At 34.3% G+C, this 72,089-nt stretch overlaps 2 protein-coding genes and 1 long non-coding RNA gene across 8 annotated transcripts in view; 2 read left to right on the top strand and 1 right to left on the bottom strand.

The window, feature by feature from the left end:
• LOC127852674 (uncharacterized) overlaps positions 1 to 10,686 on the top strand; it is a 16,854-nt gene extending 6,168 nt beyond the window's left edge. The window contains exons 6-8 of the mRNA XM_052386624.1: positions 1 to 139; positions 750 to 1,462; positions 10,518 to 10,686. The exon at positions 1 to 139 is cut by the window's left edge and continues 37 nt beyond it. Of these exons, the coding sequence (XP_052242584.1) occupies positions 1 to 139; positions 750 to 1,462; positions 10,518 to 10,686 (1,021 nt within the window). The remainder of the gene's footprint in view (positions 140 to 749; positions 1,463 to 10,517) is intronic.
• A 7,567-nt stretch (positions 10,687 to 18,253) lies between these two features.
• On the top strand, positions 18,254 to 54,438 carry LOC127853185 (uncharacterized). 3 transcript variants are annotated; one of them, XR_008036516.1, is made up of 3 exons: positions 18,254 to 19,284; positions 23,016 to 23,095; positions 53,906 to 54,438. It is a non-coding gene; the product is annotated as an uncharacterized LOC127853185 (long non-coding RNA). The 3 variants fall into 3 exon arrangements; XR_008036517.1 differs by lacking the exon at positions 53,906 to 54,438 and adding an exon at positions 34,305 to 34,504; XR_008036515.1 differs by lacking the exon at positions 53,906 to 54,438 and adding an exon at positions 27,723 to 29,975.
• Positions 48,665 to 61,292, bottom strand: LOC127853184 (uncharacterized). 4 transcript variants are annotated; one of them, XM_052387448.1, is made up of 8 exons: positions 59,502 to 60,011; positions 54,893 to 54,926; positions 53,865 to 54,002; positions 52,741 to 52,825; positions 50,856 to 51,046; positions 49,828 to 49,998; positions 49,233 to 49,497; positions 48,665 to 49,078 (listed from the first exon to the last, which is right to left on the bottom strand). In XM_052387448.1, the coding sequence occupies exons 1-7, from the start codon at positions 59,678 to 59,680 to the stop codon at positions 49,465 to 49,467; spliced, it is 831 nt and encodes a 276-aa protein (XP_052243408.1). In that variant the 5' UTR covers positions 59,681 to 60,011; the 3' UTR covers positions 48,665 to 49,078; positions 49,233 to 49,464. The 4 variants fall into 4 exon arrangements, with proteins under 4 accessions (XP_052243408.1, XP_052243406.1, XP_052243407.1 ...); XM_052387446.1 differs by lacking the exons at positions 48,665 to 49,078; positions 49,233 to 49,497 and adding an exon at positions 60,743 to 61,292 and having other exon boundaries at positions 49,660 to 49,998; positions 59,502 to 59,628; XM_052387447.1 differs by lacking the exons at positions 48,665 to 49,078; positions 49,233 to 49,497 and adding an exon at positions 60,769 to 61,292 and having other exon boundaries at positions 49,660 to 49,998; positions 59,502 to 59,628.
• Between the last annotated feature and the right edge of the window lie 10,797 nt (positions 61,293 to 72,089).

Below are 72,089 nucleotides of genomic sequence, written 5' to 3'. Positions count from 1 at the left end.
TGGTGGAGACCAATTGACAAGAGTTCGGCTTGAAGAAGCCAAAAACCTCCGTGCATTGGCTACTACACCCAACAAGCGATTTGAGGACCTGCACCCATTTGTAATTGAGTTGTGGCACACAAAGCAAGATTTTTTGGAGGTTTGACACTTAAGTTTCATTTGCTCAACCTGGAAACATATTGTAACTATTTCATTCTCCCAAACGTCTGCATCTGCCTGGGCCAATGTCATACATAAAAAATCAACTATATTTGTATTTTTTTATTTATGGATATTATCTAAAATGAGACAAAACATAAATTTCTTTAACGTTTTTGTTTAAAAGTATTAGATAATAAATGAAAATAACTTAATTTTCAAAATGTTCCTGCAGTCATTGTTATTAAAATTATGTGCACTTGTCATAGTATTGTTCTGAGAAAATTATTCAAAATCAGTTACAATACTTATGTACTTTTTCATTTCTTTCCCAATTAACATTAAAAAAACACATCTTATAATTAAAAAAAACTAGTTATGAAAAAAATGCATTTACCATAGTATTGCCTGGGGTAGCGATCAACCTCATTTTGACATGAAGAATTTAATTCATGCGTGTTTGATATCTCATATTCATTTCACCCAAAGATATTTATGAACGGTTACGTTGGTTACTTTAACATAAGAGAATAATCACATGATTTTAAGAACAGCTTATACATGTAAGGATTTAATGCGTGTTAAACTATTGTTTTTAATTAACTTTTTAGAAATGCTTCAAAGCACTGTACAGTGCCTCTAGTGTACGCCAGCCTGGTACGCTCTATTATTTCAAGTCCAATCTGCAGCGCACAGATATCAACGGAAAGGTGAAGGGAGGCTTCAAGGCACACCATGAATTCCTGTATCTTGTCGGAACAGCTATGGTTACTGAGCAGTTCCTTCAATATTTTGGTATGGAAAATGTTGAGTCGGAACCAACCAAAAACATGCCCATTATGAAAAAAAATCTTTCAGATAGGCGCATTCAAGTATTTGAAATGATGGAAAAATTTATTGCAGAGTTTGGATATTTGAAAAACTGTACTGATGCAGATGCACAAGAAAATGACAGTGTATTCAAATATTGTTCTAATCTTTGTCACTGGGTTGTCCTTTTGTTGAACTTTGAGGATGTTGTACGGGAGGGAGACTTACAAAGAATTGTGCCTTCTGTCATGTACATGATGCAGTTCTTCTTGTCTCATTCAAAGTTATCAAAATACTTTGAGGAATGTCTAGACTTTGTTATGAAATGTGAGTTTTTATTGAGTCCTTTAGACAGAGTCCGTGTTTTAGAAGGCGCATTTGCAAATCTGCGAGGTGGTATTGGCAAGAACATTGAAAGTGATCTTGTGCAGGAAAATTCAGTAAGAAATCAGAAAGATCTTATAAGAGCTCTAGGTGCTAACAAAACAGACCAGGCAATATTGAGAGCAACAAGGTCAGCTGATGTTATTGCTGAGATTTGCTCCAAGATTGACAATTCTCTTTCATTGAAAAAGCAAAGCAGCAAACATTCATGTTCTAAATCTTTAAAGGATGAAGCAGTCATTGCCAAAACTCTAAGAAAACTAAAGCCTTTTCAACGGACAGAGGGACGTATTTGCCAAGGTATTCCTAATATCCATGGTTCTCCATTAAATAGAATAACTAAAGAAGAATTTAGCAATAGGGTCACTGATGTTATGTGTAGACTGTACTATGGACAAACAAGAAATGGATCATATGATGATCCACAAGAATGTTCAGATGAGGATTAATATGCCATACAAAAGGGAAATATTCTAAAATGTTGGCAATTTGTATATAAATCTCGACAAAATACGTTAAACATATTGCCATCTATCCATGTTTCAAGTTTCATGAAAAAATATTTATAACTTAAAGTTATTGCAGTATCCACCATTTTCAGCAATATTTCTATACTATGTGTTGGCATTGCAACCAGATTTCTTGACATAGGATCATAATGAAATGACGTGCATAAGCTCCATATTGCCATCTGTCCATGTTTTATGAAAAATTATGAAGAAGTTTTAAAGTTATGGCTGGATCCAGAAAAGTGTGACAGACAGACAGACTCACAGACAGACGCAAACCATAAGTCCCATCCGGTTTCACCAGTAGGGGACAACAAAGTCGGAGACAAATGCCCCAAAAACAGGGCCTTGACACAGAATGTTTTTGCAAACAAAATTAACCATAACAATTAATTATATTAGTGTGAATAGGTGTTATAATGTTATAAATATTTGAATACACTGTCATTTTCTTGTGTGGGCTGTCTGCATCTATGTTATGTAATCATTGAGTATGTTCATTAGCTATAGCCTGTACCTATACAACTCAAAATTTGTTAAGGATCACTATGTATTTTCACATTATCTTCAATGTAATTTAATTTAAATTGTTATTTTGCAGGTTTTGGTATTATATTTTGTGTTTTTGTTTTTATTTTTATGCCCCCCTTCGAAGAAGAGTATATTGTTTTGCACATGTCGGTCGGTTGGTCTGTCGGTCCGTCCACCAGATGGTTTCCGGATGATAACTCAAGTATGCTTAGGCCTAGGATCATGAAACTTCATAGGTACATGATTGATCATGACTGTCAGATGACCCCTATTGATTTTCAGGTCGCTAGGTCAAAGGTAAAGGTCATAGTGACTCGAAATAGTAAAATGGTTTCGGGATGATAACTCAAGAATGCTTTGGTCTAGGATCATGAAACTTCATAGGTACATTGATCATGACTGGCAGATGACCCCTATAGAGTTTCAGGTCACTAGGACAAAGGTCAAGGTCACAGTGACTCGAAATAGTTAAATGGTTTCCGGATGATAACTCAAGAATGCTTAGGCCTATGAACTTCATAGGTACATTGATCATGACTTGCAGATGACCCCTATTGATTTTTAGGTCACTAGGTCAAAGGTCAAGGTCACAGTGACTCGAAACAGTTAAATGGTTTCCAGATGATTACTCAAGAATGCTTGCGCCTAGGATGATGAAACTTAATAGGAATATTGATCATGACTGGCAAATGACCCATATTTATTTTTTAGGACAAAGGTTAAGGTCACAGTGACTCAAAATAGTAAAATGGTTTCCAGATGATAACTCAAGAATAATTAGGCCTAGGATCATGAAACGTCATAGGTACATTGATCATGACTGGCAGATGACCCCTATTTATATTTAGATCACTAGGTCAAAGGTCAAGGTCACAGTGACAAAAAACATATTCACACAATGGCTGCCACTACAACTGACAGCCCCTATGGGGGGCATGCATGTTTTACAAACAGCCCTTGTTATGTTTTGATTTATCATTGATTCGTGACGCTGGCTGAATCTAGCTAGAGGTGAATTTCGAAATTACACGTACTATAAAAAGTGATCCTTAGCAAATTTTGAGTAGTATATGTAACAATAAGCCACTGAAATAGAGGTCATCTACTGTCCAAGGCCAATGCATATGGGAAGTATCAAGCCTTTTAGTCAATTTGTTGACAAATTCTTGATATGAAATTATAGTCACACTTTATGTGACCTTGACCTTTAACCTAGTGACCCAAATTTAATAGTGGTCATCTATGTTATACATAAATATTTGGAATTGTTAATGTAAATGTAGTCAATTTTGTTATGTTACTTTTGGGAAAGCTTGCTAACTTGAATAGCATGTCAATATTTAACCTGTTCACCTTAAGTTCAATTTCAAATTTATTGAAGTTCATTTTCAACCAAGCAAACTTTGATTTGTTAGTCAATAAATTCATCACTTGCTATGTAATTGACACATCATTTTTTTGTTTTATAAATTTTGATGAATGATAAAAAATGGTGCATTTCTTGTAGTGTTGTACAAACAATAACATTCTACAACAATCGATTTTTGACAATCTGTTTAAATGGTAAGCCTTGTGCACAATTATTGCAAGTTGACCCATTGTATGAAGAAAAATACAATATGTGTTATTTTACAATACAATGCACATGTACACTTAATGGCTTGTAGATAAAATGAATGTATGTTTTCTGTAATACATGACTAGTTTTATATCATATGTTGATATAGTTTTTATACTTAAATATGCAGTCAGGTGATTCATTAACATTAGATTTTATGTATAGGGTGTTATAATAGATTTTGAAAACCTTTCCATGAATACATGTATAATATTTAATTAATTGTAATTATACCCCCTTTACTGGTAATGGGGGCTATGTAGGAGTCCCTTTGTCGGTTTGTCTGTCTGTCAATGTGAAAATTTCATCCGATCTTCACCAAACTTGGTCAGAAGTTGTATCTAGATTATGTGTAGGTCAAGTTTTAATATTGGTCATGCAGTGTCAAAAACTAGGTCATTTGGTCAATTAATGCGTTTGAAAGAATGTTTGTACGAACTATAACTATGTCATTTATCGTTAGATTTTAAAATGACTAAGTACATTTGTTTACCATAATGGGACGGTGTGAGTTCAAAGGTAAAATCCAGGCCATAACTTTATCGCTTATGGTAAAATTTATAATCATTTGGCATATTTCTTCACCATAATTGGACGGTGTGTCAGGGTCACACTCTGAGTTCAAAAATGCTTGACCTACCATAACTATGTAAAAAATGGCCATTAATGAGCTGTTCCGGGCCATAACATTGATGTTCATTGCGAGATTTTAAAATCATTTGTTGCCCATTATTGGACAATGTATCACATGAAAGAATTATGTCGATATCTCAAAGGTCATGCTCATTTGAAAACAATTTACATAAAACACTTGATGGCAAAGTGACACAGTTTCTGTATGTTTATTAAAGTGACTGTTTATGGTTTTATGCTTAAAAGTATGCTACAATTTTTGTTTAACACTAATGATTATCTAGGAAAAAACATAGATCTAAAATGAAATAGTGAAGAGACGCGTATGTCCAGTTAGAATATCTAAGTGAGTTTTCATGTACAGTTATTATTCTCAATGTCAAATTTGTAAATATCACAAAAAATCTATGTTCAGTAATTAGTACATTATCTAAGAAAAAAAATTGATCTTAAATGAAATAATGAAGACACGCATATGTCCAGTTAGAATATCTTAGTGAATTTTCATGTACAGTTATCATTCTCAATTTCTAATTTTCAAATATCATAAAAAATCTATGTTCAGCAACTAAGTACATTGTAATGGATGCATTAAAGTTTCAGAAACAAGATATGTTAAGAAAATCAAATACGCTTATTTGTGTATATAACAATATTGTAATAAGAGCAAATGTGCATGTTTCCAATTTACTCATGTTTATATGTTTCTATTCATTCCATTATATATGTACATGCACATAATTTACAAAGTAATGCACATTCATATTAATTTATTTATTTACATCTAAGCAACACTATACATTATACAATTCACATTTATAAATTAGCATCAAATTTACTATCACAATTACATGACAAATAATATACATGTACTATTAGAAAAAAAGTTGATTTGATCCTGTGACATAAGGGATACATGTGATATGTTCTCATTTGGTCATTATAGTAATCACGGATAATGTACATGTATACATGTATATGGCATAAAATCAAATCACAACATAATATCCAACTTGTTAAAATTTTAACTGAAGTGCCACACCTGGAAGACCTCACACATCTATCACCAATATTTATTTAATTTATTTTAATTATACTAACACAGCAAAAACCCTGGGTTAGCCCCTTCAAATGAAAAAGTGTGATTTGTGACATACCCTGCATGCAACCCAAAAGTTACGAAGTCTACACGTATTCTCCTTAAATATCTTGATACATTCAAGAGTAAGAACGAAGAGAGGATTGTTAACTAGGTTCTCTTTCAGCATAAAAATAGTCATAACAGAAACTAACAGAGATTAAAAGGTAACTAAAACATGCTAGATTTTCTAGACTGTTACCTTGGTTAACAAACTCTCTCATAACCTTTTAAAACATAAAAGAAATATATACAAATTCTTATAGAGCTACATGTATGTAATTAAGTAGAAGTTTGTGCCTTGTATAAAATTACAAATCTAAGTTGAAGTATATTATAACAGGTTTTGGCTGTTCTCTTAGTTAAATCTAAGTTGGAGAAAACAAATACACATTTTTGTTCATCTGACAAGTGAATAAAATCTTTATTAATTTGAATGGCATTATCATATAAAACAGTTCTTAATGCCTCATAGACTGGACACTGTGTCAAAACATGGGTATCAGTTTCAACGCCTGATTTACAAATAGGACATATACGTTTATTTAATGTAACGTTTTCATATGTCCCTGTCTCTAATCTAAGAGGGGCAACGCCACATCTCAATTTTTACAATGCTGCTCTATGCTTAAAAGGCATTGCTATGCAACAACAACAACATTTATGAGCTCTTAAGCATACAATTGCTTTTAAGCAATATGCATTATACATAATACACAAGTGTAACGACCTGGATGATAATTATTATAATTAGGTAATAATTATAAAAATTATGTAATGGAGAAAGTTAACAAATATTTTACTGAATCATAACATAGGATATGCCTTCTAACATTGATAATGATGGTTGTTAATAAAATAATGAGACAAAGAGTACATTGTGCTACATTATAAGTTTCATTTTAACATTCATATTGATTACTGCTCATCAAGTTCTTGGAAAAAAATAGTATATATAGGTAAATTAATTTGCTTAAAAATTGTTCCTTAAACAATTCGCATTATATATATATTTTGAAAGATTAATGATTTCTTTCTTATTTTGTGTTTTCATTAATAAATCAAACTTATTTAACGGTGGCCATCTTTGATAAAATGACTTTAAATAAGTTTTTCTAACATCTTTGTATATTGGACATATTAATGAGAAATGGTATTAGCTTTCTACGACATTAAGATTACAAAATTTACATTTCCGATTATCCTGATGAATATTGTGGTATCGACCTCGTTCTATTTCTAATCTGTGTGATGATAGGCATAATTGAGTTAGTGCTATTTTAAATTGTTTCGTTGTAATGATATCCAGATATTGTTCTGTATTAAACGTGTCCTTGATGCGGCAATATGTATTTAGTCTTGGTGAATTATTGAATTATCTCACTGTACCAGTATTGCTTGTAATGATCGAATAATCGCTGTTTCATTAGATAAGTATATGTAACCAGTATTGCTTGTAATGATCGAATAATCGCTGTTTCATTAGATATGTATATATAGATGTGTTCAGAGTTTTCTGTCAGGGTTTCTTGTTCATGAAATGAAAAAAGCAGTTGTCATTTTTATTTATATCTCCAAGAAGGAACATTTTGCAGTGTATTACTATTTGTAATTATGCATTTTTTAAGCTACCAGATATATCTTTCATAAACATTTTTACTCTGTTACATTCCCAGAATAAATGGGCAATTCATTCTTCTGACATTTTGCAAAATGTGCATATATTACTATCTGACAAGTCCATTTCAAAAGGAGTGAGTTTGTTACCAATATTCTGTGGATAATCCTAGTTTGTAACCATTGAATACATGTATTATCATTTTTTAACACTTTCCCATGGACTATTTTCCTGGGCATGATGTATATATGCATTATTGAGTGTTGTTGGTATTGTCTCAAATGTTGTCAACATTGAGGTTGAAAACTTATTGCATGACATAGTTATTCACTGTTTCTCTATATTTATGTTACATGCCACTGTTTTACATTAGCCAAGGCATGTAGGATAAAAACTGATTAGTTTGTAATAAAACAGCATATCATACTACTCAGTTACCAGTAAAACAACAGTAATTATGTTATGCTATGCAAAAATACTATGCGTAATAAAATGTACATATTTAACTTTTGTTTTTTTCTTGCATATTATATTCAATTGCCTATCCCCAGAACAATAACATAGAAATACAGAGCTGGTATTCTAGAGGCTTCTAATAGAGAAACAAAGATGTTTCCATATTCTTCACATTTATTTTTATGCTTTTTTATGTATAGATATTTGGCTTAATTATGTGTAACTATAAATAATATTTTATGCTGTTAAGATTTAAAAATTAAATATTTTAAGTGTATGAATTATTGGCTTGGAACAGTAAAAAATAGAACATAAAAACTAATCTTTGTAAATTTAAGTTTCATATTTTTCTAGGAAAACCTTGGAATACCAGCCGAAGAGTTTGATGTAATAGTGGTACTGTTTTAACACAGAACATATTTTGAACCCCCTTGCAAGCAACTGTGTTTGAGATCATTATAATGAACATAGTTCAGTATCACTAAAAAAAAATCAAAGAATTGACATCGCATGCTGAATACAATATACAGGATTATTTAGGTTTACTGTTTCATGGCATTGAATACAATATTAACTGGGAAAAATTCTGGAAGTACCAACTTCCTAAATTTCAATCAATTAAAGAGACATAACTCTGGAGTTAAACCAATACAATAAAGCACAGCCAGTCCAGTATCTACAGTGGGAGAGAGCATAGGGGTATTGTCATGTACATACTGTAGTTACATTTTTTTCATAACAAGAAATGTGTTTGTCAGAAACACAATGCACCCTTAGTATTGCGCCGCTTTGCAGCGATATCTTTGACCTTGAAGGATGACCTTGTCCTTTCAAAATGTGCAGCTCAATGAGATACACAATGCATGCCAAATATCGAGTTGCTATCTTTAAAATTGCAAAAATCATGACCAATGTTATAGTTTTCAGACAGACTGACGGACAGATGGTTCAAAAACTATATGCCAGCCTTATGGTGCATACAAATGTACCAAGAAGAATGCTTTCATTATGATTAAGATATTAATATTATGAATATATTTATATGTCAAAACAAAATCTAGATTTTAGAAATAATTCTTTTAATGCAAAAGTACTAATAATTTTAAATCTCATTTAATATCACATTAGTTGTCCATGTGCCTATTAGGCAAAGCAATTGTCAAACAGAAAACAGTGCTTTTATTTGCTTTTTATTCGGCGTGGGGTATTGTTTGGGTGGAATCCATTGTGGTATTGAGGTTGTGTTGTTTTGTCAAATCATTAATACATAGAGGATATTTGTTTGAATCGGTGGATTATCGATTTTAATTCACGAGTGATCATAGAAAATAATATTTTCACGAGTGGCGCAGCCACGAGTGAAAATATATATTTTCTATGATCACGAGTGAATTAAAATCGATATATGCCACCGAATCCAACAAATTTTCTTTTTATTTTATGCTTTTTTCACAGTTTATATACATTGTTAAAGAGTTTCACCAAAGAATTTCGCTGGAATAATGACGTCATTTCGTCAAAAAAATGACGTCATTTCACAGTAAACAGTGTAAAATTATCGATAATTTTCACTGATAATTTTCATTGTTTGAAACAGTGAAATTATCAGTTTTAATCAACTGATATTTCCCTATAAACCACCGGAAAGCATAAAATAAAATCTGATCATAAATAAAGAAGTTATGGCAATTTGAGCACAATGTTCATTTATCTAAGTATAAAAGGTGCCATGATAATTATGTCAAAATGCTTGATACAGTTGTCTGCTCTTGTTGATAGGTTGGGGTCATGTTGTTAAGCAAGTATGCAAACTATAAAAGCAATATGTCAAAGGACATAGAGAATATTTTGGGTAGAACGCAAACGTTAACATAGATTTATCAATAATATGCATATTCTAAGCATTAAAGGGGCCATAATTCTGTCAAAATCCTTAATACAGTTTTCTGCTCTTGTTTATAGGTCGGGGTCATGTTGGTAAACAAGTATAGAAAATATGAAAGCGGTATGTCAAAGGACATTGTAAATATTTGGGGTAGTACGCAAACTTTAACATTTGCTGCATATTTTAAGTGGAAAAGGGCCCATTATTATTACAAAATTCTTGATAGAGTTTTCTGCTCTTGCTTATAGGTTGGGGTCATGTTGGTAAACAAAGTATGCAAAATATGAAAGCAATATGTCAAGGGACATTGAAATATTTGAGGTAGTACGCAAACTTAAACATTTGCACGCTCACGCAAACGCAGACGCCGGGGTGAGTAGGATAGCTCCACATATATTATAGTAAAGCTAAAAATGTCTGGCCTTTTTTCCCACAGGTGGAAGTAACGTTCCTTGGACAGTATATGGGCCTTGGAGCCCTATACATTCAAATTAACATATAAAATCATGTGTAATGAGAGAAACCTGAACAAAGAGCCATGAAAATAATTCCCACCCTCTGATATTGGAATCCAGTAACGTTACTTCCACCTGTGTTTTTTCTAACAAAACATTATATCTCGACATTTTCCATGGCAGACAATAAGTGTGACGCTGCAGACTTTGACTTGCAAATTGAGCAGCATTTGTCATTGGCAATCTGGTCACTTTTCTGAAAGCCAAAAGGTTCCAGGAGCTTTTCCCGAAGACACCTGGTGTCATCAGAACAATACTTAATTATATCTTGCTGTATACCAGGAGTATTTGCAGCCAAATCTCGTTTATTGTAATAGAGAATGGCATGGCTCTGTTGACCCCTTCTACCAGCCCGGCCTATCTCCTGCAGGTATTGAGCTATGCTGGCCGGTGGCTTGGCATGGATGATTCTTGTTACACATGGGGGATCAAAACCCATGCCAGCCACTGAAGAAGTCAGGATCAATCTAATCACTGGACTTGCTGCCTTCAATGCATTTATCGTGTAATTTAAAACACATTTGTCTTGATTGGAGTACAACACAGCATTACATGATTTTGTAATGTCATTTGAACCAAATATAAATCTAAGATATGCAGATGCTTGGCTAATGTAATACAGTGGCATGAACATTAATGTAACAGTATAATTTAATTGATCTTTTTTCAAACCATCACATTCCTTTCTAAAGATTTCTTCATAAATTTGATGAACATCAGTTTGTTTTGATTTGAGAATTTTGCTTAAGAAGATGTTACATTTGTCGGGGCTTTCTTCAACAATTGCAGGTTCATGTAGACCTAAAATACTTGGAAGTTTTTTTATTTGATGTTTTGTCAAGGAACCACTCAGAGCTATGAAAGAGGCATTAGAAAAAATTGATGGCAAGGTCTTCAGATGTTGGAATGAGGTTCTGAATTCTTCTCCCCTGAAAAATTTCAAATATGCATGTAAAAACTTGGACCAAATATTTGTTACACAAATGATACATGTACTAAGTAGCTGTTGACATTTGTGATAATAAATGCATAACAGCTGGCAACTCTTATTGACTTCTTGTAAAGGACCACTCTAGTATGCAAAGCATTGAATAGCAAAGCACAAATATTTGAGATGCTAAGGCCTAACAGGCCTTTTCTGCACTATGAAATGGGTCCAAAATTTGGCGCCATTCCCAATGCAAATCTGGTTGTTTTTTTTCCCAATTGAGAAGAAATTTCCCAATTCTAAAAATATTTTTTTTGTAAACCTTTTAATATATCAGATAACCTGATACAGTGTAAAAAATAGAAAACATGGAATAATTAAAATATCTGTTGTCTCGAATTTGTTTTAAAAACAGTAAAATATGTTAAATTGATTATTTAAGACTAATGTTATTTCCTCAAAATCTGGCGTTTCACAAGATTTGTTCCACCTCCAAAAGGCCAGGCCCTTTCTCAAAAAACAGATAAAAAAACTGCACTTATCACACTTGTTCATAATATTTTGTTAAATTGTTATATTATGTTATAAAAATAGTCGTTATTTATCAGTAAACGTCTTCTTAGAAACAAAAGAAACACTATTTACATGCGATTAGCCAGTTTTGCAAGTATTTTTATCCCAAAATGTTATTTACGACGCAAAATTCCAGTGTGGCGTTTTCCAAAAATGGAGCAGAAAAGGCCTGCTTAAAAAAACGTGTCCTTTTCTGTTTACATTCTCAAAAAATGAGTCCATAGGTAGGATATTTTTGTATGTTCTGATATAATCTGATGGTAAATAAATAAATATGATTCTAGACTAAAATGATTACTTAAATTGCATAGTATTTGTAAGCATAATATCAACGACATTCTCAAATCGGTGAAAAAAACTGCTTTGCTAATTAACTAGTACAGAATCCGAGACCATAGGCATTATTGAATTGTGACTAAACATCTTGATTTAACTAAGAATTGTATACAAAAAACAAACAGAGGTACTTCAGTTCACAGATGTATCACGATCAAATATAATTGTACAAACTTTAAATTGAAAAAAACTACATACCAATCTTCTACAATGTGACACTCGTCGATCACGACAGCATGAACTTTGCTAGTGAAGTCTTCATTTCTCAGAAGAGCTTTTCCCCAGGTATTATTAAGTAAAGATTCAGGATGACACATGACTATGGAATATTCTCCCTTACAAAGTTTTTGCTGATCATCTTTGCTGACAACAGACTCATCACCAAAAGGCAAACGGAAAGCTGTAATGTTATGTTCAGCGAGAATCTGCATTTGATCTTGTTGAATAATTGTAAGTGGAGAAACAACTAAAACAACTACATTGGTTGAACTGGATACAGATGATAAAAGCATTGGCAAACATTGATAAATAAGGCTTTTACCATAGCCAACAGGTAAATTGACAATTACATCTTTATGACACAATATTGTCTGCAAACATTCAATTTGTTTTGTCTTGGGTGTAACATTTGGGTCAAAAATTTGAACGGCATCTAAAATATGTTGTAATGTTGTTGCAGAAGACATTTTAATTTTAATGTCAAAATGAAAACTAAGGGAAATAATCATCACACAATTTTTTTTTAAATGTTCTTCGTTGCTTATTCAATGCATCAAAAGTAACTAAAGAAGGCCAATTCCCTGGCAAGACTTGAACTCGCATCTCTAACCAGTGCATCGCTGGATAGTGTACTACATTGTACTACAGGGAGAGCTTTGACCTTACTTTAGTCTATTCACAGCATTGACAGTTTAATTGATACAACGCGACACATAACAACTGAATAAAAACAAATCATTATTAACCCAAGACAAATTTTAGTAACAGTTGGTTTAATGCAAAATATGTAACATTAGCTAGACATATGTTTTTACGATATTTTGCATCGCATACATAAACAACATACAAATTAAACTTACCGAGATAGGTAACGATAGTCCCGTTGCAATGTGTCCGCCATGTTGATTACCGTTACGCGTCATGGGAAAACGAAATTCATTTTTTCAATATTGTTTATTTTTTTATGTTTTACATAACCACCTTCATTTTTTTACATAAACAAACTTTTTACAAAGTGCGTACCTAAAAATATATTTTCAACCAGTAAAATATTTTGGAATCACGTTGGTCCAAAATATGGACCAACGTGAACAACCTGTGGAGGCAGAGGTCCATTGTGTCACACCGGTCTTTACTGACCTGTGTGAATGCGCGCTAAGCATTGTGGGAAACGGACTTTTTTCCATCATGGCGTTGGTAAACATAATAAACACGGAAGTGAAAAATGGTAATTAATTATTATCAAAAACAGGCCCCATCAAACCGGGCCAGCTGTAATATATAGTTGGATGCAGTTTGTGATTCAAAAGGAGCTAATTTTCATGTCAGTCTATTGTTTGTAAGAATCACTAAACACGTAACTTAGACTAACTAAACATGTTGCAAGACTGTATCTTCGAAATAGTTAATAAATCTAAATCATAAATAAATATTTATAATTAAATACCTGCTGAAATTTGAGAACGTAAACGATTTAAAATAAACGCTGTGAACATTGCAAGGAATCTTACATGTAGGCCTAATGTGTGAGAGGATTAGTCAGGGATAAAATAAAATGGAGTTCGAAGGATCTAACATTTTGAGGAAGACGTCATGGTATCTTGGACATTTGGCACTTTCATATATTTATTTAGTAGATACTGAAAATGCTGAATGTGCTAATTGCAACATCAAAGACAAGCAGGTGAGATTTTTACAGCTTTTTTTTCTTGACATAATATTGTATGTTTTCCATTTAATTTATATGCCAGTGTTTTTTTTCACCATTTTGGGAATGGTTTCCGGTCATTTCCCCCCCCCCCCCCCCCCCCCCCAAGACGTTTCCTCCCCAAGACGTTTCACTGCAAAGACAATTCCTCCCTAGACGTTTCCCCCCCATTTTAGTTTTAGTGCAGATGTTCCCCCCCCCCCAATAAATTTATAATTGTTTGGTTGAAGTACAATCTTTGTTTATTATCAAAATTATTATTTTGTTTATGAAGTCTTTAATTAACTTTTAATATCTATGAAGCAGCTTGTATGGTTTTTTGGTTTTAGAATTGTTTTTTGGAGGGCTTAACTGTGTAATGATTGCATGTAAATCATTAGTAAGTGCATGTTGGTGTACTAGTGGAATACATGGAATATCCTCAAAATCTTACTGAGTATCTTATACATGTTGCTCAACACAAATGCAACCAAGAATAATGTGTAATCAAGACCCGTTTTGAATACACAATTAACACCTTATTTCAGTTTGAGTGAACCTGGGCAGGGTTGTGCAAATGCAGTGTTTGTTGTTTTTTATCCAATTAAATATGGTCAATTGGTGAAATGAAAATGGTAAAATCAAATTAAAATTAATTTCGACACTGTTTTCCTTGTAACAGATAAATATGATAAATAAATATTTACTTTGTAACTGTCAACATTTTTTTCATGCATTCATATGTTTATTATCAAATTATTGGATGTCACTGATATTTTATTTTTTACTAATAACTCATTTAGACTAAATAAAACAGAATTGAACTTTCCGTGCACATTATTTCATTATTAATAATATAATTTATTAGCAAATGTAATAAAAACTTATTGATATAAGAAACACAAAACACAATTACCCGTTTTTATTAAATGAATTTGTGGAATTTAAGGAAAAATTAATAACTTTATGAATTAAAAAAAAGGTAAATTTAAAGCAATTTATTAATAATAATTAAAACAGTGATAAACTACATAAAAATGTTTTTGTATGATAATGTACTAATCTCATCTTATGAATGACTATCCCCCTTCAAAGATGTCACCTAATCTCATCAATGATGATTAATGGGCCTGTATATTGCACCATAAGTACCCCTTTATACAATAGCTAAAATCTTGTTATATACACTTGCTAATCCAATTAACGCTTGTATATTGCACCATAAGTGCCTGATATATTGTTCAATGGTAGGTGTGTGTTGTTACTTAATATTAGTGAATACATAACTTTCCTATTATTTGCCTGGTTCTGAAAATATTTTCATCGTTGAGTTTCCTTTAATTTTTAAAGAATATTTTTGAGAGGTAACACCTGAGTACTACAAATCAATGTAAAATGTTCATACTAGCTGTATTGGGACATTATAATTTAAATGTTACAAAACAATTTTATTTACTTGTCTCAAAATAAATATCCCAATATGATATTTATTTAGTCAAAATAATTTGTGTTTCAGTTAAAACTTGGATATAGTTATTATTCTTCATTAAAAATCACAACCATTCCACTTTAAATGACCATCAAAGCTGTGTTTTTACTCAATTTTTCAAGGATCTCAATAAATGAAAGAAAAAATTCAGGTACTTATAAAAACAATTCTAATTAGATCTATTTAATTGGTAAAATTTGTTTGAGGCTTCCCTAAAAACAACCATAATAAATCATTTCACTGATCTATTGATATATCTATTTAATAGGCAGAATGACAAACAGAACTAGTGTGGTTTCTAGGGTCATAAATCTGGTCCCTAAGCCTTAATTGGTAATAATATGCATGCAGTGTTATGTCTCTGAAAGTGACAATGAAGCAAATCTGCCCTTAGGCTATTTCATTTCACTCACACAAAAGGAGATAACTTGCTATTAATTTAATAGTTACTTCTAACTTGTCTCCTTTCTGTATTAAGAGGGTTTTCATATTTTAAAGTTCAATTGGTCTTCAAAAGAATAAGCAATCAAAGTTCTTGATTTTGCCAACAAATAATGTTTACCAATTGTGGGTCTACTCTACTTTCTTTTAATAATTATTTCTAATTATGTTTTTTTTTAAATTTTTATATCAATGGAAAATGAAATATTTTTTCACTATTTTGTTTAAAAAGTACTTAAAGAAATCCAGGCAAGAATACATGACAAGTAAGGGTTGTGTCAAGAAGGTGCCATTTAAGGCCCTATTATCAGTTTTGGATGCCCTAACCTGTATAGGTGAGAAGACTGTGAGAAGACTGGGGACGTGGGGCATGAGGAACAACTAATACACAGTAATTGACAGGTTCGTGTTGAATCAAGCACAGAATTTTCTGAGCATTCATGATTCATAAGAATTGAAAAAAAAAACAATCAACCAGAAAATTCCAGTTGACCAACTTTGACTTAATTGCATGAACAGGTATAAAATAGTGGGTATTAATAGCTTAAGACATTATTGGCAACATGTCTGTTTAATTTATATTATCAATATTGTTACCGGGTAATTAAGCATGGAATATTAATCAAAATTGGGGGGTAAAGTTCAATCGACCAGTATTGACCAGTAATGACAAATTTGGGAGTATTGACCGGGGCGGTTTTAACCAGTAAAAACCGCCGGTTAAAACCGGGGGCGGTCGATTGGTGCCAACCCTGGGTGTACTAAAGGAATACTAGAGGAATACATGGGATATTCTCAAAATCTTACACATGTTGTTTTTAATATAATTAAATAGGATCAATTGATGAATTAATTCAGTTTGTGTAAACTTGGGCTGGGTTGTGGAACTATAGTTATTTGTTGTTATACAATTAAATTGGGTACTATGTAACTGTCAAAAAAACATATGCATTCACACGCATATAATCCAATTATTGGATGTCACTGATAATTTCAATTTTACTAGTAGGTAATTAAGACTAATTAAAACAGAATGGGACTTTCCTCGCAAAGTATTTCATTACTAATAATATAATACTATAATTAGCTAATTTAATCAAAACATATTGATATTTTAATAATTTAACTCAATGATATTAATAATATTAAAATTTTCCCCTAAAAACTAGGGCAGGAAGATAGGAAGGATTTTTTTTGGAAAATCAACAGTGTTGTCAGTGTAAAATATTTGCAAAGCTTCTTCTGAGTTTGAACTTCAGTTTTTCATTTTGTGACCTGCAACATATTCTATGCTACTTTATTTCACTATGGTAAGTCATTAATGTGTTATTTATTTTTCAACTATATAATGTGCTAATCTCATATAATGAATTACTACTCCATTTAAAAATGACACCTAATCTAAATTCATTAATACAATAGTTATAATTGTTTTTATTGTAATTTGTAACATACTATTCCACTAAAAATAACCATCATAGAACATCAATGCCGTGCTTTTACTAAATTTTCAATGATTTCAATTATTTAAAGAAATAAATTTATCAGGCACTTATAAAAAAATATATAATAAGGGTGTCAACATTTAACAAACTGAACAAGTCAATTTGAACTTCTCTTGCAATGCAAATGGAGCCACTTGAAATATCAAATTGTTCCCATACTAGTCGGCAATATAACTATGACATTGTGTCTTTTCAAAACATGCATCAGACACACCTTCTGAAACTTTTTAAGCGGTTTTGAAAACGCTATTTCATTGCAAACTTTCGTCAATAAAGGATACATGTTGTAATACAACCGAAAGTGAAAGTTCTTTTTTTTAAAAAATGAATAAAGAGCGAAATAGTTGAAAACTAACGAAAATTATAATTGATACTAACATAAGACCGTAAGACTGAACAAAATAATACTTAACTTTTAAATCATAACATGAATATTTACTTATAAAGCAAATTCTTCATTCATCCGCGGACTTCTTTGTGTCGTAGTCATAAATGCCTCCAAATGGAGGTGCGTGATGCGTCTAAGTATAGAGGTGACAATAACGTAGTGACGTCACCATCTATGTATAGAATGGGCAGAGGTCTCTTCTAGTATAAGGGAGACCACTGCGTAGGAGATTGGGTAAAATTAGCCTGTACCGATCCCTATCATTCGGTACCCCTCGCAGATTATCCGATGTTTGACGGAAAGGGCCGAGAATGTGCGATTGGATCCCTATATAGAGAGTAACGATAGATAAGGGGAGGTAACCAATCTAGCTAGCCTTCGCTGAGTTATTCAACAACATCGCTATATTGCTGATTTTTGCTGTTGTTTTTTGGTTAAAGCTGCATGCTTGTGTTGGATAATGTTTAATTTATCATTCAAGTTTTACATATGATTCTGTTTAAACCATATTTAATCGATGTTTTGGTGAATTTCGCGCATGCTTAACTTGCCCGATTTCGGACGTAATTTACTTTCGGATACATGCTCCTCTTGTGTTTTTTTTCGATGTTTTCTTATGTATGCAGATTAAAAAAAAACAGCTCATGCTTAAATGTGTTATTGAGCAAGTGACTTCTTAATACTATGGCAGGAATAAAACACTGTTATAAAATTATAAAAGAAGTTTAGTTACATGTATAAACTCACAGTCACAAGTGTGTAAGTATTACTGTTACATTTATTTATATTTACTAAAAGTAAATATATGCTCACATATCAGTAAGTATTGTACAGCCCTAAATTATATTTAATACACCCATCTAGGCAGTTAATTCATATATGTGCTGGCTTTAATTTACATTCATGTTATTATCACCCTGCAATAGGCGGAGGGATATTGTTTTGGCCTTGTCCGCCCGTCTTTCCGTCCATCCGGCACTTTTGTGTTGGGAGCCATATCTTGGAAGTGCTTTGGTGGATTTCATTGAAACTTGGTATGAGTATATGTATAGATAAGAGGATGATGCATGCCAAATGGCATTGTACACTATCTGTTAATAACGGAGTTATGGCCCTTCGAACCTAAAAAAATGCTTTTTTACCTGAGTGTCAAATATAACACTTTTGTGTCCAGAAGCTAATTAGCGGGGGATATCAATTCAATGAATTTGCTTGTTATTAATTGAAGGGAAATAAACCTGTTATTTTGTCTGTCATTATGGTGTTTAAAGTCACATTTAATGGCATCCAACCTACTTTATTTCAAATACAGTAACACCTGGCGCCGTGACCTGGATGCAGATTCTAAGCAGATGGGCCAAAATGGGGGCAGCTAGAGAGACTCGCCTGGAACTGACAAGCCTGGAGGGAGCTGGTTGACTGTTGGCGAGATGGGACAACAGACGAAGAATAAACGAACCTACTTGATTTGATAAACATTTTTGTAAGTCATTCAAGAATCGAGCAAACTTTTTGTTTCCAATAAGCAGTCCTGTATATATCCGAAATAAAATAAAATGTTTCACTCAGGTTCCTTGATACTCATCTTGGTATTTAATGGACCGTATAACAGATTATGGCATGTATTAAAGTTTGTCATTAAATGCGTTATTTATAAATGTAAACATTAAATCTAAAAAGCTCAATTAAAAAACAAGAACAAATTAAAAGAAAAAGTAATCCTCATCTGGGCTCGAACCACTGACCTCTGGAGTAAAAGTCTAACGCTAAGACGGCCATCCATGCTCATACAATATTTTATACTTTTAGTTTCTATAAGCAAAGCTCGTAGTGTCACAAAAAACGACAACAGAACTCCAAATTATTCAATTGTTTTGCTTTGCAACGATTTATCAATTTCAGGTTGTTAATGTTAAGTATAACTGTTTTCTCACAAATATCATAACTGCAACAAAAATGTGCAAGTCTGAAACAATTTTTATGCCCCCTTTCAAAGAAAAGGGGGCATATAGTTATCAGACTGTCCGTCTGTCGGTCCGTATTTCTGTCACACTTTGCGTTTAGGTTTCGAAAAATGCTCATAACTTCTATTTCCCTTGAGATATAACCTTCATATTTGGTATGCATGTGCATATGGACAAAGCCTTTCCATAATAACACAAATTTTTACCCCTGTGACCTTTACCTTGAACTTAAGGTCCGTGTTTAGGTTTCAAAATCTGCGTTTAGGTTTTGAAAAATGCTCATAACTTCTATGTCCCTTGAGATATAACCTTCATATTTGGTATGCATGTGTATATGGACAAGACCTTTCCATACGCACAAAAATTGTTACCCCTGTGACCTTGACCTTGGGGTCCGCGTTTAGGTTTCGAAATCTGCGTTTAGGTTTTGAAAAATGCTCATAACTTCTATGTTTTGAGATATAACCTTCATATTTGGTATGCATGTGTATATGAACAAGACCTTTCCATACGCACAAAAAAATTTACCCCTGTGACCTTGACCTTGAAGTTAGGGTCCGCGTTTAGGTTTCGAAATCTGCGTTTAGATATTGAAAAATGCTCATAACTTCTATGTCCCTTGAGATATAATCTTCATATTTGGTATGCATGTGTATATGGACAAGGCCTTTCCATACGCACACAAATTTTGACCCCTGTGACCTTGAACTTAGGGTCCGCGTTTAGGTTTCGAAATCTGTGTTTAGGTTTCGAAAAAAGCTCATAACTTCTATCAAGCATTTATAGGGGGCATAAGTCATCCTATGGTGACAGCTGCTCTTGTTTTATTTTGTCAATTTACCAAAACATGCAAAGGCCCCTTAAAATACATGAAGTAATGTTTACAGTTGTCCATAACCACATATTGAAAAAGAATGTGCAAGCTCTATCTATTGGCATACAAACAAAGCCAATCTGTTGGATTATTACTCATGGCAAGCAATATGATCTTAGGTATACCTTCTATAATCAGGTGTTTGCACTTTAATCACATTAAAATTTGAAAAACTATAGAAGTACAAAAAGGTCAGAATGATAACAAACAGGTTTGTAATGGACATCATCTTGCAATTGCTATTTATGTGAGTGGGATGGTACACAAATTCTGAATTTGTTATATGTAGGACATTTAGTAACTTAGCAACCCATGCATGTTGCAAGGGTGTTAATTGTCCGGATTATTTGGAAATCCCGATTTGAGCCATTCAGGATTGAATTTTAGATCAGTGTAAATCTGATGATTTGTTTTAAGGGGGTGTGAACAAATATTGTAATTGCTTCATTGGCATGCCGGGCATGTGCGCTTAGTATGGATTTTTCCTGGTCTTTTTAACAAGGTTTTCCAAAGAAAAAAACGGGTTATTCAATTTGGCAAATGCCGGCTGGCGGGCGGACGGAACAAGCTTGTCCAGGCCATAACGTTGTGGTTCTTGGTGAGAATTTAAAATCATTTGGCACATTTGTTCACCATCATTAGACGGTGTGTTGCTCAAAAGAATACCGTCAATATATCCAAGGTCAAGGTCACACTTTGAGTTCAAAGGTCAAAAATGGCCATAAAAGAGCTTGTCCGGGCCAAAACTATGTCATTCATTGTGAGACTTAAAAATGATTTGGCATATTTGTTCACCATCGTGGGACGTTGTATCGCACTTTAGAATTACGTCAATATCTCCAAGGTCAAGGTCGCCACAACTAAAAATATATTTATTTTGAAACAAAGGGGGTTAATTATAAACAGTTCAGTTTGAGTTGTCTCCCTCTATCAGACTTTTTTCTACATTGAAAACCTGGTTTTGTGACAATTTTGTCCCTTGTTTTACTATTGTCTGATTGGTTATCCGCTGACACGGACATAAAAGGTAACTGACCTAACCTCTTGGCTACTTTCCAGAAATCTTACATACTACAAAATGTAGCATATGTCCCCCATCATTAAATTTCCATTTTCTGCTGTCAAACTAAGTGCATATATTATTTCATTTGCAAAAGACATATCTGGATATATTTTTGGACAGTTGTTTTACTGTATGGTTAGTGGATTAACATTTATTATGCCCCCCTTCGAAGAAGAGGGGGTATATTGCTTTGCACATGTCGGTTGGTCGGTCTGTCGGTCCGTCCACCAGGTGGTTTCCGGATGATAACTCAAGAACGCTTAGGCCTAGGATCATGAAACTTCATAGGAAGATAGATCATGACTCGCAGATGATCCCTATTCATTTAGAGGTCACTAGGTCAAAGCTCTAGGTCATAGTGACCCGAAATAGTAAAATGGTTTCTGGATGATAACTCAAGAACGCATATGCCAAGGATCATGAAACTTCATAGGTAGATTGATCATGACTTGCAGATGACCCCTATTGATTTTGAGGTCACTAGGTCAAGGTCACGGTGACCCGAAATAGTAAAATGGTTTCTGGTTGATAACTCAAAAACGCATACGACTAGGATCATGAAACTTCATAGGTAGATTGATCATGACTCGCAGATGACCCGTATTAATTTTGAGGTAACTATGTCAAAGGTCAAATTCACGGTGACCCGAAATAGTTAAATGGTTTCCGATGATAACTCAAGAACGCTTACGCCTAGGATCATGAAACTTCATGGGTACATTTATCATGACATGCAGATGACCCATATTGATTTTCAGGTCACTAGGTCAAAGGTCAAGGTCACAGTGACAAAAAACGTATTCACATAATGGCTGCCACTACAACGGACAGCCCATATGGGGGGCATGCATGTTTTACAAACAGCCCTTGTTATCGATGTTCTTTATAACATTTATATAAAATGACAATTACACATCGAGTGTTACTGGTGGTCTGGCTTATAATAGTTTGCATTTTACTCACCAGAAATAGCAACTAAGACTATAAAAAGAACAATGAACTATGGCTTTGGGGGGCTCTACCTGTAAGGGACCTACAGGCTCAGACTCCAGACTTTATCATTAGGATTTCAAATTTGGGACATTTGACACCCCTGATGTTGTGCCATGTATCAAAACCGTCTATATATAAACATTAATTTTATTAATTGGATATGTTGAAGATTTGGTGATGCAATCATTGGATTTCATTTTGTGTTTTGTTGACCTACTTTTAATTTTTAGGCTCAGCAGAACTATGGCTGTCAAAACACAATTGTATTAAAATGAATAGTGCTTCAAATTATACAAGAAGTCACTTTCTTTTTGTTTTAGATGTTTTTCAGTTTCGTCGGAAGACATTTCCCACCAACCATCCTGTCTTGAAAGAAATAACTTTTGAACCCGATTATCTGGTAATACTATTTTTTTTACATACAGTTATTAGTGAATTATGAACATTTCATAAGGATCTCAAGGGTCACAACAGGTATATATATATAATGTATATATAATCAAGATTTTCCATAGGCAGTTAGAGCACAGCCGGCCCGAATAGCATGGACAAGTTAACAATTTTTTTTTTTAAATATCTAGTGTGTAAAAATTACTTTGCATTGCAGAGAACTTTAAGATCATTTTATTTCTGTAAAAAATGTTCAAAGTTATATCCTGAATGATTTTAGGGCCTTAAATTATATATGGAAACAAGCATATTTAATAATAAAAAAGGCCTGTTGAGTTTTTAATTTGTTCTCTTAAAGATTTACAGAAAGACCCTTTTTAGCTCGACTATTATATATGAAATCTATATAGTGGAGCAATTCTACTCACCCGGCGTTTGCGTTAGCCTTAGCATTGGCGTTAGTGTGAGCATGCAAATGTTAAAAGTTTGCGTACTACCCCAAATATTTTCAATGTCCCTTGGCATATTTCTTTCATATTTTGCATACTTCTTAACAAACATGACCCCAACCTATAAACAAGAGCAGACAACTCTATCAAGCATTTTGTAATAATTATGGCCCCTATTCCACTTAGAAAATGCAGCAAATGTTTAAGTTTGTTTACTACCCCAAATATTTTCAATGTCCCTTGACATATTGCTTTCATATTTTGCATTTTTCTTTACCAACATGACCCCAACCTATAAACAAGAGCAGACAACTCTATCAAGCATTTTGTAATAATTATGGCTCCTTTACCATTTTGAATATTCATATTATTGATAAATCTATGTTAAAGTTGGCGTACCACCTAAAATATTTTCAACGTCCCTTGACATATTGCTTTCATATTTTGCAAACTTATTTACCAACATGACCCCAATCTATAAAGAAGAGCAGACAACTGTATCAAGCATTTTGTAAGAATAATGGCCCTTTTTCCATTATTATATGCATATTACTTAAGATTCAACCCAATAATATCTTTGACAAGTTTTAAAATGATGCCGGTTGGTTGAAAAACATGGCATTTATGAGGTGGGGCATTTTCCTTATATGGCTATAGTAAACCTTGTTATCACTCTAGAGGCCACATTTATTGTCAGATTTTCATGAAACTTGGTCAGAACATTTTTCCAATGATATCTTGGATGAGTTTGAAAATGGTTTTGGTTGCATTAAAAACATGGCCACCAGGGGGCGGGGCATTTTTCCTTATATGGTTATTTATATATGGTCCATATATGGTTATATATGGCTTTAGTAAAACCGTGTGAACACTCTAGAGGCCGCATTGTCCAATCTTCGTGAAATTTGGTCAGAAGATTGGTCTCAATGATATCTTGGATGAGTTTGAAAATGGTTATGTTTGCTTGAAAAACATGGCTGCCAAGGGGCGGGGCATTTTTCCTAATATGGCTATAAATGGCTATAGTAAAATCACCCTAGAGGCCACATTTATTGTCGGATCTTCATGAAACATGGTCAGAAGATTCATCCCAATATCTTGGACGAGTTTAAAAATGATGCTGATTGGTTGAAAAACATGGCTGCCAGGGGGCAGAGCATTTTTCCTTCTATGGCTATAGTAAAACCTTGTTAACATTCTAGAGGCCACATTTATTGTCTGATCTTTATGAAACTTGGTCAGAAGATTTGTCCCAATGATGTCTTGAATGAGTTCGAAAATGGGTATGGTTGCTATAAAAACATGGCCACCAGGGGGCGGGGCATTTTTCCTTATAGGGCTTTAGTAAAACCTTGTTAACACTTTAGAGGCCACATTTATTGTCAAGCTTCATGAAATTTGGTCAGAAGATTGGTCTCAATGATATCTTGAAAGAGTTTGAAAATGGGTACATTTGCTTGGAAAACACGACTTCCAGGGGGCGGGGCATTTTTTTCATTATATGGCTATAGTAAAGTCTTGTTAACACTTTAGAGGCCACTTTTATTTCCGATGTTCATGAAAAATGGTCAGAAGATTCATCCCAATAATATCTTGGACGAGTTCAAACATGATGCTGATTGGTTGAAAAACATGGCTGCCAGTGGGCTCTGCATTTTTTCTTTTATGGCTATATAGTAAAACCTTGTTAACACTCTAGAGGCCACATTTATTGTCTGATCATCATGAAACTTTGTCCGAAGATTTGTCCCAATGATATCTTGGATGAGGTCAAAAATGGTACAAATACGTACAGACTTTAATGATAAACACTAGTCTGGCCAATGTCGTCTTACAAGCTGGTATATACACTCACTGCTAGAGCAGAATCATTTGTCATCTGTTGCAGACAGGCAGTGGTGATCGTTCTAAGCAAATTGAGTTGCGGTTCTTTCCGTAGCTAAGGCTTCTAAGCACACACTGATTTGCAAAATATGCTCTGTAAATTCTAAAATGCGACCAACTAAAAACAAACCCTTTGCCAACTTCTAGGTCAAAGGTTAAGTTTGAACATCATGATTCCTTTTAAATGGCAAATGATATTCGCGTACGATCTTACAACTGTAACTCCCTATTCCCAACTCGGCATTTTCATCAAAGGGCATGAAGGGTGTCCAAGGTTGACAGGATGGAATCAATCAATATGATAACAGGACCCCTGTTAATTGATCGATTTTGACACGTAGCGTAGTCTGCCTATTCGGGTAGGCATTGTCATGGAGACGCTGCATATATACACAGATTCGAGGTGCAGTTAAGCCTAAGATAAGGTACATGTATATATGGATTTTGTAAATTCGGGGACATTTGACAGATTTCCGGGACAGCGGGACAAGTTCTTCATTTCCGGGACTGTCCCGGAAAATCCGGGAAAATCCGGGACGTATGGCGTGTATGATATAACAGTTCATACAGTTTAAGAAATACAATACATTTTATACAATGTCGTTTTTATGCCCCCGAACCAGCGATGTTGAGGGCATATTAAAATCGCTCCGTCCTTTAGTTTGTTAGTCCATCCGTCCGTCTGTAAGTTAGTAAGTCCGTCTGTCAGTCCGTCCGGATTATTTTCCGTTCAATAAGTCAAGCAATTGTCATCAGATCTTCACCAAACTTCATGAAAATGTGTAAGGCAATAACATCTAGGTCAAGTTAGATAATGGGCCAAATAGACCCAGACACCCCTGAGTTATGGCCCTTGAATCATAGTAAAATAGGGTTTTTAGCTCGACTATTATATATGAAATATATATAGTGGAGCTTTACACTCTCCCCGGGGTTCCAGTGTCCGTGAGCGTTGGAATGAACTATAGTGGGGGACATATTGTTTTCGCCCTGTCTGTTGGTCTGTCTGTTGGTTTGTTTGCTCCAACTTTAATATTTTGCCATAACTTTTGCAATATTGAAGAAAGCAACTTCATATTTGGCATGCATGTGTATCTCATGGAGCTGCACATTTTGAGTGGTGAAAGGTCAAGGTCATCCTTCAAGGTCAAAGGTCAAAATATACCTAGAAAGGTGCAGATTTGCTTCAGTTTTGTGTTTAGGTTCATTTTATTCCTAAAATATCACAGCTATTACACTATGCCTCCAAACAATATACGAAAGCTTTACCCAAACCAAGACACTCTTGATGTTAGTAATGGTAGGTGAACGTAAGAATTAAATGCTGGCAATTCACATGAAATTGACATGAGGGTTTATTAATTATCCATGGTCCTGACCCCTTTAATATCTGAAATCCCTGTTTGTGCATATAACATAATGAGAACACCCTTTGGTCGACCTAACTTTGTATTTCAATCAGTTTCTTGTTTTGACCATTATTTTTACATTATTATCAAAACTTGTTAGTTTCCTACCCTTGAAAAAGGAGAGGGACTTACGGTTTGCGCTCTGTGTCTGTCAGTCTGACACTTTTCTGGATCCTTCGATAACTTTAAAAGTTCTTCACCCATTTACTTCAAATTAATACTGAATTTCTCTTATGACAATACGGTCAATCTCAACTATGTATGGCCCCATTACCAACCCTGGGGTGCCCCTCCCACATAGGCCACGCCCTACCAAAATTGCCTTTTACTATAATTTCTTCATTTCTACACCGATTCACTTCTAATTGATACTGAACTTCTCTTATGACAATACGGTCAACTATGCATGGCCCCATTACCAACCCTGGGGCACCCCTGGGTCAAACATGCGGCGTGGGGATGTGCGTCGGTCTCTGCCGCGCCATTTCTAGTCAACATTGGAAACATTGGCATCTTAAAGGAACAAATTATGTATGAGCCCAAATTTTGCAGAACTATGGCCCTTGCTCATTTTTGTTTAGCTCCTCAGCTGAAATCATCATCTAGCAGTCACAATAGTTGAGCGGTTGGAGAGGCATGCGTTGCGTCCTACTACTGCTCAGACTATATCATGGTAATGCCTTATCCAAATAACACAAGTATTCACCATGTGCAAATGTCTTGTTGTCTGTATAACTCTCTCTATTAGCTCAAAGTAAAAAGCATTTGAATTTGCACACTTTGGTATTTTAGTTTAATTTTGTTTGGACATTACAATTGTTTTGAAACTAAAGATTAGTGTTGGGGCATAACACTTCTCTTTAAAATGTTTATTTGTGATTATTATTTTTTTCAGTTTGGCAGACAAAACATGCTGATCAAAAAGAATGTGTACCACAGGGGCCAGTGTTTCCATTTGAGTGATTGACAAGAAGAAGAAGAGATGAAAAATGTTATCATCATATTTTAGTCCCTACATTTATAGTGTACAGCTCAATGTATTGAACCGGTGTTGTAGAATATAATTGTGATACATGCGAACATTATAACATTATATATAAGATGATATTTCAAAAGCAATAAGAAATAAAAAGTATAAAAAGGTCAAAACAGTAAACCTTGTGTTTACAGTGGACAGGTTTAAAGTGGAAGTGACTAGTTAACTGTTGATCATAAGCTGCACTGATGGAAAAAATAGTGGGAAATTACTATCTAGAAAACTGTTTAATGTACGACAACAGTTGTGGAACTTCATAAATGACCGTATGTAACAGGGCTGTGCAGTTTTCCTTATATAGCTATAGTGAAACCTTTTGAACACTAGTGAAGTCACTGTTTTTTTTTCCAATCTTCATGCATTTTGGTCGAATATTTGTTCAAATGATGGCTCAGTCGAGTTTCGAAATTTTTATGTCTATTCAAAAAACATATCCACTAGAGCACGAGGCAATTGTCTTTTTATGGCTATAATGAAACCTTGTAAATTCTCTAGAAGTGACATTTTTAGCCATATCTCCAGAAATTTTGGTCAGAATATTTATTCTAATGATAGCTCAGTTGTCGAGTTTGTAACTGGTTCCGGTTTGTAGACTAACATGGCTGCCAGTGGACATGACAGTTTTTCTTAAAGTGCTAGAGTAGAACCTTGTTAACACACAATTGGGCTTTTTTATGTGCATTTTTCATGAAAGATGATCAGAGCATTTGGCCCAATGTAATCTCAGCTGACTTTGAAACTGGATCACATAACGTCAAAAAGTGGGTCAAAATGTCAAATTAAAAAAAGCTTGTAAACACTGGAAGTTGCATTTAAAATTGTGTTCCTTTTTTATGTCCCCCACTATAGTAGTGGGGGACATATTGTTTTTGCCCTGTCTGTTGGTTGGTTGGTTTGCGCCAACTTTAACATTTGCAATAACTTTTGCAATATTGAAGATAGGAACTTGATATTTTGCATGCATATGTATCTCATGGAGCTGCACATTTTGAGTGGTGAAAGGTCAAGGTCATCCTTCAAGGTCAAAGGTCAAATATATGGGTCAAAATCGCTCATTTAATGTACACTTTTGCAGTATTTCAATATTCAAGATAGCAACTTGATATTTGGCATGCATGTGTATCTCATGGAGCTGCACAATTTGAGTGGTGAAAGGTTAAGTTCATCCTTCAAGGTCAGATGTCAAATATATGTGTCCAAAATCGCTCATATTATTATACTTTTGCAATATTGAAGATAGCAACTTGATATTTGGCATGCATGTGTATCTCGTGGATCTGCACATTTTGAGTGGTGAAAGGTCAAGGTCATCCTTCAAGGTCAGAGGTCAAATATATGTGGCCCAAATCGCTAATTTTATGAATACTTTTTCTATATTGAAGATAGCAACTTCATATTTGGCATGCATGTGTATCTCATGGAGCTGCACATTTTTAGTGGTGAAAGGTCAAGATCATCCTTCAAGGTCAAATATATGGGTCAAATTTGATCATGTAATGTCACTTCTGCAATATTGAAGCTAGCAATTTTATATTTGAAATGCATGTGTATCTCATGGAGCTGCACATTTTGAGTGGTGAAGGGTCAAGGTCATCCTACAACGTCAAACGTCATATAGGGGGACATTGTGTTTCACAAACACATCTTGTTTAAAGTTTGTCAAAACATTTGCTGTAATGATAAGCAAAGTCAAGTTTATAAATGATTATTTGCCTACAAATTACATATCTTTCATCAAGTTCATTTATTATTCTAAACTACACCCTCTCAGAATAGTTTAGTTACTTCTGGTCACAGTTGAGCACCTTAGGGCTCTTGTTCTATAATTTGATTGTTTTGGAAAATTGTCATTTTGCCAAAATGTGAGCAAGTCCAAATTTAATTAATGTATAAAGTGGAAAATTATCTATGAATCTGACTGCATAGATATTTGGTATTCAGCAAAGCATCGTGTTAATGTAGTAAAACTAAACACAATTGTGTTAGCATAAAACTGGCCATGCCATGGGGGTCAAATGGTTAATACAGACTTGTAGGAAAAAGACTTCTAAAAATTTTATCCATTAAATATATTTTGTGTACATAATGATTAGCTTTTTCCTTCAACTTATCGCTTTCATGGTGTAAAGAAAACATGCCGACTTACCAAGTAAGTCGGAGATCTGGGTTTGATTCCCAGTGAAAGTCAAGTCACAAGGAAAAATGCTTATTGTTGGAAGGATTTATTAGTTATTCAAAACGTAAGATTTTTTTCTTTGCTCGTTCAGTTACAAATAACAGCAAATGATCTGAAAGTTTTTGTTTATAACGTAGAAGTTAGTGTCATGAATAGTAAATTGGAATAATGCACTTAATAGAAACTATACATATTGTATATAAGACTAAAATACGCAGAAATGAAATACCAGTAGCATTATTAATACATTTTTATACCCCCACAAACGAAGTTTGTCGGTCCGTCTGCCTGTCTTGTCTGTCGGTCCGTATTAAGTGTCCGCTCTCTTATTCAAGTTGCTTTTACCCGATCTTCACCAAACTTGGTCAGATGTTGTATCTATATGATGTCTAGGTCAAGTTCGAATATGGGTAATGCCGGGTCAAAATCTAGGCCAAGGGGTCACTTAGTGCGTTTTAAACTTTGAGCATGGTGTCCGCTCTCTAATTATGCACCCCTTCGAAGAAGAGGGGGTATATTGTTTTCCACATGTCGGTCGGTCGGTCCGTCCATCAGATGGTTTCCGGATGATAACTTGAGAACCCTTAGGCCTAGGATCATGAAACTTCATTGGTACATTGATCATGACTGGCAGATGACCCATCTTGATTTTCAGGTTACTAGGTCAAGGTCACAGTTATTCCAAATAATAAAATGGTTTCAAGATGGTAACTCAAGAATGCTTAGGCCTAGGATCATGAAACTAAGGATCATGAAACTTCATAGGAACATTGATCATGACTGGCAGATGACCCCTATTGATTTTCAGGTCACTAGGTCAAAGGTCACAGTGACAAAAACGTATTCACACAATGGCTGCCACTACAACTGACAGCCCATATGGGGGGCATGCATGTTTTACAAACAGCCATTGTATATACTACTACCCATGCTCGTATATAAGTAATGCCGTATCAAGCCAGTACTATACTAGCGAGTTATATAGCGGGTATATCCTCCTACCCCATGCTCGTATATAAGTAATGCCGTATCAAGCCAGTACTATACTAGCGAGTCATATACCGGATATATCCTACTACCCCATGCTCGTACATTAGTAATGCCGTATCAAGCCGGTACTATACTAGCGAGTCATAGCGGGTATATACTACTACCCCATGCTTATATATAAGTAATGCCGTACCAAGCCAGTACTATACTAGCGAGTCATATACCGGGTATACCCTACTACCCCATGTTCGTATATAAGTAATGCCGTATCAAGCCAGTACTATACTAGCGAGTAATATAGCGGATATATCCTACTACCCCATGCTGGTATATAAGTAATGCCGTATCAAGCCAGTACTATACTAGCGAGTTATGTACCGGGTATATCCTACTACCCCATGCTGGTATATAAGTAATGCCGTATCAAGCCAGTACTATACTAGCGAGTTATGTACCGGGTATATCCTACTACCCCATGCTGGTAAACGAGTCTTATACCGGGTATATCCAACTACCCCATGCTCGTATAAGTAATGCCGTTTCAAGCCAGTACTATACTAGCGAGTTATATACCGGGTGTATCCTACTACACCATGCTCGTATATAAGTAATGCCGTATCAAGCCGGTACTATACTAGCGAGTTATATAGCGGGTATATCCTACTACCCCATGCTCGTATATAAGTAATGCCGTTTCAAGCCAGTACTAAACTAGCGAGTTATAGAGCGGGTATATCCTACTACCCCATGCTCGTATATAAGTAATGCCGTATCAAGCCAGTACTATACTAGCGAGTCATATACCGGGTATATCTTACTACCCCATGCCTTTATATAAGTAATGCCGTATCAAGCCGGTACTAAACTAGCGAGTTATATAGCGGGTATATCCTACTACCCCATGCTCGTATATAAGTAATGTCGTTTCAAGCCAGTACTATACTAGCGAGTTATATACCGGGTATAACCTACTACCCCATGCTGGTATAAAAGTAATGCCGTATCAAGCCGGTACTATACTAGCGAGTTATATAACGTGTATATCCTACTACCCCATACTCGTATATAAGTAATGCCGTATCAAGCCAGTACTTTACTAGCGAGTCATATACCGGATATATCCTACTACCCCATGCTCGTATACCCGGTATAAGTAATGCCGTATCAAGCCAGTACTATACTAGCGAGTCATAGCGGGTATATACTACTACCCCATGCTCGTATATAAGTAATGCCGTTTCAAGCCAGTACTATACTAGCGAGTCATATACCGGGTATACCCTACTACCCCATGCTCGTATATAAGTAATGCCGTATCAAGCCAGTACTATACTAACGAGTCATATACCGGGTATATCCTACTACCCCATGCTCGTATAAAAGTAATGCCGTATCAAGCCAGTACTATACTAGCGAGCCATAGCGGGTATATACTACTACCCCATGCTCGTATGTAAGTAATGCCGTACCAACCCAGGACTATACTAGCGAGTCATATACCGGGTATATCCTAATACCCCATGCCTTTATATAAGTAATGCCGTATCAAGCCAGTACCATACTAGCGAGTTGTATACCGGGTATATTCTACAACCCCATGCTGGTATATAAGTAATGCCGTATCAAACCAGTACTATACTAGCGAGTTATATAGCGGGTATATCCTACTACCCCATGCTCATTATAAGTAATGCCGTATCAAGCCAGTACTATATTAGCGAGTTATATAGCGGGTATATTCTACTACCCCATGCTCGTATATAAGTAATGCCGTATCAAACCGGTACTATACTAGAGAGTCATAGCGGGTATATACTACTACCCCATGCTCGTATATAAGTAATGCCGTATCCAGCCGGTACTATACTAGCAAGCTATATACCGGATATATCCTACTACCCAATGCTGGTATATAAGTAATGCCGTATCAAGCCGGTACTATACTAACGAGTCATATACCGGGTATATCCTAATACCCCATGCTCGTATATACGTAATGCCGTATCAAGCCAGTACTATACTAGCGAGTTATATACCGGGTATATCCTACTACCCCATGCTCGTATATAAGTAATGCCGTTTCAAGCCAGTACTATACTAGCGAGTTATATACCGGGTATATCCTACTACCCATGCTCGTATATAAGTAATGCCGTATCAAGCCAGTACTATACTAGCGAGTCATGTACCGGATATATACTACTACCCCATGCTCGTATATAAGTAATGCCGTACCAAGCCAGTACTATACTAGCGAGTTATATAGCGGGTATATCCTACTACCCCATGCTCGTATATAAGTAATGCCGTATCAAGCCAGTACTTTACTAGCGAGCAATATACCGGATATATCCTACTACCCAATGCTCGTATATAAGTAATGCCGTATCAAGCCTGTACTATACTAGCGAGTTATAAAGCGGTATATACTACTACCCCATGCTGTTATCAGTAATACCGTATTAGTTACACTGTTTGTAACTGATGGTGTATGAGAGCGAAGCTCGAGAAGGGAACTGAGGGTGTATATCCTATACACAATCAGTTACTAACTGTGTATCCATTATATCTCAACCGATTACTCGGGGTGTATGGAAATTTCTCAGGGTGTATGGAAAATACACAATGGGCACATGGCCTCTCAAAGCAAATCGAATCAGGTCATTTTTGTAGGAGGCGAGTTATACCTTACTACCCTATGCTCGTATAAGTAATGCCGTATCACATCAGTTGTATTTTTGACGTCATTTAGTTATATACAGGATAGTCATATAGCGGGTATTTCCTATAACCCCCAAGTACGTACTGTTAATGCTATATCAAACCTGTTATATTCCTAATTTCACAAAGCGGGTATAACCGACTATCCCAGGCTCAAGTTTGCTAAGCGGTATCTACCCAGTAATATTCTATATGTCATTATGCGGGGATACCTGACTATCGTATGTTCGTATTTAAGTGATGCTGTAGCACATTAGTTCAACACTCACAAGTCATACCAAGGGTATATAGGGTTAGGGCAACTAAACCTAATCATATTGTTCACTGCTCGCCTGCATGGTCTGTTCTTCTAAAAGCCATGTAAGAAACACAATCATTCTGCTGTGTGCATATTTTGATCAAATTAATGAATGCTAGTTCGGTTGTTCGGCGTAGCTGTCTTGCCAAGCTTTTCACATAAAATACCCTTTATCAACAAACAATTAAATGATGGGGAAATTTCACGCCTGTAGACCCGAATGAATGAATCAGAATATTTTAATTATTGATTTGAGAGAAATCACCCACAGCATTGGCCAAATCACTGCGGAAATCCGGACTTCTTCATGCACGTTTTTGACCTAACAACAATCACTGCGAAATAGCGCAGACCGTGTTTGACTTACGCTGGCCGCATACGCATTAAGACCTATTTTCGCAAGACGCGACTATAAGTGTGATTTGGTTGTGTTGAAAGAACACTGTGCATGTGTGAACTATTTACATCTCATTGCGATGGCGATATAATAAATTCATAATAAGCCTTGTGAGGCCACATATGATCACATGTAGTATATTTTTATCTAAGGACAAAATTGTTCGGTTTGAATATACGTGCACTTTATAAGAAACACATCATGCGGTGGATATGCGACAATTAAACCTTTATTTTCTATTTAAATATTTATAAACGTGAATATACGACTTGCTTTAACGATACAAGCGTTAATTCGTTACTGATAGGATCATGCGGCAGCAATGAATAGGACACTCCTCGTGTAAGTAATCATCATAGTCTAGGGACCCTTCAGATTTTGCATCGTAAAAAGTGTGACCCAGTAATATTGCTTAAAATGGTTGAGCTAACTTAATTTTCATCTTTTCTCGTGCTCTTTAATTACCCACATATTTAGGTCTGGTTGATAGTACTTATACTTCCCACAGAGCAATTCGGTTCAAATTACTAATAACAACAATACACATTTTTAGCTTTATTTCAAATGTGAACATATTTATTTAACGCAGACGTGTACATAATTTTAACACAGAACAAGGGCTGTTTGTAAAACATGCATGCCCCCCCCCCTATGGGCTGTCAGTTGTAGTGGCAGCCATTGTGAATACGTTTTTGTCACTGTGAACTTGACTTTTGACCTAGTGACCTGAAAATCAATAGGGGTCATCTGCCAGTCATGATCAATGTACTTGAGAAGTTTCATGATCATAGACCTAAGTATTCTTGAGCTATCAACAGGAAACCATTAAACTGTTTTGAGTCACTATGACCTTAATCTTTGACCTAGTGACCTGAAAATCAATAAGGGTCTTCTGCCAGTCATTATCAATGTACCTATGAAGGGGGTCATCTGCCAGTCATTATCAATGTACCAATGATTTTTTTATTTTATGATCCTAGGCGTAAGCATTTATGAGTTATCATCCGGAAACCATTTTTCTATTTCGAGTCACTGTGACCTTGACCTTTGACTTAGTGACCTGAAAATCAATAGATGTCATCTCCGAGTCATCATCAATGTACCTATGAAGTTTCATGATCCTAGGCGTAAGCGTTCTTGAGTTATCATCCGGAAACCATTTTACTATTTCGAGATCAATAAACCTATGAAGTTTTGTAATCCAATTAAAATCACAATCTTATGAAATATTTGTAATATTTAAATTTTCACTTTAACTTATTTAATAATTTTAATTAATCATAATTAATAAAGTTTTAATTAATTTCAATTAACAAAATTTTAAAATAATTATTGCATATTGTTTAAAATAACTAATGCATATTGTTTAAAATAACTATTGCATATTGTTTAGAATAACTATTGTACATTGTTAGAAATACTTAAGGAATTGCGCAGTTCATAAGCCCAGTTTTCACAAAACCACACCGGAATACTTTTTGTGCCAGGTGAGCTACAAACTCTATCATATTGATGTACTATAAGAAAACAGCTTACTAAGCTAACAAAGAATAGCACATTCCAATCTAAATTGTTTACCAAATCAAGAACGCAAACGTAAGCAATAGAAACTTCTGGAAAGTTCCATGACCAAGGGTTAACAACTTTGACCCGAACAAATATAAAAAAGTAGGTGAATCAGCGTACCACGTGAGACCACATAGGATCACGTGAGAAACGTATTAGGAAAAGCCTGATCAGGTTTCAGAAAGTTGCATCTGGAAGAATATTTAAGAAAACACTGCGGGGGACTCACCACAGTGTTTTCTCGGATATTACAGGTGAGCTGTTGATACTTATTTATTTTCAAACCTAAATTATTGTTTGCTGCAAATAAATATATTCATACTTAAATTATTGTTTACTACTTTAATTTGTTTCACCTACATTCAGTGTAGAGTATTTAGGAAAGTTGTTTGACTGCGCAATATCCAAATAAATATATATTGTGTATTAATGATAATTGCTATTTTATAAGTATCATATTAGTAAAACAAATAGTACTGTCTTCTCATAAATAAATAATTTCTTTATTTTATAATTTAACAAAATAATGTTAATGCCTGAAAACTGTTAGTGAAATTGAACAATATTCTGTGTGATTTATCAATATATATTAGAAATCAATATCGTTGCATATGTACGTATATATCATAAATGATATTTATGCATGCAAATGTTTATCTTGTTTAATAAATTAACACAGTGTTTTCTCGGATATTACAGAGAATAAAATGGGCTGTTTACACTGTCGACTTCCTTGATTATTTACATCTATTATGGATTATAGAATATTAGCGCTTAACGCTAAGTTACATAAAATGAAGAATGGTAACATTTAATGCTAATTGAAAATGAAACACTACAAATACAACATTCACTAAGACCGTAATGGACAGAATAATTAACTGTTAAGAACTAAATAATGTATCGTACGTGAATAAAGATCCCGTTACCGATTACACTAGACGGAAATAATGAAAACTTCAAGGATATTGAAATAGAAAGTAAAAGCACGTACGATATCTGGTGGAGAATAGGTTCTAAAGTTTAATTCCTTTACAATAACATTTTCCACAACAAAAATCGTCAGAAATGTTTCAAGATGTCTCACTACAATTTACGTTCTCGCCTATCAGCCACTCTACCGCCACAGTTGACGCCGCCAACATCCCCACCTGACGAGTCGACAGTTCCGGAGCAACCACTTCACCCATCAACTACCATATCAAAACAAGACACTCCAAAATCATCAAGTGAGTCAAAACCTTATTTACAAACTCCCGAAGATTTTGTTGCAAGTGAAAAACGTCGTAAAAAACAATTACGTTCAGATTTTCATAAACAATTAAATTCTATCAAAACAATCAGAAGAGTAACAATACATGACAGCCCATTTCAAAGTCACCCATTACAATCCGATGCATCAGACACCGAAGAAACCCAAGAAACAACACTCCAGCCATTAACGCAGGACCCGCCGAAGGAATCGCTGCTCGAGCCATTATCCAATTTCCGGTACGACCCAGTACCACCGCCATATGGTAATTTTCAGTGCCTTCCCGACGAACGACTACAGGATCCAATTTCCAGTGTTATTTCGCAGAGACCTAACTTTTTCTTAAATACCCCATCACCTAGTGTTAATAGTGCTAATTTTCCATCGCAAAGTGCTAATAGTGACAATATTAACTTACGTAGGCAGACGCCTTCCGCACCTGGCCACCCTCCAGCAGACGGGGAACGACCGGCGAGAAATTCCCATACCGCACAGACTTCAGACCCAAGAGGTACAATGTTTAAGCCAAACATAATTAAGTTAGCATGCTTTACAGGCAGAGACTATGATAGTTTACCAGCGTTTCTGGCAAAATTTCAGAAATTTTGTAGCATGAATAACATTGATAGGGGTGAGTACGCTAATGTTCTTCCATTTTACCTGTCCGACAATGCAGAGAATTTTTACAATAATCTAACCGAAGATATTAAATCTAATTATCAAGAACTCACCAAAGCACTTGCTAAACGATTTCAGACTAAAGAATTAGATTATCATCTAATTGCTATTAAACAAAGAGAAAATGAATCATGTGATGATTATATCTCGAGAGCATTAAAAATTTCTACTGATGTACAAGGCTTAGAAGAAAAAGTTCTCGTAAGCTTGCTTGTCAATGGATTAAGAGACAGTATTAAGAAAGATGTTATTTTAAGACAGCCAGAATCTCTGTCAGAACTGGCCAAATACTGTAAACTCTGTGACATGACCACGTCATTTTCAGTCAATGCTATTGACACAAAATTTCAAACGTTATTGGAAGAGATTAAAACCTTAAAAGCGGACATCAAAATTAAGGAAATTAATGCTTTACAGTCAACCCCAATACCAAATATACCGGTAGAAAATTCTTACGCTCAACAACATATGTTTCCAAATCAAATGCCATCTGTTCCTTACAGCCGTTATCAACAATTTCAACCACGACAAAACCAAAATTATAGGATGTCAGTACCGTTAGACTATCAAAGACCGCGAATAGTCGATAGATCCGTATCTAACCCACGTTTACAAGTACACAGACAAAATGCACAAAACCAAAATTGCCCCAAATGCGGATACGATTCTTGTAGGGGGGGTAGAAACTGTTTTGCATTCAATAAACGATGCAACAATTGCCAACAATTCAATCACTTCCAATCAATGTGTTTTCGAACTAAAAAATGATGGAAAAGACAGAGCAGTAGGTACCATTTTAACAACGCAAATTATTCAAAATTCCAAGTAAAACACGAGCAAATAAATAAAAAGGGTTTAATTAACAAAAGTACGCATACAACTCAAAATAAACAAAAACAAAGTATTAAATCTAAACGTAAAATATTAGCTTTAAAGGTAGTATCCACATTTTTTCATAATTCTTTACCAGGAACAATTGCAGATGTCCCAACAAACATTCTTTTGGATTCGGGCAGTAGTATGTCTGTAATCAGCAAATCATTCTTCGCCTCCACAAACATTTCGCGAAACGAATGCCTACCATCTAATCTCCATGTCAAGACCGCCATTTCTGATAATTCGTACAATGTAGAAGGGGTCATTAACCTCCCAATGCTAATTGGCAACACGCGCTTTGAGCACCCGTTTTACATAGTACAAGGCTTAACGAATAATGCAATACTAGGAGTAGACTTCTTTTCGCAATACGAGGCAAAATTAAATTTTGAGACTAATACTCTTGAAATAAATAAAGATAATATTACATGCAAAACCAATTTTATAACAAATGAAATTCACTGTATTCAAGCTAATAAAAAGATAAGACTTAAACCTCATTCATTTCAGAAAATACCTGTTCAATTAAAAGAATGTTTTTTGAATAAAGATTTACATATTATGGATGAAACAAATATCATGGAACTTGATTTATATATTACAGACAACAAAAATAAAACTATACAATTTCCAATTTACAATAACTCGGATACAGAAAAAATGATAAATAAATATGATATTTTAGCTTCAATACATATTTTAAATGAAAACGAAATATATGACATTAATAATTTAGATAAATGTAACGAAAGTGGAAACGTTAAGACGACAACCGAAAAAGAACAAATATTACATAATAAAATAGGAAAAGAATTTGCGAATAATCAGCAACTGTTCGATCTCTTAAAGCAATATCAAGATATTTTTAGTGATTCAGAAACAGATGTCGGCGCTGTTAAAAATTTTGAATGTTCCATCGAATTGATACCGAATGCTATACCTATACGTTCAAGACCATATCCGGTAAACCCCAAAACGAGACAAATCATTGAAGATGAATTACAGAAAATGCTAGATAAAAATATAATTTCACCATCAACTTCAATTTGGAGTAGTCCTATTGTATTAGTTAAAAAACATACACATTCAGATGATATTTCACCAGAAAACCAACAAGAAAATAAACAATTATATAGGTTATGCATTGATTACCGACTGTTAAATAAAATTTCGAAGAAAATGTATTATCAAATGCCTACAATTGTAGATGTTCAAAATATGATCGCAGAGAAAAAGCCAACTATCTTTACTAAAATAGACATAAAACAAGCATTTCTTAATCTGCCCATGGCCGAAAATTCTAAAAAGTATACTGCATTTAATTCACCAACAGGACGATGTTTTCAATTTAACGTACTTCCTTATGGGTTATGTAATAGTCCCTTTTATTGGTCATTGTATCTTTCAAAAATATTAGGAGAATTCAATTTCAAAAACCTTCTATTTTTTCTGGATGACTGTATACTTATGAGTGACAATATTGAAACCCACATCAAAGAACTTTCTCAATTTTTACATAAACTAAAAGAAGCTGGTTTAGTAATAAATCTTAAAAAGAGTCATTTCGCACAAAAACGAATAACATTTCTAGGCACAGTATTTGAAGGAAACACTATTCAAATGGACCCTGACAAATTGAAAATAATTAACGAATTCCAAATTCCTAATAATCAAAAAGGATTAAAGAGTTTTTTAGGCATGACAAATTTCTTAAAACGGTTTATAAAAGACTACTCACACATTGTCGCCCCGTTAAATAGATTACTTAAGAAAGATACCATATTCAAATGGACCGAGGAACATGACAAAAGTTTTAATTATTTAAAACGGGCATTAATGGCAAAACCAATTTTACGATTACCAGATTTTAATCAAGAATTCACTATTTATACAGATGCTAGTACCTCCGCAGTAGGATTCATTTTATGTCAGGAAGATTCTCCAAACCGTCATCATGTTATTTTATATGGGGGTCGTGCTTTAAAAGATAACGAAAAACGTTACAGTAGTTGTGAACTGGAATTATTAGCAATCATTTACGCTTTAAAAGAATGTAGAGTCTATATATCAAATATACATGTCAAAATTATAACAGACAATAAAGCTTTAACATTTTTGCATACAGCAAAACACTCAAATGACAGACTATATAGATGGGCTTTAGAACTAGAAAATTATGATCATGAAATCATTTATAAAACTGGCAAGACAAATCCGAGCGATTACCTTAGTAGAATTAACTATTCTAAATCAGACACCCACGTTAAATCCAAGGAAAACATACATACACTTTCCAACAATAACGCACCTTTAACACCTCCACAAACCTTGGCACCAATACAAGTAACGCAAAATAATCATTGCTCCCAGGTTAACATTCTCACAAGAAAAATGCGAAAACAAACAATCAACACAACACCCACCAATCATCAACCAATTATCTCTGCTGACAATCAACTTAGCACCATTCCACCTGACAACAGTGTTATCTCAGATAATGATCACATACCTGGTTCACAACTCCAGACAGTCAATGACCGCAAACAACACGCGCACTTAACAACTAATCAACTAGACATTATAAACTTACAAGCTACATCAAAAGACTTCGGCGACATTTATGCATTTTTAAAGAACGGTCATTTACCTGATGATAAAGACTCAGCAAAACGAATTCCATATATAAGCACCCAATACGAAATAGTTGACAATGTTCTGTTTCATTTTTACGAACCAAGATCTAAGAAACATCAAACTGAAAAAACTTTAATTAAACAATTAGCTTTACCTGAGTCATTAAGAAGTGAAATACTTTACAGTTTTCATGATTTAAACGGTCACTGTGGTGTTGATAGAATGTTTGCAACCCTCAAAACTTTTTATTACTTTCCAAAAATGTATCAAGCAGTTAAAGATTATGTTCAATCTTGTAAAAACTGTCAAATATTTAAAAGAGATCACAATTATAAACCATATCCATTACAAGAACCTTTTATTGCAAGCGCACCATTTGACATGTTACACATCGACATTGTTACGGTAGCAAAACAGAGCAAAGAATATAAATATGTTTTAAGCGTTATATGCGCATTTTCAAAATTCGCACTATTTATACCATTAAAAACGCAAAACACTATTGAAATCGCAGAACAACTTTATCATAAAGTATTTGCAATATTTGGACCGCCCAAACGTATCACATCTGACCGAGGACAAAACTTCTTAAGTGGTATAATGGATGTTCTTTATAAATTCTTTCAAATAAAGAGGCATCGAACTTCATCTTATCACCCAATGAGTAACGGAATGGTAGAACGGGTACACTCTACATTACTCTCAATACTACGTACATCGTTAAAAGACGAAAGCGATTGGCCTGATAAGCTTTCCAGTGTCCAATTAGCCTATAATTCAACAGTATGTCCGAAAACGACACAATACTCTCCGTACTACATTCTTTTCGGCCGACATATGAATAAACCCATCACTTCCGAATTATTTCCACCAATTAATACCAACCCTTCAATAAACACTTATGTTGAGGAATTGAAACAAAGATTTAAACTTATATGGAATATCACACAAGAAAACATAAATAATTCTCGTGACGTTATGCGTAAGTTTTACAATCGCAAAACTGCAATACGTCCATTTAAATTAGGAGATCTTGTTTTTATTAAACAAGAAAAAGTACCTTTAAATAAATCCAGAAAATTGTTTCGAAAATTTTCAGAGCAACCCTATTACATAACCAAAATATTACAAAATGGCACATATATTTTGAGAGAACGATATTCAAACAAAGAATTAAAAGTTCCGGTTAATATCAACAGATTAAGAAGATACCATGATGAAAAGGATTTACGTGATTTATCTCAAACATTCAAATTCCATGAAAAAGAAACTAATGATAACACAGAAAATCAAAACAATCCGCAAACCGTTACCGACAATACACAGCCAAATATAACGGCAACTGACAAACAAAATACAATAAATCAAAATGATACTCCACCAAAAAATTCAAACAAGAAATGGTACAAAGCTGACAAAATTTTAAAAACCAGAATTAAAGATAATCAAAGACAATATTTGATAAAATGGACAAACAAAAAGTATAAGAACAGTTGGGCAAATGACGAAGACACATCAGAAGCACTTATTAAACAATTTTATATAAACAAATCTCTAAAGAAAAATCACAAAAGAAAACGGTAAAATGATAAACAAATTAACTGTTATTTTTTTCTTTTAGGCAAGATGTTGGTCACACGATTCATTATACTTTTCCTGTCACTTGTGGGAGCACACAGCGAACAATTGCTGATGAACCATGGCGTTAAGTTCTCAGATCCAAAAACAATAAACTTCGTGAATAATGAATGGACGCATACTTTTCGATTTGATATGCCGGACTATCAATTCAATAGTGACATCGGTAGAAATTATTCATTGTGTAGAGACACTTATTTCTACGAAAAAGGATGTACCATTAGCGTCGAATTCAACACTCTAAGGATTTTAATGGAACATGATATACAATCTTTGTTACACAAATTTCGTAGCATGATTCCTACAATCTCAGATAAACGGAAGACACGTGAGTCACAACCCTTACTTCCCTTTATAGGACAATTAGGTTCAACTCTTTTTGGCATTGCAACAACGTCACAACTTAATCGATTACGCGATCATGCAAATAAATTGGCACAAAGAGTTAATCTCTTAACAAACACATTTACGCACGAATTCGGCGAAATGGCATCATTTGCAACTAATGTTCACGAGCATATGAAATTATTCGATGAATTCGTTGCGAATGCTTCAGCAGTCAGGCATAAAATTGTGGACGAAATGGAATCTATGTCAAATAAACATACAACTGCTGAAAAATTAATACTAGATGTAAATGATAAAATGATCAAAATAAGGTCACTGTTTGATAGGCTAGCCATAGGAATTGAATCACTGGGCAATCGTAAATTGTCGATTCATATAATAAACCCCGAACTAATGTCCCAAACGTTAACAGAAATAGCTTCGTCGTTAAAAATCAACTATCCGACTCATAAATTGGTCAGCACTGAATTGGCATTCTACTACAATCATGCTGAATTTATTTATGGACGCAACAATAACTCAATATACATAATGGTATTGTTTCCACTGACAAACAGTTTGGATAACGAAATTTATGAATTAAATTTCTTTCCAATTCCTCTTGACAATGATATAAAAAACAAAGATGCTAATGAATTCACATCAAAACCTAGGTATTTAATTTATAATGGGAAAAACCTATTATTCACTTTTCTTGATGAATCATTCTTGAGAGACTGTTTGACAGCAGGTTCAACAATTTTATGTAAACATAATATTATATTTGAAATCGATTTCAATACGAATTGTTTCGTAGAACTCTTGAAACACGGGGACAATGCAAAAACGAAAGATATATGTGAATATAAGATAGTAAGAAACGTCTTGAAACCAGAGCTGAGAATTTTAAATAGTTCTAAGGTACTTGCATACATGCAATCAAATTTAAAATTGGAATGTGTAAATCGTTCTAAAACAATAGATGATTGTAAGTACTGCATTATCGATGTACCATGTGCATGTAAACTAGTCTCAAAAAGTCAACGTATTGATGAGCAATTCACAAAATGTTTGACAAACGATACTACTGTCGACCAAATATATCCAATTAACTTACCGTTACTCCAACAATTTTTTAATAATACGGTTTTGGATAAATTGATGAAAAACATTTCGTACAATGATCCAATCAATGTATTATTACCGATATTTAAAACCTTCGATCAAAACACACAGGATATATTAACTCGGTCGCACAAATTAGAAATTGACATGCAAACCTTTGTGAAAAGAGAAAAAAAAAAACCAAATTGTGTACCATAGCCTAACAGAAGCAATGCTTAACGGTGAAATCTCAATTGAATCAGGTTTATCCACTTTTGATATAATTTTAATCATAGGTATATTACTCACAATCGGAAACACGCTCATGTTGATATTTCTTTCACGAAAAATTCGCATTCTATTAACTGCAATTACACTAATAAAACCAACAGCGGCACAACATCTTAAATACGACAATCCCACCACGCTATCACCACTTCAGGAATTTACCAACAGTCTTAATGAGTCTCTGAAATATGAACATTTTCTTGTCTTTCTGGCCATGATTCACGTTCTCTTGCTAATAACAATCCTTCGCAAATTGCAAATATTCAAACGACAACGTGGCACTCTTTTGATTTTACATGTATCAAATGGTTTAAATTGTATTGATATCAACATCGTCAGTTCGGTTTCTTGTCGATCAGAATGGATCATTGACTTACCTGTCACCCTGAACATAAACAGCATACGCTTTGGATTGTTTCCAAAACTGCTCATTAACACTACGGAAATTTCGTTTCGGAACGCTACAGGGGATATAATAATGGAAATACCATCTGCTCTGTCAATTGGCATTTATCAGTACATCAAACTCCGACAAATGCTCAACACAAACTATCACACTGAACTATTCTTGGTCCATAACGGAATTAAGGAACGTACATAAGCGAACTTCAACTGCAAAAAAAAAAAAAAAAAAAAAAAAAAAAAAAAAAAAAAAAAAAATGGAATAGCATTAGTGGAATAGCATTAGTTATCACTTTGTCATCATCATATTTGAATATGTTACAACTTTGATGTCAAATTTTGCATGGATTTCAACTCTGACGTCAATTATTCAATGTTATATTTCATTTTTTTTTCCATTTAACCATTATAAATACTTTGAAGATTATTGAAATGATTTAATTTAATCTTCATTATTAAATACTACATTTTACATGTTTTCTCATATTAGATGTCAATCGTTACATACTTTAATTTTATTCATTACATACATACTTCAAATTTTTTTTATACTTTCGCTGTTCTCATTTCAGGCGCACACGACAATACATCATTCATATAAATATAGTGTGTATTTCATAATTGTGTTCTTAAATTTGTATTTTCATTGATACTCTATTGTATATATAATATCATTTTATCGTTACATTTTTGGTTCCCTATTGTCAATTTTACATTTCATTAATTTCATAAAATGGATATTGTTATTAACATTTCATTTTTTATATTGTTCTCTAATTATTTCAAGTTATTATTTAAATACAATGGCAACTCTTCTAGTAATTTATACATTTCCCTCCCTTTAGATCACCATCAACTGCATCACATATAATACTTTTTAAATACTTTTCCCAAATTAAGAAAAATCCATAGACGCACTAAAAAGTTACTATTTACCCACATGTTAAATAATCCTAACATTTCATTTTCAAGCTTAATTTTTGCTATAGACTACTTCGACATAAATATACTCTATCTTCAAATGCTCGACCATCTACTTTATGAAATCCACCCCCTAAATTTTCAAATCTGCCAAACAATTATTTTTAGGTTCGGTTCAAAATCCCAAATATCCATAATAGCCCACAAAAGATTTCTTCAATCAAAATTTCTACCTCCCCCCTTATCCAATTTTTCCATTACAGACATCTTAAATGCAGATCTTAAACAAATCAATAAATTAATGACTCAACATTTTCGCCTTTACAAACAATCCCTTAAATGCCAATCGATCCCTATAGATTTTGACAACACATATTGTCGAGTTTGTCATACTTCGCTGAAAAATTGTCGTCCAAAATTCAAAAAACTTGATCCTCTTGTTCATTTATTCTTAAGTCGAACCCCTTGTTGCCATACACCCCATCATATCTTCTGCTCCTATGACACTATACAAAACGGATTCAAAATTTGTAAATTATGTCTTCATACTGTAAAATGTTTCAACTGGAAACTAATAAAACAGTATATGTTGGAACCCAAATGAACATACTAAACATAAAAATGTATAACTAAATGTGACTATTAAAGTCACCTATGCTAAACATTAACTTACAAACTTTTCAATTGTATAAATAATACTTGATAATTCTTTTGTTTTCCAACAAATACTAACATGTATATAGACTGCTTTGTCATTATTGTGCATTTCAATTACGTTGTACTTGATCTTTGTCTTATTGATGTTTCAAATAATGATCTAAGTATTAATTCTCTAATATAGTTTATTTGAAACCCTGTTTATATTTGTTGTTTTGTTATAGACACTTCAGGCGGAGTGTATATTTAAAGTTGTTGTATTTTCATTTACGATTAATGCCTAGTGTGTTTACGAATTCTTTTCCTATTATCTATATATTACATCTATTTCGATTGTTGTTAAATATGGTAGATTCATGTATGCATGCTTTAATATTTTACAGTTAAATGTTCTGGGATTGTTTAAACAGCAGTTAAATTTAAACAGCCCATATATTAGAATAGGAATTCTAATTAAAAAGAAGGAGGGGAAGATGTAATCCAATTAAAATCACAATCTTATGAAATATTTGTAATATTTAAATTTTCACTTTAACTTATTTAATAATTTTAATTAATCATAATTAATAAAGTTTTAATTAATTTCAATTAACAAAATTTTAAAATAATTATTGCATATTGTTTAAAATAACTAATGCATATTGTTTAAAATAACTATTGCATATTGTTTAGAATAACTATTGTACATTGTTAGAAATACTTAAGGAATTGCGCAGTTCATAAGCCCAGTTTTCACAAAACCACACCGGAATACTTTTTGTGCCAGGTGAGCTACAAACTCTATCATATTGATGTACTATAAGAAAACAGCTTACTAAGCTAACAAAGAATAGCACATTCCAATCTAAATTGTTTACCAAATCAAGAACGCAAACGTAAGCAATAGAAACTTCTGGAAAGTTCCATGACCAAGGGTTAACAACTTTGACCCGAACAAATATAAAAAAGTAGGTGAATCAGCGTACCACGTGAGACCACATAGGATCACGTGAGAAACGTATTAGGAAAAGCCTGATCAGGTTTCAGAAAGATGCATCTGGAAGAATATTTAAGAAAACACTGCGGGGGACTCACCACAGTGTTTTCTCGGATATTACAGGTGAGCTGTTGATACTTATTTATTTTCAAACCTAAATTATTGTTTGCTGCAAATAAATATATTCATACTTAAATTATTGTTTACTACTTTAATTTGTTTCACCTACATTCAGTGTAGAGTATTTAGGAAAGTTGTTTGACTGCGCAATATCCAAATAAATATATATTGTGTATTAATGATAATTGCTATTTTATAAGTATCATATTAGTAAAACAAATAGTACTGTCTTCTCATAAATAAATAATTTCTTTATTTTATAATTTAACAAAATAATGTTAATGCCTGAAAACTGTTAGTGAAATTGAACAATATTCTGTGTGATTTATCAATATATATTAGAAATCAATATCGTTGCATATGTACGTATATATCATAAATGATATTTATGCATGCAAATGTTTATCTTGTTTAATAAATTAACACAGTGTTTTCTCGGATATTACAGAGAATAAAATGGGCTGTTTACACTGTCGACTTCCTTGATTATTTACATCTATTATGGATTATAGAATATTAGCGCTTAACGCTAAGTTACATAAAATGAAGAATGGTAACATTTAATGCTAATTGAAAATGAAACACTACAAATACAACATTCACTAAGACCGTAATGGACAGAATAATTAACTGTTAAGAACTAAATAATGTATCGTACGTGAATAAAGATCCCGTTACCGATTACACTAGACGGAAATAATGAAAACTTCAAGGATATTGAAATAGAAAGTAAAAGCACGTACGATAGTTTCATGATCCTAGGCCAAAGCGTTCTTGAGTTATCATCAGGAAACCATCAGGTGGACCAACCAACTGACATGTGCAAAACAATATACCCCTCTTCTTCCAAGGGGGGCATAAATATAATATTATTTTTTAGTAATCTAAATTAAATAAAAATTGCTAGATTGTATTTTCCGAGAAATTATCGGAAAACATCGTTAAAGTTAAAGGGTATCTGCCAGCTTATGCCATTATAACACAAATGTTAAATGACAAAAGCTGTTGCCCGGTTCACGGCACGCGGAGCCTACCCTATTGTGAACCAAAATCTGTTTGTGTATTTCATCCTAGTAGTTACCTTGACATAGAACAGACACATTGGTTACTTTTATGAAACAATTCTTATAAAACTTGGTATACAAATTGCGACATTGTTGCCCATTTGTCCGTCAGTCCATGTCCGAATAGTAGCTAAAATTGAGAAAACTCAGTAAGATTTCATGAAACTTAATATTCACATAATTTTTAAATACACACAATAATACATTGACCATTTCAATTTTGTGATAAAACTTGGTTTTCAAATGAACTCAGAAGAGCAATGTGATATTTATTTTGTCTCTACCGTTTTCACATGAAGGGATTTACGGTTGACCCACTGTCCATCGGTCTGTCAGTCAAATAAACCTGGATCTGGTTACAATGTTTTCCTAAGATTTCACCAGGTTACCTACTTTTTGGAAACACTCAACCCAGGCTTACTCAACCAAGATGAGCATGTCGATCAGGTTTCATCAACATTGAGTCGAAAAAAGCCTGGTTTCTTCCATCACCTGATGATCCTCTAACACAGCAAGTCAATCCTCGAATGTCCGAAATATGTTCTGGTTCTTATAGTGGCAGACAAAAACAAGACCTATGATTTTAAGTAAATTTGTTATGTTCATATAAACATTAATTATTCCAACTATTTTTTTAGCTCATATATGTTGTTATACAATTGTATTAAACATGGCCATTTAAGTCTCTCATAAGATTCTAACTAAACAAATGAGTTTTAATTTCTTTTAAAACTCTTGATGCAAGCAAACGATGAACGGCAGTACTGGGGGAAAAAAACTGGCAGACAATATGTATTTGACCATCAAAACTAGAGAAGACTGAGATAAAGATATGCAGAAAATGAAGCAACACCAGTTCATACACAGTGCTAAACTCACATCATAGAGATGTTTAAGTTCATGGTTTTCAAGACTATTAAAGCTCAGGACTTTGGTACAGTCTCCCCATCTACAGCATTTCTCTTGAACCACATGAGAGATGATATGTGCATCTTGCTGTCCTATGGAGTGGAAGTCTTCCTTGCAGGATATCCATTTGCACGAATACTCCTATAACAAGCAACTTTGTAAACTGCAGATTGGAAGCCAAAGTCAATTAACTTACAGTGTCCACATTTTTAACTTTAGTTATAATCATTGACTAAGTTTTTCACAAATGTTATTTTTGATTGAAAATGTTAATGAAAAGGCAAAAAAAAAGAGATTTACTGTGAAATAAGTCAATGGAGATAAGCCTACTAATAGCTCTTGGTGTGTATTGTGGATTTCACCATGATTTGTTTAACTCTATTTTTGTTTTATTTATCTATATATTGATATTTTCTATGAGTTCTTTACGCAGATACACATCTAATCAGAGCCTCTGTTAATGTAATAAAAGTATGTTACTGTTCTGTTCTTCTGTTAATAACTAATCTAAAAAGAAAGAAAAAAAGTAAATTTGCACTATTGTATGAATATGGCATACACTTATTTTTCCATGTTGAAATCTTATTAAATTCATGATATGAAGCCCTAAAATGTTTGTAACAAACAGATGGATGGACTGACAGACTGACCGATGGAAAACGCCAACACTATATTTCTCTGGCTTTGGAAAGGATAATGATTCAACAGAAAGTAGAAATCATCAATAAAAACTTGATGCATCTAGGTTAACTTAGCAATTAGTGAGTTCAATATGTCCTTTAACTGAACAAAAAACAGATGTTTCAAAAACTTAACATGATTTGTCATTTGTTGCAAATATTAAGAAGCACTTACAGGTCCTGGGTTTCAATCACCAACATATGATAAAATAGTTCTCAGTAATAAAAGGCACAAAAATGCAAGAAAAAAATCACTTTAATGTTAAAATAAATATATATAGTTATTCAATAAACGATGTATATTTTGTCATAAAGTACCGGTCCTGGATTTTTCTCAACATCATTTAAGAGATTTAAGAGCATCAACATCCGCTGGGACAGGTTAACATGTTGTTGAATACACAGCTGCATCATGATGTAATGAAGACCACCTTGTCCACACATACGACCCAGAATCATCAGCCCAAACATCTTGATCCACATGGTGGGTGGGAAATGTTTGTATGTTCCTAAAGAACAAAACATGTTAATGATTTATCATTTCAAGTATAAAAGGCAAGCCTTAAAATTCTTAGAAAGCTTTAACATCTGAAGGTTAATATCACCCTGGCTGTGCAGATCTTGGTAATATACGCATTTAAAAAACATTCCTTAAAGCCACACACCTTGAAATGAAATATCTGGCATAGTAAATTTGGATATAAATAAGAAACATATTTTATCTTTGCCAATTAGAATATATCTGGTGGTTGCAAGGTAGAAATCCGTCTTTCTTGTGCTTTAAAACTTAAAAATAATTGTGCTTCTCGAATTGAACATGTACGTATACAAATCATACATTCAGTTTTAAAATAAAAAAAAATAAATTACTTGCTAACTAGGCTATAGATTTAATGACAATTTTGCACACTTTCAAATTGCATCTTTATGTACTGAGTAACATGTATTTCATTTCAAGGTGTGTGGCTTTAATGTAATAAACAAGAGTGCTAAACTGTCACAAGATACACCCGTTTGAAGGTTTTGGACACCATGCTAAACGCTGGAAATGCACTAAGTGACCTAGTTTTCGACCCGGCATGACCTATATCTGAACTTGACTTAGATATCATTAAGACACAACTTCTGCCCAAATTTGGTGAAGATCGGATGAAAACTCTTTCAATTAAAGAGCTTACACCATGCTAAATCCTTGAAATGCACCCTGTGAACTAGTTTTTGACCCAGCATGACCCATATTTGAACTTGAACTAGATATTGTCTAGATACAACTTCTGACCACATTTGTTGAAGATCAGATGAAAACTACTTCAATAAGAGAGTGGACACCGTGCTAAATGCTTGAAATGCACTAAGTAACCTCGTGACCTAGTTTTTGACCTGGCGTGACCCATATTTGAACTTGACCTAGATAACATTTTGACACAATTTCTGACCAAATTTGGTGAAGATCGGATGATAACTACTTCAATTTGAGAGCGGACACCATGCTTAATCCTTGAAATGTACTAAGTGAACCCCTGACCTTGTTTTTGACCCGGCATGACCCATAATTGAACTTGACTTAGATATTGTCTAGATAAAACTTCTGACCAAATTTTGTGAAGATTGGATGAAAACTACTTCAATTAGAGAGCAGACACCATGCGAAATGCATGAAATGCTCTAAGTGACCTCGCGACCTAGTTTTTGACCCGGCATAACCCATATTTGAACTTGATCTATATATCATTTACACACAACTTATGACCAAATTTGGTAAAGATCAGATGAAAACTACTCCAATTAGAGAGCCACCAATGCTAAATCCTTCAAATGCACTAAGTGACCCCGTGACCTAGTTTTTGACCTGGCATGACCCATATTCAAACTTGACCTAGATATTGTCTAGATACAACTTCTGACCAAGTTTGGTGAAGATCGGATGAAAACTATTTGAATTAGAGAGTGGACACTGTTATGGACGCCGCCGCCTGCCAAGGGTGAAACTATAATACGTCCCGTTTTTTCAAAACCAGCGTATAAAAATAAGTAATATCCCTCACAGGGTTCAGGTCACACAATTAACTTATAGACAATAGGCAATACTTAATTCATTCGCTTCAAACTGTTTCTCTTTACAGATAACAAATGTTCAATCAAATTTTCATTCAAGATCTTGTCACTTCATTTGGTTACAAATTTGAAATATACTAAAATTTGCCTTCATAATGGAAACTTCTATTTTCCAAGCATGCCTTCCACTTCCTTGAGCTGACTTCGTTGAGTTCATGATAAGCAGATGCAATCTGTAAGATTTACTTATAAATAACTCTAAAATAAGTGATTGTTACCCAAAAAATAAAAAAATATAAATTCTTTTGTCTAATTACACACTTTCACATACATAAATGTGACACACGCATAAAGGCCCATAACCATCCAATCAAAATATTCAGAAATAGAGGTGCTCATTATACTAACAGTAATGACTAAGTTTGTATACATGTATGTTTTTTCAACTATGTTTTGCAAAATATTCTAATGCAAACCAGGGTTTCCAATTTAATAAGCCAAATGTACATTGCATGTAACAGGGGTAAGACAATGCTAACAAGAAATGTGGTTGTCAGAAACACAATGCCCCCTAATGCGCCACTTTGATTATTTTTTTACCTTTGACCTTTAAGGATGACCTTGATCTTTCACCACTCAAAATGTGCAGCTCCATGAGATACACATGCATGCCAAATATCAAGTTGCTACGTTCAATATTGCAAAAGTTATGAAGAAGGTTAAAGTTTTGGTTAAAGTTTTTGAATTATTTTTTTTGACCTTTGACCTTGAAGGATGACCTTGACTTTGACCTTTCACCACTCAAAATGTGCAGCTCCATGAGATACACATGCATGCCAAAAATCAAGTTGCTATGTTCAATATTGCAAAAGTTATGATGAAGGTTAAAGTTTTGGTTAAAGTTTTGGGACACACACACACACACACACACACACACACATAGACACATACAATGACAGACAGGCCAAAAACAATATACCCCCGATCTTTCGATCCGGGGGCATAAAAATAATCCTGGTTGTGTTTTTCAAGCAATCTAGCTAAAACAAACAGGTTTAATAAAATAGAAAGATTAACTAAAATGAACATACCAGTTATATAGGGCTATAACTATCATATTGAGTATGTCAACACAAAATCGTGTCATTAGTTGCTAAAAGATACAGAAAGCATTATATGGGAAAGTGCATGTGTTGACCTCCTTTTTTTGTTACTTTATTTGTACATAAAATGCTTGTCAAGCATACACAAGTTAGTGATTTAAAGTCATACCATTGGTGAGCCTATCAGCTTAATTTTACTCTCTTTTCCAGTCTCTGGTTGCTTGATGTGGCGACTGCAGAAGTGGCTCAGCAAAGCGTCTTCGTTGGAGCAAACAACCCTGCATTCTGGACACCGATTGTGCGCCTCCTTTAAATATAAAACTTTGTGAAACATAAAAATATATTTAACATTTATTTTTCATCATTTTAACCAATAAATACCTACTAAACAAGAACTTTGACATTAACTTAGATAAGAAAACATATATATTATTTTCAATTAAATTGTTAAACAAGAGCTGTCTCCATAGGATGACGTATGCCCCCAATAAATGCTTTGATAGAAATTATGAGCATTTTTCGAACCCTAAACGCGGACCCTAAGGTCAAGGTCATGGGGTAAAAATTTGTGTGGGTATGGAAAGGCCTTGTCCATATACACATGCATATCAAATATGAATGTTACATCTGAAGCGACAAAAGAAGTTATGAGCATTTTTCGAAACCTAAACACAAAGTGTGACGGACAGACAGACATCAGACAAACAGACAGAAGGACAGTTCGATCACTATATGCCCTCCTTCGGCGGCATTAAAAAAGTTAATCCAGAAATGCAAAATAAGTCCCAAACTAGAGAGCGGACACCATACTTAATCCTTGAAATGCACGTAATGTAAGCAAGTTAGTTCAAATAACAATGTACACAATTTCAATACTTTCTTAAAGTTAGTTCAAATAACAATGAACACAATTTCAATATTTTCTTATCACTTAATCAATAATTATTATTTAAAAAAAACATCCTGACAGTCCCCTCACATTTATGTGACTGAACTATCAGTCAAAAAAACGTTTGTTAGCTAACAGGGAGATATCTGTTATGGGAGAAGGTTCAAAATAGTTTTGCCATTTCTTATATCACACTGCAAGTGTCAGTGCTACTGGCTCTGGGCATTTTCTATTTTTATCAAACCACTAAATTCAATGTATTTTATTCAGAAAACTTTGCAAAAGACAACCTCAGTGTCTGGACTGACCTGATGCACCAAATCGCACAAGTCAGCTACATCTCTGAAATTATTTCAATACAATCATTTTCATTAATAAAAAAAGATAACAAGAGCATTCAGAGGACAGCGCGCTCGACTATTCGAGTGCTTGACAGTATAACGTAAGCCATCATGGGGAAATTGTTCATATTCAATAATTTATTAGATGATCTTTCAAAAATAAAAAAAGGAAAAAAAATAAAAAATTGGGGAGGGGGTAGGGGGGTTGAGAGGGGGGTATAACGTGGGGTGTGGTCATTTATTAGACGATCTGACGATCTTTCAAAAATAAACAAGGGACAAAATTGTCACAAAACCAGGTTTTCATTGTGAAAAAAAAATCTGATAAAGGGAGAAAACTCAAACTGAACTTTTGAAATGACCAAAAAAAATTAACCCCCTTTGTAAGTTTTTTTTTTTAAATCTATTTTTAGTCGTGGCGACCTTGACATTGGAGATATTGACGTGATTCTTTCGTGGGACACACCGTCCCATGATGGTGAACAAATGTGCCAAATGATTTTAAAATCTCACAATGAATGACATAGTTATGGCCAGGACAAGCTCATTTATGGCCATTTTTGACCTTTGAACTCAAAGTGTGACCTTGACCTTGGAGATATCGACGTAATTATTTCGCGCGACACACCGTCCAATAATGGTGAACAAATGTGCCAAATGATTTTAAAATCTGACGATGAACGACATAGTTATGGCTCGGACAAGCTCATTTATGGCCATTTTTGACCTTTGAACTCAAAGTGTGACCTTGACCTTGGAGATATCGACGTAATTATTTCGCGCGACACACCGTCCAATGATGGTGAACAAATGTGCCAAATGATTTTAAAATCTGACAATGAACGACATAGTTATGGCCCGGACAAGCTTATTCCGCCAGCCCGCCAGCCAGCCCGCCAGCCAGCCAGCCCGCCCGCATTCGCCAATCTAATAACCAGTTTTTTCCTTCGGAAAACCTGGTTAAAAAAGGAAAACAAAAAATTTGGGGGGGGGGGGTGGGGGGGGGGGGGCAGGGATTCTGGGTTGGGGCGTGGGGTATTGCAGTGCTGCAGCTAGGATTTGAAAAAGGCAGGGGGATTTTTTGTCAAAAGGGCACTTTGGACGCGCAGTATTTTGTCAAAAGGGCACTTTCGAGCGCGCGGGTGTTTCTAGAATGCTTCCTCATGCATGTTAATTTATGTGTTATCAATAATTGAGGGAATAAATTATTCCCATTGTCATTAAACAATTCAAATTTAATTACTAAAATGAGGAATAAATTAATTACAATGTATTTTAATAAGAGATTTATTAATCATCATATGTAAAAAAATAAAATAAAAAAAAAATATTTTTTTTAAGGGCAGGGGGGGCCCTAGGAAGGTCAGGGCGGAGGTTCGGGAGGGCAGGGCGGGGCGCCCTTCGATTTAGGCCTAGCTGGAGCACTGGTATTGCACGGGTGGAATCCATTGTGGTATTCAGGTAAGTGTTGTTTTGTCAAAGTATTAATAAAATCTTATCATAAATAAAGAAGTTATGTGAATTTAAGCAAAATGTCCAATTCTCAAAGTAAAAAAGGGGCCATAATTCTATCAAAATGCTTGATTCAGTGGTCTAATCTTGTTTATAGGTTGGGGTCATGTTGGAAAACAAGTATGCAAAATATAATAGCAATATGTCAAAGAACATAGGAAATATTTGGGGTAGTACGCAAACTTTAACATAGATTTATCAATAATATGCATATTCTGAGTATAAAAGGGGCCTAAATTCTATAAAAATGCTTGATTAAGTGGTCTGCTCTTGTTTGTAGGTTAAAGGTCATGTTGGTAAACAAGTATGCAATATAACACAGCAATATGTTAAAGGACATAGGAAATATTTGGGGTAGTACGCACAATTTAACATAGATTTATCAATAATATGCATATTCTAAGTATAAAAGGGGCAATAATTCTGTCAAAATGCTTGATACAGTGGTCTGCTCTTGTTTATAGGTTGGGATCATGTTGGTAAACAAGTATGCAAAATATGAAAGCAATATGTCAATGGACATTGAAAATATTTGAAGTAGTACGCAAACTTTAACATTTGCACGCTCACGGAAACGCCAACGCCGGGGTGAGTAGGATAGCTCCACTATATATATTTCATATATAATAGTCCAGCTAAAATACAGTCAACAATTAAAGAGTTGTTGTCACTGGGAATGTGATCTTGCATATATACACTTCATGTTGACAACATATTATTTTCAATTAAATTGTTAAACAAGATCTGTCTCCATAGGATGACGTATGCCCCCAATAAATGCTTTGATAGAAATTATGAGCATTTTTCGAAATCTAAATGCATTTTTTGAACCCTAAACACGGACCCTAAGGTCAATGTCATGGGGTAAAAATTTGTGTGCATATGGAAAGGCCTTGTCCATGTACACATGCATATCAAATATGAATGTTACATCTGAAGCGACAAAAGAAGTTATGAGCATTTTTCGAAACCTAAACACAAAGTGTGACGGACGGACAGGCAGACATCAGATAAACAGACGGAAGGACAGTGCGATCACTATATGCCCTTCTTCGGCGGCATAAAAAACGTTAATTTAGAAATGCAAAATAAGTCCCAAACTAGAGAGCGGACACCATACTTAATCCTTGAAATGCACTAAGTGACCCTGTGACCTAGTTTTTGACCCGGCATGACCCATATTCGAACATGACGTAGATGTTGTCTTGATACAACTTCTGACCAAGTTTGGTAAAGATCAGATGAAAACTACTTCAATTAGAGAGCAGACACCATGCTTAAACCTTAAAATGCACTAAGTGACCCCATGGTCTAGTTTTTGACCCGGCATGGCCCATATTCGAGCTTGACCTAGATATTGCCTAGATACAACTTCTGACCAAGTTTGGTAAAGATCAGATGAAAACTATTTGAATTAGAGAGCGGACAAGAAAAGTGTGACAGACAGACAGACAGTGAGAAAACTATATACCCACTTTTCTTCGAAAGGGGGCATAAAAAATGTGGAGTAAAATATATACAAATGTGTTCTTTTTCTTTGCAGACTGACTTACCTATCAAAATAGTTACATAAACAAATATGTATAATTATATTGTTAATATTATGCGCATAAATAAAACATTTGCTATTTCATGTAAAATTAATTGTAGACAGCAAATAATGAAACAAGAAACCGTTTGAGACGGGTGATGCTCCACAAAGGTTTTTTTGTCACAATATTGCACTATATATTCAGATAAAAGGAAACGTCTTGAGGGGCATAACTTTGGACAAATTAATACAATGGATGGTTTAGTAACTTAAAAATTTCAAAGGGCCATAACTCTGTAAATAAATCATCTAACCAGAACCCACTAATAACATGCGCATCTCCTCAAGGTAGTTAAGCTTCCCATAAAGCTTCATTGTATTCCAGTCAGTAGTTGGGGAGAAATAGCCCGGACAAGAATTGCACTATATGTACAGTTTATAGAAAAATTCAAAGGGCCATAACTCTGTGAAAAATCATCCGACCATAACCGGCTTATAATATGCACATCTCCTGTTGGTAGCGAAGCTTCCCATAAAATTTCATTGAATTCATGTAATAAGTTGCTGAGAAATAGCTCGGACAAGAATTGCACTATATGTACAATGGAAAATTTCAAATGGCCATAACTCTGTGGAAAATCATCCGACAAGAACCAGCTGATAATATGCACATCTCCTGTTGGTAGTAAAGCTTCCCATAAAGTTTCATTGAATTCCCGTAATAAGTTGCTGAGAAATTGCTCGGACAAGAATTGCACTATATGTACAATGGAAAATTTCAAAGGGCCATAACTCTGTGAAAAATCATCCGACCAGAACCCGCTGATAATACGCACATCTCCTCTTGGTAGTGATGCTTCCCATAAAGTTTCATTGAATTCCAGTCATTAGTTGCTGAGAAATAGCCCGGACAAGAATTGCACTATATGTACAGTAAATGGAAAATTTCAAAGGGCCATAACTCTGTGAAAAATCATCGGACCAGAACCCGCTGATAATATGCACATCTCCTCTTGGTAGTAAATCTTCCCATAAAGTTTCATTGAATTCCGGTCATTAATTGCTGAGAAATAGCCCTGACAAGAATTGCACTATATGTACAGTTAATAGAAAATTTAAAAGGGCCATAACTCTGTGACAAATCATCCGACCAGAACCCGCTGATAATATGCACATTTCCTCTTAATAGTGAAGCTTCCCATTAAGTTTCATTGAATTCCGGCCTTTAGTTGCTGAGAATCCAAAAATTGTTCACGGACGGACAGACGGACTGACGAAGCGGCGACTATATGCTCCCCCCCAAATTTTTTTGGGGGAGCATAAAATGTCAAATTAACATGGATAATAGAAAATATTGTGAAATGCTTTATTTATAAATTAGAAACTAGATAACACTTCTAAAATGATTGCAAGTTTCCATGACTCATTGAGGAATAAACCATGTAAAATGTTAGTTTTGCAAATTTATATAGTTATGGGAAACAACTACATTTAATTTAAATATCAAAGCTTTTTTTTAAATTGTATATGTACCGGTAAAACACCGCTTCATTCGTAAGAATGTCATTTGAGCCTAGATGAAGATACAGCTGTTGAACATCCATCTTCCGCAAGTCTCTCAACAATGCATGGCGAAAACGATCACAAGAAAATTTGGCACCTTTGAAAACAGAGTTGGCGAATGTCTGTGTAAATAAATCACAAATATACATGAATGAATACACAAGGAAAATTCATGCTTTGCCTCAAGATTAAAATGAAAAGTTTGCAATTACAATTCCCTACAATCTGTAAAATATTCCACACGCTTAAATAAAATATATAACCATGCAAATTAGTTAGAAAACGCAATGATGCCAATCATTGCACATGATGACATCAGCATAATAAGTTTAACTTTATATTGATGACAAATACTGTAATCATACGAAGCTTAGGACTTGACATTTGAACTGTTTAAGTATAAAGAAATGAAATAATTACATCATTTATAGAAACTATGAGTATCACGTTTAAATGGTGGCATTTCGTGTTTTCTCAAAAATGTTTACAAAAACAGTAAACATTTAAACGACTGTTGTTATCAACATAATCCATTTTAGTTCATTACGTTACAATGTTGCAAAACTTATTAAAAGCTGTTAAAAAAAGACTGGTATACATTTGTATCATGTGTGCTAGATGGCCCTTATTCACAACACCATGTACGACCTAGACGTCTTGAATATTTGACATTCGTCGGCACAAAGTGCTCGGGAAAAATTTCCAGCTATTTGTTGCATGATCATTCCCCGAATTGTCTTGAACATTTGACGCGCGTCAGCACAACGTGCATGAGGACATTTTTTCCGACATTTATTCATCCGCATTCATTTTTAATTTAATAAACAGATACTCGTTTTTATGTACATCTTGTTAGGTAGAAAACAATAAAAAATTTACACAGGTGTAGTCTTATTGAAGAAATGTGGGATCAATATTTATTTGTCTTTGTTATAAAATACTACGGCATGTAAGTAGAAAATGTGTACCCAATGACTCAACAACGGCAAGAACAGTTGGTTTTAATATGACGTCATTGCCCAAATGGGTAATGATCTGAATATAACTTCTGGAAATAATCATTACTTTCAGTTTGGAAATGCGATGTCAATGACGCTTTTATAACTGACATATGGATACGTTTAAACGGTAACCTTTTGTTTATTTCATTAATCATTTTGTTTTAACGTTTAGAAAAATGTGTACATGTGATACCATTAATAGAAACAAACCTGAAACTGTAATTACTGTTCTATACCATTGTCATTACATATTCTAATCAGAGATTGGCAGGCATTTGACAGCTATATCGTCAGGAAGAATATCCTTAATCCGATGAGCATTGGAGTCCCCAGCAATACGGTTCACTTTTCTCCTGTCTTGGGCACCTGAAAAAATAAAAGGAAAATGCTTCCTGACACAACACTGCATCCTGTTCAAAAGAGCCTGCGTAATAAATCTACTAATTATAAAAAGACAAGTCTTAACAACCCAAATACTACCTTAACAATACTATTGCAACAAGACTAATAAGGACGACTAAACTTGTCTTATGTGTATCTAACTACACAAAAAGAATATAAACAAAACAGATCAATCACGCTTTAATAAAAATAAAGGTCACACAAGTTAAAAAGCACTAGTTTTCAATAATCAATAAGTGTCAAAATTGCAATACACTGGTCAGTGTTCAGTGCAAATATCACTATGAACATGATAAAAGTGTCAATTATTGCACTAGTGTGTAACACACTGAATGTGTCCAAATGCGCGAAGCACCTGTTTTTTAATAATTAGTATTAAAGTGTCACTCAAAATTGCAATCCACTGGTAAGTGTTCAATCAATAGGAGGTTTTGGGGATTCCGATAATGACGTCACGTTTGCGCATGCTCAAATTTTGGCCGTCAAAACTGCGGCCATTCTGCTATTGTTTGCATGTGATGAACCGCATCGTGATAAGGTTACAATCATATTCGCGACCCTTTTGAAGAACAACAAATACACAGAACTTGAAATTCTTTCAGATTAAATTGAATCCAATGAACGAACACAAATAAGGACGAAAACAAACAACAAATTGATTGAATTTATGTAATCAACATATAGAAACTCATTTGAACCTATTTGTCTGTAAAAACTTACCTTGTTACAGATTAAATAAATCCTCTATATAAATGTTAATGCTTTTATTTAATTGTTCACACCAGTTTTGACACTCTTTGTTTCAGCATTTCTAACCCAGTGTTTAATTGCCCCTTTGTTTATCACAAACCGATTATCTCGATATGATCGGATACTGTCCAGACAATTACTAAGAAAACAGTGTAATAAACCCAGGGGCCTATACTTGTATGACTCTGTATGGGGTCTCTGCATAAACCACATGTGTCTGGTCATTAAACACAATTTATGATACCTCCATGTCATCTCTTAGCATATTAAGTCAAAAACTTTACAGTTGCTTTAATAAAATATTTGAACATATTTAAAAAATAGACATTTGTCCGAAATGGATTAACAGCTAGGAACTATTAACTATATATATTAGCCAGTTTAAACATAACAATAAAGTGGTTAATAACTATACATTTAAAATATTTTACAAATTTATTGCTCCACAATTAACGTATTTAACGGGTACCTGCAAATGTAAACTCTGCTATAATGTGTAAAGATCGTGCGTTACTGCAGCAGTGTTCGAAACATCATCATGAAAACAAGCAATCGCGTTTGGTCATTATATACGGATATAAAATACTTGCGGAAAATAAATTAAATGTGTAGATTTATGGTATCATAAAATGCTAGATTTGTATCGCTCATTATCACTAGAGAAGGGTTTTCAATATACATGTACATGCAAAGACAGTTCAATTTGCAAAATATGCAGGTGTTTTTTAAATTGGAATGCTTAAATTATGAATATTTTCATTCAATGTAAACGAAACGAAAATTCATTCAATGTAAAAGAAAAGTAAAACTGCATTTCAAAATTGAAATTTATTGAGCTATTTTAAGGCTTTGTTTTATGACTGATTCAATACACCCCTTACACTTAATTTCAATCTCTGATGAAAAATAACACTATCGCATCCACACCACTTATCGTGTAAGTACCTATTATCGAACAGAACCTGATATCGGACGGTTTGTTTTGGTTCTATATGCGCATGCGCAAAAGTGCGCATGACGTCACATTCATAAACAAAGGGTCATTTATGAAGTCCGTGACCTACTTGTCCACTAAGCTTGCAACAAATGCGCCGAAAACAGGTAAAAGAAATGCATTTATTGTTATTTACACGGTTTTATGTATTTTTTGCTATTACTTTTTGAATGCATTTATCAAAACGTGCATTTACACACCAAAAAGCGTATTTCCATTTGCAATTTTGGTTGCAGCAGACGTAGATTTTTTCGTCGAGTCCGGGTCACGTGACAGTCATGTGATAGTCATGTGACTTTGTTTTATTATCGCTCTTAGAGCTACAGCACAGTTCCGAAAAAATATTCCAGCTTTTCTTTCTTGACAATTGATCATCATAAAGTTAAGTTTGTTTTTCTTTTTTTTCAGTCTAATCCTAAGAAGATAAGGTCTTTACTCACCAACAGCTCTTCACAATGCATACCTTAAAGTAAAAGACAGTGGCTTGCCAGTAAGAACTGTTGCAAAACAGTATGGTGTTCCTCATACTACACTATGGGACCGTGTGAAAGGGGTTATTGACCCTGAATGCCTCAAACCCGGACCAGCTCCACTCTTCTTTCAGGAAGAAGAGGTCAAACTAGTTGACCATGTCAAGACAATGGCTGCCCTTGGGTTTGGTTATACCATCAGTGAAGTTGTAGCAAGTGCTACAAACTATGCAGTGTTCCTTGGTAAAAGGCCAAATGATAAACCTTTGTGAAATGGTTTAAGGGTTTCCAGCAGCGATGGCCTGAGTTGCGAGTTGTTCGTCCGAGGGCACTGTCCAACTACAGAGCTGAAGCCACATCAGAGGCCAATGTTCATGAATATTTCAACAATTTGATGAGCGTTGTTGAAAAACATGACCTCCACAACAAACCTGAGTGTGTCTATAACATTGACGAAAAAGGTATCCAAACAGAGCATACCCCACCATTCATAATAAGTGGCACATTGAAGGCACCAGCAGTTACTTCGTCAAGGTCCTGCGTTACAACAATAATTGGATGTGGAAACGCATTAGGCACACAGCTTCCACCATTCTTTGTTTTCAAAGGGAAACGCCTGAATGCAGATCTGTTACAAGGGTCTACACAAGGGTCATCAGGGTGTATGTCTGACAGTGGCTGGTCAAATTCAGCTGTGTTTTTACACTACATGGACACCCATTTCCTCAGATATGTGCAAAGAGTGGACAAGTCACAGCCTATCCTTGTTCTGCTTGATGGTCATAAAAGCCACATAAATGTTCCAGTGCTGGATTGGGCAAAGAAGAATAACATTATTCTATTCATCTTACCGGCCCACACAAGCCATGTCCTTCAACCCCTTGATGTGGGTTGTTTTGGACCCCTTCAAAAAATCTACAACTCCATGTGTCACAGATTTATCAGAGAAAATCCCTCTACAAAAATAACAAGGTACAATGTTGCTCCTCTTGGATCTGCTGCATACGTAGCAGCATTGTCTGTGGAAAATCTTCGATCTGCCTTCAAGAAATCAGGTGTTTTTCCAGTTGACGAGTCAGCTGTTAGCAAGGAGCATTTTACCACTTCGCTACCATATGTTGCTGCACCATCTGTTCCTGAAATCAACAAAAACATGCATGAAAGAAATCCTGATGTTTTCTTCTATGAAGCAGAAGTTGTCATTAACAAAAAGAAAGAATTCAACAATGCAAAGAAAAAGAATAACATTCTTGAATTTACATCTGGCAAAGAAATAACAGATCCGATAATTGAACAGAAACTCAGGGAAAGAGCTGAAACAACAAATGAACAGAAAAACAAGCAACAAACTGAACAATCCAACAAACATTCGAAGCTTATGCCCACAAAAGAAACAGTTTCACAAACAAGGAACAAACAACTGAAAAAAAAACAATCAACAAAACAACACACTTACCCAGAGCCTGGACCCTCCCATCTAAACACTGATGTTGAATCCTCTGAAGATGAAGATGATGATGAAACTTGTTGTGTATGCAGCCTCTTTCAGCCAAAAGAACTTGCTAACTGCGTACCATTGATATTTGTAAAGTGGGCCAAGTGTGACTTTGATAACTGTAGCCACTGGGTGCACTTGCAGTTTTGCACAGCCACAAATGTTGTTAGGAGAAATGACCCGTTCTATTGTCCTTGCCACAATATTGCAGAGGAATAGACTTGTTTTTTTGTGTTCAAAGCTACATGCTTTTCTAATTTTGTTAATTTTCATGTTTCAAAAAAAATTGTTCAGTTTCATGTTTGTTTATATTCACTGGAGTAGTATTTATGAACTGTTCGGTAATAGGTCATGTTTACATCGGCCGCCATTTTGTTTTGTCTGCTAGAGGTGACAATAAACAAGGAATCATTGTTATGAATTCTTGACGGATATTTGCTTGAAAACTTTACAGATAAGTTATTTAATGATTGAACTGTTAGTTATTTGTTAAAACAAATTGTTTTTGTTATTTTAAGTGTTTGCAAATTTAACTTAATTTCTTAGGTGTTCGATAACTGGTTCGTCCAACATATAATAATATTCAAATTATTATATGTTTTATAATTTTTGAAATATCATTTATTAAAGTCTTACTTAAAAAAGAATACGGGTTTTTATAGTTTTGTTTTGTGAAATTGTAAGTATTAAGTCTTCCGACGACCTTTACTCTGATACAATATAATAGGCCGCGATTGAGAAGTTGACGGCCAATCTATTTTTAGTAACGGAAAACCCCTCTTGTGACGTCACACAAAAACCTCCTATGCAAATATCACAGTCACTATAAACACATCAAGTGTCAATTATTGCACTAGTGTAAAACACACTGTAAGTGTCCAAATGCGCGAAGCACGTGTTTTTAATAGATCACAAAATGGGTAATAAAACGCACAGTTGAACTTAATGTGAAAAGTAAACACAAATCCTTCGTTCACTCACACCGAGTTACTAGGACTAGGTCGCGAAAATGAATGCCACTTTGAATTATACACTTTACAACGTCGAAATACACCAAATCACAATTAAAAGATAGCTATTGCAAGTTCAAAAACAAAACTGAAATATATAAGCGCCGAAATGACTTCTTGATCTCAAAACAATGTCACAAACGTATACAATATCGGATCTCAACCGTTTGAAAGCTCGTGTGCAATCAAAAGGGGAGATTATTCCAACGATGTTTTTTCTTGTTTCTCCATTCGGTACCCCTCACACGTTATTTGATTACGCTTTCTTCATATATGGTCATATTACACTCATTCATAACGTTTATTTATAGATGTTTGTGTTGTGACATATATGGTTATGATTACCATATAAGGTAAAGACGGCCAGGGACCAGAGTCGCTCTGGTTTTGTGGCAGTGTGTTGGCATTGTTAGTCCTACAATTCTAATCTGACGCTACGTTGTACACCTCCACGATGAACTCGTGGCTAGTTAGTAAAAAAACTGATGATGGCAACCGGGTGTAATCCTCGTGGAAATTGTGCATTTCCTGCGTAATATTGTTGAAACATTTATTCGACGCGTAAAGCGTTTAAACAAATTATCTTTGAATTAATTTCACATAACTGTGAACGTTTTATTTAATTCGCAAATGGGCATAATAAAATTAGTAATTTGAAAAATCTTCCGAAGTTAATGTTCGACGTTTAATGCAAGCGCGACTGGATTATGGGTAATGGATAAAGTTGGAACATGCATGCATCCATCGATCAATACGTACGATAGGGCTGTATGTATCTACGTATAAGTATTAATTAATTTCTGTTGCAGTTTTGAATAGAAAACTCTTACACATCAGGAGAGAGACTTCACTATAAATTGTGTCCTTGATATAATCTCTTAACATTTAGTTGTCCTGCTTTGAGCTTTTATGAGTACACACGAACAGCTCATCCGGAAGGTCAATAGCTGGGACTTTGATTATTATAACTAATTTTACATTGTGGCAATTGATAATTGAGTTTCATATTGATAAAATTTCCTAACCTCTTAAGATGGTCCGTTTTGCCATCACATGTCCAGTAAACAGTCTGTGAATGGGGATTTTCGGTTAAAAAATTAAACTCTAAAGCCTTTAGAAACAGGCGAAACCCATACTCTCAGGACGTAGATAAGTATTAATGGAAAGCCCAATGGACCTCTTTTTGAAGCGGCCTTAGATGCATGGGAAAGAGCTGTGCTTAGGAAATTGTTTTGACCATGAATAATTGAACTCTTCTAAGTCTACATTTGTATAGTTAAGTGTTATTTGAAGTAAAATGTAATTGGATTTAGTTTTGACTTGTTTTTTTTTGTTATTAACTGTACGATAACAAAACTGTCTGATAGTTTTTTTCATGATTTAGGACAAATGTCTAGAAACCCATTTTGGACACCTGTGCTGAGGAAATTGGGGTCAATCTGAAACATTGTAATATTGTAAACTGATTATTTGTATGCCCCGGTAGTGTGGCATATAGCATTTAAACTGCCTGTCCGTCCGTCAGTCCGTCCGAAAACTTTAACATTGACCATAACTTTTGCAATATTGAAGTGTATTTGTGCAAGATCACAGTCTCGGTGATGCACACAATCTCGTGGTATATGCCTTTGAACATTAATCACAAACTTAAAGCTCCAGTTACCTTTAATTTGTTGCTGAATAAGTGAGAAAAAACCTCAACTGTTAACAGTATATCTACATGTTATTTAAAATAATTGTTTTGAAATATTTCCAGAGATGTAGCTGACTTGTGCGATTTGGTCCATCAGGTCCATCAGGTCAGTCCCGGCACCAAGATTGTCTTATGCGAAGTACTTCCTCTGTGTGCTGATTACAGAAAAAGACGTTGGATACCGAAAGAACGTCTGATGGCCATGCAGGATTGGATGAGACGAGCAAAGTCACTGCTACAGGACCACTGTCGTAGTGTTTTATTTGTTCGGTTGCTGGTTTACCGGAAGTTATTGACCTGTTGAACATGTTTGTATTTATTTTTGAGCACTTTAAAAATGTGTGGGTCACATTTGAAAATGTGTAACAACAAGCAATTTACTTGTCTGTGTGTACATTATTACCCAAAGTTTTTATTAAATAATATTTATTTTGTTCACTTTTAAAATGTTATGATTTCCTGTTGTGATAGAAAGGCTGCTACTTAAAATCAATATAGATTACAGAAACATAACGAATGTGTTTTACAGTCAATAACAAGATAGGATAATATGTGTAAGAAATTAAAAATTCTTGAGTTATAAAAGATAGCAAAAACAGAGACTTATATCTATTTACATATATTCAATTACTCTTTCTAGAAATCTGATTTTAATGTGTACATACATTTAAGATTCTTAAAGCGCAAAGTGCAGATATTTTTTTTAATGGACGTGTTTTAATAAAAAAAATCATGCAGTTTTTTTAATTGCATGAATACTTATCCGGAACACTGTGTAAAAATATAAACTCCACTAATCATGTTTTGTCATTTCAACTGATGCTTTTCTGAATTTCAAAATACATGTAAATTAAATGTGTGCATGTATATTTTTTTCATAGACAAGCAACATGTTCATGGCAGATGGCCTTCTCCTCAATGCCAGTGGTGCACCTAGCTGTTTAAAAACGGTCCTCGATGACTTGCAGCCATTGCCTGAAGTGGAACATATTGAACCTGAGCCTGTTGGTCCTGATTGTATTTGGCCTTCAGTTTGCACTCCAGCCATGGTGTCTGACCCTAAAATGAAGTCCAACGCTGATGTTGTTCACACAGTATACTTTTTCATATGAAAACATGTTTTGAAAAAAAGTTCGTTTTGTAAATGTTGACGCCACTTGGGTCATTAAGTACTTACTTGCAATAAATGTATAACCCCCAGTATTTGGTAGGTAAATATTAGGTATTAAGCTAGGCATTTATATGACTTTTTGATTTGTCTGTGTCCAAAAAAAAACGCTGTGGTGGCATCAATATCTGGGTTTAATCTTGTGTGTATTTTGACACTTTTTTTAGTCTCCAGCTGCAACTTCATTCAGCAAGCCATTGAAAAAGACTTCACATCGTCCCAAGATTACGAACAAGGTATTAAGCAGTATACCATTGTACGGTCTTTTTGTGGCTTTTTATGTTTTTAGACATTTGTGTAGAAAGTGCCCATATTTATATATTTTATTTGCAATTTTCAGAATGAAAAAATCAAAACAATTTGATGTTAAAAACCAGCAAGCTTTGTACATTAACTGTTTTCATTATTTTAACTTATGTCTTTTTTTAATAGAATGTATCTTTTGCAGGTGGTTGTTGTCTGCAAAAAAAAAGAACCGTCGATGTAGACCAATTTTGGGCCGGAAGGAGGTATGCAGTTCACTGAAACTAATGTTTAACTTCCAATATGATTTCTTTTAAGAATCATTTGAAAGTAATATGAAATTATTTATCATTCACTGTACTTATTTCACCTGAGGGGACTATTGGTTAAATCCTTGAACTGTCCTGTGTGTTGGTCTGACATTTTTTGGGCCGTGTGATTACTCATAAAGTATTTAAGCAAGCTTGATTAAATTTGGATTGATGACCGAGGCTTATTTCTTTTTCTGTTGAAGTAAAAAGAATTGCTATCGCATAGAACTTAAATGTGCAGAAAGAAACAGATTTCAGTAACAGTATAATTAAAACAATAAACATAATCATAATCGAAAACCTACAAAATATTCATTAATGCATTGGTGTTTTATGAAAAAGTTGGTTCTTATTGCTCAGAGTGCCCCTTGCAACGTTTGGGACTTGAAATCAGATAACGATCATTACAGCCACAAATCTAATCGGATGATGTAATCCAGCTGGAGAGTCAAGCTTAAGTGTAAATGCGAAAGCTACTAACAAATGACTGATACACTGAAAAAAAAATTAATTCTTAATATTGGTTGATGTAATTAAATGCGGATATGTATTTACCGCGTTTAAGTTTACACAAAAACAAAAGCTTCAATAGCCGGACGAAAAGTGTCATTATTATGTCTATAAAATTTTGTTAGCAGTCCACCAATTTATAAATGCAGTAAATGGTACGCATTATTTATTCGTGAGGTTTGTTTGTCATTGCCAATTGTTTGCATAACAATTTGTCAGCGTTAAAAATCAAATGCTTCAGTTAACAGTTATCGTTTGAATTTAATTTATCAAGTATAAAATGACTGTCAACACAACACATCGCAGACGGCTGAGTGGTTAAGGAAATGGCCGTTTAATCTCAAGGAAACTTGTCCGAGCCCCGCTGGGAACAAACTTGTTTTTGTGTATTTCTTTGTCAAATCATATTATTGTTATCATAATGGAGCTCTACATGTCCGTGGTTAAAATTTAGTACGTTGAGACATTTACTAATACACATAAACATGACCCCAAATTATATGTTTATCTTTTAGCGGGGGTAAAGCGTGCGATGAGAAATTTTAGTTTGATTTTCAAGCGTGCTACATCGACTATCTGCGATCAGTATTTCAGTAGAATGTCACCAGAGTTTCAGACTCGTTTAGTGTGATTTACCCACTAAAATGATCTGATATAGATTGAGAGATTGCTTAATGCACTGATCTCTAGACCAAACTGAACAAAAGCATTTAAAGTACGGTACATTCAATTTTAGTTTTAGAATCATAGGCATAGGTACACAGAAGTAGTTATTTTTAATGCACCATACATTGGGTAAAACCTGATTCTTTTAATGGATATCTTATAACTAAATTGCTAGCTTTTATATACCGAAACGGTCATTTGGTGTAATTATTGCTTAAAAAGTATATCATATTTATTAAAGTACATTTTAGTTAAATTTAGGCAAGATACATAAATTACTCTAATGAGTTGAGGAAAAATATCAGTTTAAGTATACTATTATACTACTTGAGTATGCTACAATAAACCGTACGCATAATATTCTTAAAGGCACCCGGCAATACTTCGGGGTACTTTTAGTATATTCTCCGTACCCGGGTGTTTAGACGTATACTTGAGAGTGCCCAGGATACTTTTAAGTACAACCTGAGTCGACAATGGCAAATCGATATTGCAGAACACTAGCATTAATAATAAAATGTGGGCAAATGTGTAAGAAGAAAGTCAGGTCACCAACAAAGAACATTGGTTCCTTCTCCAACTGAATCCCGTGTAACACAGACATTCATACAATTTATTCAGACTTATGCACAAGTACACCTTCTTCATACTCAAATATGCACATTTTTTTCTGTCCGATAATAAGGTTATACAACATAACTTTACGTAACATAAAATGGTCATTTAAGAATACAAATGTAAATAAACACAATCGATTGCAAGAATACGTACAATTTAATTATATCGAAGCGAAAATAAACAGTATTATTAAACAGTATTATTATAAATCGTGTTTCTTATAACAAATGCTTCTTTGATATATTTACATCTATTTCAAACTAATGATTTGGCGCATGGAACTAATAACTTGCGTATTTTATATACAGATGGGTTTATACAAAATATACGGTTAATATATTTTCTCTCAAATCGGTGTAACAGCGACATATGCATATAAAATGCTTTTCGTATTCTTAATCAAAGGCATCATAACATAAACAATAACGTTCATTTTGTTGTATGTTTTTTTCTGAGCGAATCTTCGAGTTTGGATTCTCAACGGGTGTGCAGAGATTAGTAAATGGTCACTAATTTGTACTTTACAATGATCAGAAACTGCTGGACTACTTTATGGGTTCATTCAATACAGATTAGAATCTTCTATTATCCAAATTATCAGTGAAATTTTTAGAATGAGGTGATATGTTAATATTATTTTGTTGGATACTTATTTCTGTGGTTTTAAACATCTATGTCATGAAATAATTTACTTATTTAAGATATGTTGTGCTCATCTTATGGATTTTTAAACGAAAAATCATTTTTATGTTACATTTGAATGTAAAGACGGTTTTATAAGCTTTTAGTGCTTGTTTCTTTGAATACGACTGATACTATCAGCTGATCAATTATCTAGAAAGTGGCTGAAACTGCCCTAGTCTGGCGCTCAATAAGTCGTTGTCGACTCAAGCAGTAGTTAAAAGTACCCCGGGTACTATTAAGCTTAAGGATGATAAATGGTACCCCGGGTACGGGAAATTTACTTAAAGACATCCAGCCTTACCACGAGGTACTTTTTGTATATTTTCTGTACCCGGGAAACATTGCAGTATACTGAAAGAGTACCAATTTACCTTTAAGCAGACAATGACCAATCAAGTAAAATTTCCTTCGTTATTGTTGCACAGTGATCGCCCACTGCGATAACCAACTACTGATGATCCAATGACAGCGCTAGGTAAAATGTATAATACAAGCCCTCATCAAAATTTAAAATCTTTCAGTTATAGCTAAATACATGGACAT

The sequence above is a fragment of the Dreissena polymorpha genome, chromosome 12, assembly GCF_020536995.1.
Source record: "Dreissena polymorpha isolate Duluth1 chromosome 12, UMN_Dpol_1.0, whole genome shotgun sequence".
NCBI classification, from domain to species: domain Eukaryota; kingdom Metazoa; phylum Mollusca; class Bivalvia; order Myida; family Dreissenidae; genus Dreissena; species Dreissena polymorpha.
The sequence above is the reverse complement of the archived record's forward strand: the minus strand, read 5'-3'. Positions and strand labels throughout refer to the sequence as shown.

What these genes read in the sequence shown, in the direction of transcription:
- LOC127853184 (XM_052387445.1), bottom strand. Translation starts at nt 59,680, where the DNA reads ATGTATATTTGTGATTTATTTACACAGACATTCGCCAACTCTGTTTTC. An exon ending in AATGAAGCGGTGTTTTACCG is followed by an intron (nt 54,927 to 59,501) that starts GTACATATACAA and finishes AAATAATTTCAG; the next exon opens with AGATGTAGCTGACTTGTGCG. An exon ending in TAGAAGTTTCCATTATGAAG is followed by an intron (nt 51,047 to 52,740) that starts GCAAATTTTAGT and finishes TTTGTTCTTTAG; the next exon opens with GAACATACAAACATTTCCCA.